Source organism: Uloborus diversus, chromosome 8 (genome assembly GCF_026930045.1).
Source record: "Uloborus diversus isolate 005 chromosome 8, Udiv.v.3.1, whole genome shotgun sequence".
Taxonomy (NCBI): domain Eukaryota; kingdom Metazoa; phylum Arthropoda; class Arachnida; order Araneae; family Uloboridae; genus Uloborus; species Uloborus diversus.
Genome location: NC_072738.1, coordinates 100,009,268 through 100,061,284, shown reverse-complemented (window position 1 = coordinate 100,061,284; position 52,017 = coordinate 100,009,268). Strand labels below are relative to the sequence as shown.

The following is a 52,017-nucleotide window of genomic DNA, read 5'->3' as shown; positions in this document are numbered from 1 at the left end:
AAAAATGAACCGTTGTAACAGACGTTAAAATAACATTGCATCTGTGAAAAAGTGAACGGAACTTCATTCATCGGTCGTCAATAATGGGAGGTTGTTTTAAACAGCTTTAATTGTATAGGTATAAAATTATCTAAATGCACCTTTGTGCCAAAGTTTGTTCTGCAGATTTTTACTGCATATAAATACAGTGGGTAAGTGGTTCTGAGACAAAAGGATCCTTTTAAAATAATTGAAATACTATTTATTACAAGTTTTAAAGCTACAGGTTAGATAATGTTAAAAGATAGTTACATGACAGATACTACTGCCCAACATTTTACTTTAATAACATGTTGGCTCTTAGAGCAGGAACTAAAATGGAGTTAGTATGTCCAATCATTGGCTTAGCAAAAGCTGACCCAAAGACTCCAAGTCACGTGATTCAACAAAAACCAACGAATGGTTGGTACTTTGTGTGAAAAAGCGAAAGAAACCTGATTTCTTCCAATGCTTTGCTTTAAATCTTCCACAGGACTTGTGGTCTTGGTTTCACTACCTCCATTTTACCTCTTCTCAATGTGTAGGCTCCTTGTTAAGGTTATAAAAATAGGGTAAGACTAGATATACAGCACCTAAGGCAACCCTTCGATCGCGATTGACCAATCAATCTCATTTTTAGTTGCTCGCGACAACTTTTTGAACCATTTTATTTGTCAGAAAAAAAAAATATATACCCTAACCCATGCCAAACATCTAATAGTTGGGGCAAAACCTAAACTGGCAGTATTTTACAGGCTACAGAGAGCTTAATCACAGCAATACGTGGCTGCCAGATTATGTTTATCACAACTGTAGTGTCTTCGCAGTTAAAAATTGTATTTTGTAGCAGAATACACATATTTTGTAGTGTTAGAAGCTTGGGAAGTTTCTGGCTTGGTTACAAAAACGTGGTGGGCTTGGCGAGAAGGGAAATAAACAGTGGAGTTGGTGGAATAGTTTACATTTTAAAGGAACTTGTATAATTTATTGTAGTGTTAAGATTTTTGAAAATTTGCCAGTCATATACAGGGTGTTTCTGAACTCTTGGGCAAAACTTTAAGGGGGGATAGTATACATCTGGACAAACAATATAATGGCTGAAATAAGGGTCCCAAATGTCTTTCAAAGGAGATAGGCCCCATTAAAGTTCAGGGTCCAAAATTTCAAACGATCATAAAAAAACAGAAAAATTGGTCGATTTGTTTGCGGTTTTCGCTAAAATTATTTTATTTTTTTTATAAGTATTTTCTTGAAGATAAATTTTGAAGATGTAGTTAAAAAAATGCCGATAGAGGGCGCTTTAGATTTTGTAGCAACAAACAAGTATTTTTACCATTATTTTTGAATCTCATTAAATGTTTTCTAATGCTTGGACTTAAGCTTAAATTTTTAGCTAAAAATATGAATTGTTGAGAGTGATTAAGTAGCGAAAAGTGAACTGTCTTCAAAGGTTGAAATACACTCAGGTTTGCTAACCTTGGTGAAATAATTTGAGGAGCATCTGTGATAATTTTGAGGAGCATATTGAAATTTTGCAGAGCAACTCGGTATTTTGTATAAAAATCAATAAAAAAATTGTTTTTGAGCTTTGGTAATCATTTTAAGCACCAGCACATGAATAATTATTTTTAAATTAATAACACTTTTACCACTTGAATAACTTTAAAGATTATGTCATGTACTTTAAACGCTATGTTATGCTTTGAATATAAGGATTTAATTTTCATATTCTCATGCCTAATGAACTAGTAAAATATAATTTTAAAAATGTAAGTTTATTTAAATCTTTGGTGACCCTGGTCAGGATATAGACCAAACGGGAAATGCGGGGAGCTGCAGAGTTTAATTATTTTTGCAACTCCACAAAATGGGGAGCAGTTGACAACCCTGTACACTGAGTCACAAAAACATGTATGTACATGAACAAATTGAGCTGCAACCAACAAACTTGGCAGGAATGTAGTTCCAGAAGAGATAATTAAAATTTTGTTGCAGTGACAAAAGGGTAATTTAACAATGTTTGCCAAGATCGCAAATGAATGGACCAATATTTTCGTTTTTTACAATCACTTTAAATTTTGGACCCTAAACTTTAATGGCGCCTATCTCCTTTGAAAGACGTTTGGAAACCCTTATTTTTGCCACTATATTTTTTGTCTTGATGTGTACTATCACCCCTTAAAGACTTGCCCAAGAGATCAGAAACACCCTGTATATTATTTTCTGGGAAAATATTGGGCTAAACTTCTCAATTATAAGCATGTAAATATTCAAAACTTTTTATAGTCGCTGGAAGTGCCACAATCTTTAATTTTCAAGAAAAAAGAGCTTCTTTTGCCTTTTGTTCTTGAAAAATGTTGACAAAAGTTACTATGGATTTACATATGAAACTTGATATGTATGTTTTACAAATTTGTTAAATATAGAAACTTTGTTTTGAATGGGATTTCACCAGTGACACAACAAGGGGGGGGGGGGATTAGTTATGAAAATTCTGTCGTAGGAATTGAACATATTTGTATGTTTTAAAAATAAAATAAATGCACCTAAAATCAGTTAGCAGCTCCCTTTTACTAGCCTGCTTTCCTGTTAAAGAATAAAAATGAACATGGATTTTTAATATCTTATAAAACTAAAACTCAAGACAAAGAAAAAATGTTGGGATTAAAAATAAATAAAAGATGCGAAGCATATAGTTATGCAGTAGGGCAATGTGCCTGCACCCCCCCCCCCTTCCAAGTAGCTTTTGAAGAAATACTCAACTCAACAAAATGGATTATTTTTTCCAGTTGATATGTATTTATTGATTACTTACAATCACAGCATACACTTCAAATTTTACTTGTAAACTTCCTACTTTCCGTTGACATACATTTTTAAAAGTCTTTTTTTTTTGGGGGGGGGGGGGAGGTCCATAATGAAGTTGACAAAAATGAGGTATATGCTCAAAGTAGCAATGTTTATTTGGTTGATACTTGATATTTAATGTTCTAAAATTTTGTCAAAATTAGGGTGATGGCACCAGTAAACAGACAAGTGTCCAGTAACAGACAGTCATAAGTTTGGATTTAAATAAGAGTTTTAGGCGGGTTAAACTGATTTTGCTGTGACCAATGAATACAATGCAGCCATCTAGTGCTATCAGAGTAAATTTCAAGAGGCAGTTGGTATTTACAAGGCAAGTAGTGGCACGTTATGAATAGCCACCACAAGGTTAGCTGGTTTTTCATGCTGCAGCTAGCTGTTTACATTAAGAAGTTGAGTGTTTTAAACCATCATTTTCCATTGTAAAATGTCGGAGGTAAAGAGTCAAGTTCTGAAACAAGCTATTCAGCAGATGATGCTGAAATTATGGAAACCCCAACAAATGCAAATGAAATGGGAAACATTGATTCTGTTCAAGAACATCTACCATAGTTACACTAGATTAAATCTAATTTTTGTTTTTAGTTACCTTGCTGTCATCTTAAATTCCAATTAATTTTATTATTATTATTATTTTTTTTTTTTGTGATGAAAAATTTCTAGTTGGTTAGGTACTCAATTATTGTTCACTTGAATTAAAAGGCTTTTGTAGTAAAACTAAAGAACATTTGCAAATTTTTAAGAGAGAAGGGGAATTTCTCATCCTGTCTGTTACTCATCCTTTTTAGCCTGTCTGTTACTGGGTATCATCAGAATGGTCGGTGTCTGTTACTGGGACTCCGAGCTTTCTTCAAATTTCAACAAATAAAAATAGAACTGACTAATTCCGAGGATCCAGAAGCAGCCAAACGTTAGATGAGATGGTGTTGCATGGAAGAAAAATAGTTTTAAAAATCAGATACATTAAAAGGGTCAGAAAATACAGTTTACCTGAGAGCGATGTCTTAAGCATGTTTGTTACTGGTGCCGTTATCCTATGAGCTAATTTTTTTTTAAATCCCCACTCCGATCTCAGCATTTTTATGATTTCATGACAAACAGCTATTTAGAATGTATTTTCTACAAAACTGTGTGCTTTTTATTTTTGGCTTGAAATAGAAATAACCAGTGATTAATTCATTTTATTTACAAAAACAACTTATATACATAAAACATTTAAAAAACTTGTAACGATGTATTTACATATTCACAATAACAGGTTGTTCATCATCTGGAATTCTCTCAAAGTCCCATTTATATGTATAAGTGAGATTTTTTCGAAAATTATCAGCAAACTTTTTGAATTTTTCATCTGCATCGCTTTCTTTAATGTTTGCAAAAAATACTTGCAAAGTATTTAAAAGGAAATTATTGTCAGATGTAATGTCTACGAAAAAGTCTGTAGGAATTTCTTTTAGTTGATAATGAAGAATTGTTAACAATGTTGTAAGCAATGCATTATGCTTCTTCAAACCAGAATCAACTGTACATAAAGTATGTACTAAATTTTTCCAGTGTTCAAATGCATCATAAACATGTCCAATTAAAAAACATATGTGTGCTAGCTGTAATTCACCAAGTAAATCATCATCATTTTCATACTTTTTCAGTAATTCTTCTAACACATATGTTGTATCCATATTATGTTTCGTTATTTCGGCTGCTGAACTGCCTTCTGGATATCTAAGGAAGAAAAGGATAATTTAAAGACAATTCAGTAGTGTTCCCAAGTTTTATTTAAAACTGCAGAGAATAGAAGAAAAATGCTGTAATCATGCCTGTGATTTTTTTTTTTTTTTTTCACGAATTCCAATATTTAGATTCACAGAATTCTGCTTCTATTTGTTTTTATTCAACAAACAATCCATGCTTGTGAAAAATGCCTTAGTATTTTTGCTCAGCATACTTTGCATGAAATGTAGGATTTAGAAAATAATTAGTAATGGATTATATAAGCATATCAGTTTTTTTTTTTTTTTTTTTTTTTTTTTTTTGTCACTAGATAACTTTTTACAACTGGCAGATGCTTAAAGATTCCTACTCAATTTCAGTAATGCAGTCAAATAACACGCCTACTTTACCAAGTCCAGACGGATGAACCTTCTTCATTATTAACTAATTTTAATCTCTTTTTCCATGCAAGCAAAAGAGCTTTTGGCACATTAAAGTAACGAGTAGCTGAACATTTAAAAGATCTCAATTTATGAACTTAAAACAATGTGCAATTTGCCTCGGTGACAGTAAAATGATTGCTGAGAAATAGTCATGAAGAATGCATGAATGTTTGCCTCTGACAAGGATTGATCTAAAATTAAGAAGCAAACATTATGTTTCATCAATAAATACCCGAATTTATGTCCTGAAACTTGCTAAATTTGGCGACTTTTCTTAAGATTTTGGTTGACTTCAAGACCTTATCTTCCGATAACGGGGACATGAGGGCAAATAATTTAAGCATCTATAAACATGTTCTACAATGCTCTTTTGATTGCTACTTATTTGATTCATTTTTATTATTACACTATTGTGTAATTTCTGGTCAGAATTACCAATCTGTAAGTAATGCAAGCAACATACTACTTTTAGTTTTGTGGCATGAAGATGTGTCAAAAAAAAATCTTACCTCATTTCAGGAATTTCAGTGAATCTAATTTCTGTCCCTGGAACTTTCTTCATTTCTGGTAAATATTTATCTTCCAGGCTTTTAAATCTTTTCCCAGTAGAACTGCCCGGCTCTGCATTTTCTTTTGCTGGATAACTCAAAGGGATCAGTTGAGTCACTGAATTAATTACACCTGATGTTGGTTGAAGTCTTTTTATTAAAGATTCTACAAATTTTGGAAAAAGTATTAGTTGAACCACTTTGTTAAAATACAAAATATTTATTCATTCACACGATAGAGCATTCATCTATATTAAGAAAAAAAAAATAGTTTATGTATGCTTGTAAAACAATCTAAATCTTGCACAGAACCCGTAATTTTTCTCATATCTTTAACATCACCACATCCTTCAGTGTCACCTATCGCCAAAGATGGTGTAAAATTGCATTTTTAAAGCTTTAGTTTCAGAAAATAACTTCCTTTGACGTCGCCAAAGTAATCTGAATTTGACTTTAATTTTGAAAATATATTGGGATGGATGTCCCAACCCCATTGTCCCTTAACAATGCTATAATTTCCAAAAATAGCAATTTGACATGAAATTTCAAAAATTTATATACTGTTTAAAAACGGTTAAAAACTGAAAAGATCAAAAGAATAGTAGTATTTATTATTCAATTAATTTATAAGCTGATGAGCAGTAGCGCTAACTTCATTGCCTCTTGAGATCTCTGAGCCCCACCATTTGTTCTCCCCCCCCCCCCAACAACAACAACAGTCAATTGTTCAATTTTCTATTTACATTTAAATGTTGACATTTGCAAATAAAAAACAAATTGTATTTGTAAAAGAAATTCTCTTGAAAAATGGCAAGAATTACAGTAAGGCACAAAGAGAAAATAAATGATTTTTCAGAAAACAATTCTTAGAAGAAAAAAAAAACACAGTTGGGAATGCTAAATTTCAAGTCTTTGTAATTTTAACTTGTAAATCATTTTATTGTGTTAAAGCAAATGCTAGGTTCTGCTTTTGTAAGAAAAAGCTCTGAAAATAGGGTTTAACAAAACACTTTGTGTTTTAATTTAAAAATCCATCTCTAACCATCATTTTTTTTTTTAAACCCTCACTCATGAATAACCAAAACCATGTCACTTTACCTAAAAGATTTTGATTCCATTAAATTTTTCTCACAAGTTGGGGATACTGCTGGTGAGTAAATCTACTTCAATGCAATGACTCTAGTAAAACTTTCTTAAACATGACAAAACGCATTTAATTACAATAATTTATTGTGCTGTAACTGTACATTTAACCAACAGAAAAAAGGAATCATTAGATTAATTATAATAGTAACTGTTCTTGCAACTAAATTTTAAATTATTTTCCATCTGATCATATATGTATTACATATTTTGGTCAACAAATTCTATCCGAATAAATGAGGTTCTACTGTAATTTATTACATGAAATGATCACTACATAAGGGTGAAAAAGTTTTTTTACAAAAATAAACAAAGACTCATTATACACTGATAGACTGTTGCATAACATTGAAAATTATTCAAAATTTGATTATTAGAAAAGAAAGAATAAATATGATTTCTTACCAGAAATATTGCATGTGAGGCATTTCCATTGTTTCAGTGTTTGGTAAGGATAAGCACCTAGATTTTTGTCTAAATCTTTCAAGTTGCTTTGAATTCTATCTTTCTCTTCTTGAGATGCTTGAATGCTGCTCAAATCTGAAATATATTTAAAAAAATAATAATAATAATAATGTAGCTCACTTACAAAGAGCATGCAATGTTATAAGGTTTTTGCAATGTTATAAGGTATAAACAGTTACAATAATGACCCTACTCAGCCCCAGTGTCATTTGAAACAGCGGGTCGCTGCGATGTTCATTGCAGATTCTTGACTACTTAAAACTGAAATTGTCAAACATGTTAGACAAGTTTCATAAAATTAATAATTAATTATGAAAAATTGAGAATAATAAAATTGCATATTTAATTGTTTTAAGAATGTACAATCCTCATATAAAATAAACTAGCAAAAATACCCGGCGTTGCCTGAGTCAGTAATAATTGTAAGAAACAATCGCTACTTTTTTCATTTTCTGTTTTAACTGGAAGAACTTAAGATACACCGCTTTGACGTGATTAAAAATCGAGCTTCTTCCTTACCCATAAAAGTAAAATAGCAGTAAGTGTAAAGAACCAACGAATATTCATTTAGAAACGAAAGCACGAATTTAAGCATATAAAAATTTGAAGAATTTCCAAAATATGAGCTAACAAAAACAAAGATCACTAAAAAAACCTTGCGCTTGCTTCCTTTAATTAAATAGTACACACACACATACAAAAAGAAAAAAAAAGCCCTCTATGTTTCCCTTAGGGTGCGAAAAGTAGAGTTTCCAAATGTATAAATGACTTTAAACTCATGATTGCTCCGGAGAAGACTTAATTCAAAATTTTCATTATGATTACTTTTAATATTGCTGTTGTTAGGCAACGCATTTTTGTAACAATGGGTTTTATATTTAATCACATAGAGTAAAGAAATTACATAGAGAGGCCCTGCTATACTAAGAAATTGAAGCCTGCATTCCAAGATCCTTAGCTTTTTGCTAAGTATTTTAAGATGCATCTTGATTCAAAACAATCCATTACTGAATCTCAATTGGTTGTTAATTTAAACTTAGATATTGTTGCAAGTTTATGAAGCACATTTTTGAAATTGCATTAAAACATGAATTAAAATGCAAACTAGTCCGCCATCTACTTTATACGGTCTCTTTGCGAGATTGGTGAAAACTATGCTCGCGAAGCGATCACGTTATCATAACTCCGCTCATCATTGCACCGCTGTATCCATAATTCTGGCTTCAATTTCATCTCCTTTTTACCATAGACGGGACCTCTCTATGTACATTTCTTTACTCTATGTTTAATCATAACATGGGGAAATTACATGAAATTTACTGTTTTCCAACATAACTTTTTTAAACTAAGTTTTTAATTAATAAATTATAGCCTAAGTTGCTCCCTGATAATGTAGCTATCTATGGTGAAAAAATTGTTAAAATCCGTCCAGTAGTTTTGAAGTTTACCCCAGACATCCTCACAGAAGTAGCTATTTATGTATAAAGATGAGGATGCAATTCCTAAGAAAGCAATAAATGTCATGCTTGCTCCAGAGAGGCCTTGATTCAAAACTTACATTTCATTATGATTACTTTTAATATTGCTGTCGTAAGGCAACGAATTTTCGAAACAATGGGTTTAATCCATATATTAATAATAAGAGTAGACCAAGCTTTTCCAGACTTGCTGATGAAAAAATTGGTTCATGGATACATCATGTTAGAGCCGCTATATAGACAGGCCGACGCATCAGCTTAAGTTTAACCATCTTGGATCGGATTTTTCATTGTTGCGCTGTTAGGGTTGCTACAGCAAAGCTTCGGATTTCGCCAGATTTGCCGAAAATAATAATTTAGTTTTCAAACAATTCACGTGCAGCCAATAATTGCTCACAGTGAACAATCAACAAACGTGATAACTCGCCAGAAAGACAGCCACTCAAACACGCGCTCTGATCCAAAATGGCTAATCTTAAGCTGATGCGTCGGTTCGTATATATAGGGGCCTTACATAATGTGACTGGTGGGAGGCTTGGCGAAAACTTTGGCAGCATGGTTGCTAGATGGAAACATTATCTATAGTTTGGCTCTCGACATGTATTTTAAGACGTGTTTTCTTATGATTTTTTTTCCAGGTGCAGAGATTGAACTGTTTTTCTTTTAGTTATGCATTAATTTGACATTAGTAATTAATTTTTGATCACAGTTTTCAGTAACCTTTATTTCATTTGGAACTGCTACGTTAGCGTTGGCGTGAACGTAATGGCGTAAACGTTTTGCGTTAACGCAAAAATGCACTAATCGGTATCTTAAATTGAAATTGTAGGTAAAAATCTTACCATTTGGCGATTTTTTTTGGGCGCTAGCATCTTTAATTGCTTAGAGAGTTATTGAAATTGACTAAAGAAAATGCACAATACTATCTAAACGAAAAACTCACTATATTAGCAAAATATTTACAACTTAGAATAACAAATTTAGAAATCGGACTCCATAAAAGATCATTCTTCCGTGTTCCATCAATTCTATTTATTTTATTTCTCATGGGCGTTGATCGTCTGCTACGATCAACGCCCGCTGTTGCTAGGATATCCACCAGTCGCATGGTTTGATTTATGAGCAGCAAAAGGGTTGCCATAGCTAGGTCTATTCTTAATGGTTTAATCTTTAATCATCTGATGTGGAAATTACATGAAATTTACTGTTTTCGATCACGACATTTTTAAACTAAGTTTTTTAGCAATAAATTATAGCCTAAGTTATTCCCTACAATGTAGCTATCTATGGTGAAAAAATGGTTAAAATCCGTTCAGTAGTTTTGAAGTTTACCCCGGACAGAAGTAGCCCTTTATGTATAAAGATGAGGATGCAATTCCTAAGAAAGCAATAAATGTTATGCTTGTTCCAGAGAGGCCTTGATTCAAAATTTACATTATGATTACTTTTAGTATTGCTGTTGTAAGGCAACGAATTTTCGAAACAATGGGTTTAATCTTTAATCATTTGATGTGGAAATTACATGATATTTACTGTTTTCGATCACGACGTTTTTAAACTAAGTTTTTTAGCAATAAATTATAGCCTAAGTTGTTCCCTGATAATGTAGCCATCTATGGTGAAAAAATGGTTAAAATCCGTAGAGTAGTTTTGAAGTTTACCCCGGACACCTGGACAGAAGTAGCCCTTTATGTATAAAAATAATAGCCAATGATAAAGTAACCCACATGTTTCAACAATGAAACTCGTGCCACAGCATGATAGTTTGAAAATATGTGACAAGGCTGAACTGAATCTGGTAACTTAACTATTTTACTGATAAGACTGTGTCATTTCAGGGGAATGAAGAAACGTAAAAATGGTCAACAATGAACGCTACCTATTGGAGTTAAGGGTTAATCCACTGGAGTTAGGGTTAAAACTTAAACTACCAAAATATCACCAAACAGGCAATTGCTGAGTCCAAATGTAGAAGCAAATTTTCACCCGTCATACCATGACGATCGATTTTCCAGTAAGATAAGATTAACCAATGCGTTTTATGCTGAGCTAATGAAAAAGAATTTGGAAAAGAAAAAATAGAACAAAAAATCACACACGTTACAGTGGAATCACCCAGAGTCATTTAAAGCTCAGCAAAAACGAAATTTTTATTGATAAAGAATTACTAGCACTTACCTTCATTACTTGCATCCCACTTTTTTATAACAATTTCTTTTGGTGAAAAGAAGTGAAAAAATCCTGTTCTTGGAGCAGTACAGCCATCTTTACTGACTGCACTATAATATATAAAATGTAATCCTGGAGGAATCATTTTCAGGCCTTTGAATTTGTCTCCAACTTGATATACTTTCATGTCAATGCCAAATACTGAGCCAACAGGAAGATTTAAAACAATCAATGCTCCTCCGTTGTCAAACAATTTTCTTGCTGTCTCTGGAGACATTTTTAGTTTTTCATCTTCTCTGGCTGATTCTCCCATCTTCAAACAAATTTCAAGCTGTAAAAAATATGTTATGTACATTATTGATGCAACAACTAGCAATTTTATTGAATCTACTTATTGAGCCATACTATAAGTAATGGACAAACATTCGGTCAAGAATTCATAACATATACAATTGACTCCCGCTACAACGCAATCCGACTTACGCCAAATGGCTATAACTCAACTTTTTCACCGGTAAAAGTTTTTAGATCTAATACGAATTCCTCGCTTGCAACATGAAAATTTTCTTAAGGGAATCGTGGCGTGTAAGTATCGGCATTTTTATTGGCTACTAAAATTTTTTTTTCCTTGAATGGACCTTCATCCCTTTGGCATCACTGCGAGCGGAAGTTCCCACACTGTACTAGTCTGAACATTGCTTATACAAATAACAACTCCTCATTTTCAATTAATTTGTTTCATTCTAAATGGTAAAATTGATGAAATATAATGACACCTAAGAGGCGCTGTTTCATTTAAAGTTTGTGAAGGTAGAAAGAAAACGAAAATTTCCGACAATTAAAGAAAAGCTAAAAATTATGTGCTTGAACAACTATAAAATGTGTCGAAGGTAGCACGACAATTAGTAATGCGTGAATCTTCCATATGTACAATTAAAAGTCAAGAAAAGGAAATCCGTAAAAGTTCACCGAGTAGTATCTAAGCAAAATGCAAAAAATATGAAAATGGAAGCTGCTCTTGTATTGTGAATTTAAAAAACCAGGAAAAGGGGTGTTGCCTTAGATGAAAGCGTTATAAAAGAACTAGTGAAGCAACTGTATTGTGTTTTTAAAAATGTATAAGAATAACGGTTTGATGACGCAGCATAAATCATCACCATCTACACTTTTTTAAGTTACAAATATCATTACTGGATCTACTGTACAGTACAACTATAATGCATTTGTTTTTCTTACTACATAAAGCAGTATTTATACTCTAAGCAGTATTTTATGTTGAATAAATATTATGTTGAATTTTTTTAAATACAATAATTCAGTTTTTTAAGGAAGAAACAGTAATGTATAGTTAAGAAATGGTTTTTAACAGTTTGAGGTGGTGTTTACGAGTGTCTTTTATTATTGGGTATGTTTATAAAAGTTTTTAAACATGGCCTATTCCCCAACGCGAAGTTTCGACTTGCGCGAGGGGTCTTGGAACACATCCCTCTCGTAAGTCGGGACTCGACTGTACAGTGAAGTCCCATTACAACAAACTTCAAGGGACCACTAATTTTCTTTGTTGTAATGAAATTTAAGTAATGTACTGACACTTGAATAATGCCTGAAAATGTTTTTTATTGCAACTGATATTTTGTTGTATCGTATTTCACTATCGTACAGGATTTCACTGTATCTTCTGACTTAATGTTAAAATATAAAAATTTAGTGTGGCAGACTATGAACAACTTAACGCACTTATAATAAATTATACAGAAAATTTTGAGTTACACATATTTTTTCTTTTTTAATAGAAATAGGATGAAATTTCGAAGATTCAGTGGAGGATTTACCATGTCACAATTGCAAAGGGCCCCCACAAACATAGGGGCCTTGAAGGAGAACCAAAAATGCACATAATAAATATTTTACATATAGGCCTGTGATAGACAGGCCCCCAAATAAGCAAATTCACCACTCACTTTCCCAAATAAGAATTTAAAAATTCAGTCACTAATGCTGGAACAGAAAAAGAAAATAATTAGCATTAGAGAGCTGTAGGCTGTTATAAAGTCATAGCAATGCCTTTTTGTTTCAGCTGCTCCCTACACATCACTTTCTATTACCTTAACGTAGCCTGTCCAAAAAGTATCATACTGTGAGTGATTGTTTATTTGCTTCTCAGTCAGAGCCTTTCTAAGGGTGCGTTCATAAAGTCGAACGCGTTTAACAAGTTAACCGAACGAGGCGTTCAAAAAGAGAACGCGTTAGCTAACTGGTCGTTCAGAAAGTGTAACTCGGTTAGTTTCGTGAAGCGAAATTCTTAACGAAGCTCACAAAGGAAAGAGTTGGTTTGCTCAGTTAGAAAACATGGCGGTGCCCAGTGCATGCAATGTTTATGTTTTAAATGCGATATATGTGTGGTTTATAATGACTTTATTGTTGAGCATATGAAATCTTGTAGCGATAATACATCAGGGTTTGCAGGGTTGAGAAAATTTCAGTAAAAGAAATAGAAATAAATACTTTCTGCTTTAATTATCCATTTGCTCTAGACAACTATGACACAAAATAATAATAATTTTGAATTTTACTTGCCTTTACCGATGCATTGCGCTTTACTTTTAGTCAAATAATTTAAATTTGCCTTTGCCTATCATTTCTTAATGGGGGGGGGGGGGATGTGTCAGAGATCGGAAATTTTAAATGAAAAACACATTTTACATTTTTCTCTAACTCATCAAGAAATAATTCAAAATACCTTGCTTAAGTCAGGTCATATCTGATTTTATAAAAGTTAGTAGATTTATAGTGCAATGCTTTCTATCCAAAAAGAGTCGATGTGACTTTTTCTGCATATACCGGGGGTACATCAATTTAAGAGTAAGCAAGAGACTTTTCTATAAATTTTTTTCAGATTTTTTTAGAAATTAACAACATTTGCAAACAGTACGGCAGAAAATAGAATGTGTGGGAACATATTTTTTTTTTCTTTTTTAAAAGAAATACTATTTGTTGTTCTGTGCTAAGAAACAATGATGGAATCTGAAAAACTATCTCAATGATGATGAAATTTAGTTGAAAGGAATCTGAAAATTTGTTTTCCTCTTTTTATTTTATTCAAAAGAAGAATTCTTTAGTCTTTTTTTCATCACTAACTTCAAAATACATATCCTACGAAAAAGCAATGATCTGTATCGTCTGCTAACCTAACGTCCTTCATCTTTAATTTTAACTGATCGTTCAAAAAGTGAACGCGGGTAACGAAAAACCGAAGAGTTATCGTTCGTTAAGCCAGTGAGTTTCGTTAGACTTTTTGAACGCACCCTAAGTGTAGGAGTTCGTAATTTTTCCAGCTGCCTTCTCAGCTCTGGTTTATTACCCTATTCTTGTTCAAAGAGTACTCTTACTCATGAATAAACAATATTTATTTGCAAATGAGCAAGAGTAAAACTCAACAATCTAACCTTTTCAAATGCAATTAATAATTTTATTTAGAAGTAATAGACCCTTTATTCAAATTCAAGAAATAAACAATATAAAAACTCACCACCTAGGACAGGGGTTATCAAACTTTTCCAATACACTGCACCCTTTAGAGAATTAGAATCTGCTCATGACACCCTAGTCTAGTTCTATTATACATACATAATATTTTTACCATGGGGCAATTCCATTGTGACGGGTGTGACGTTGAGACGCTATTTTTGAGAGTTGTATCTGAGTTTTACCCAGTCAATAACTTAGTAAACACCAACAAAGTTTTAAATGATGTTAACCTATACATTTGCTTAAATAATTAAGCTAAAATGAAACTGTGGAAGTTTTCAATTCTTTTAAAAAAATATTTTAAATTTTGTGACGGGTGCGACGTTTTCGGGACATGAGTTTTCACTTACCTTTGCATTTGTACAATTTCCTGTGAATTTTTTAATGTCTCATTTCTGTAGCATTTTTTTTCTATTGAATGAGATTCAGATGAAACTTAAAAAAAAGATTTATAGCACAATTAATTTTTTTTACCTTGTAGGAATTTTTTTTCTGGCATGACGGGTGTGACAGAATTTGAGATGGGTGTGACAGTGTGCCAAGTTGTGAATTTGAGAAGCAAATTTTTGAAGAACAGTGATCAGTACAACTATTAAACTGGACAATACTTAACATATACTTACATTTTATTGGAAATAACACCTATATAAACATACATACAACTGTTTTAGAACTTTCAGTAGCCTGTACTTATTACAAGGGCTTGTGGAGCAACTTTTTAAAGAAGAATACACACAAACAGAAGAGTACATACAAATAGTGAGCTTGACAATAGTTAATATATACTTACATTTTATAAGAAATTAAATCCTATACCTATATGTACCATTGTTTTAGAACTTATAATGGCCTCTACTTGTTGCAAGGGCTGGTGGAGCAACTTTTTTAATAATTACCGATATTTTTTCAGATGAAATATCTTCTTTTTCTGAGCAAATCCAATGGGGTCCACTAGCCTGCATATATTTTAAACTTACTTCTTCTTTCGTGATGTCAATGCCCAAAACAGTAGCATAATAAAATTTATTTATGCAGTGCTTCGTACTGCTGCCTGTAGTGGTAAGTGAAACCAAAACAAAATCACCAATTGTAAGCTCAGGTGGTTGTAGGATCCTGTTAGGAGGAAGATCTACTGTTTGAGTTGAAGTGACAGCTACTCTTTTCAATGTAGACTTAGCAGTCTTTCCAATTAAAAGATTTGTAGAATCGCACACCTGAAAGTGGTGAAACGATTTTATGCCTTCTATTGCGATAGATTTGTCCCATCTTGATGACAACATTGCCATTGACTATAGTATTTGATGAGCTGTGACGTAAAAAGATGTAATATTGAAGAAAAACAGCTTCTGTTGTAGGAAAGAAACTTTGATCTCTTCACCATCAGAATCACAAAAGAACTCTCACAAAGAGATAGAGTTATATGAGATAAAGTTACAGTTTAAAAATGTAAACCACATTTAATTCTATGGCACAGTTATGTCTGTATAAAATTAATCTTATAATTTGTATTTATCAGAAAATTTATGAAGAATGAAAGAAAAATGAAATACTAAATAATTACAATACTTGCCAAATTCAAATGTTTTGAATTTCAGGATTTATTACAATTTTTTAATCTTTTATTTTTTTGTGAAAAAGAAGTATGTAAACTGTTCTATTAAATTTAGGAATTATTTTGAAATTTAGAAAGTGTTTCAAGTGTTGTCACACCCGTCACAATGATTTTATCACGACCCGTCACAAACTTTTTGTCACAACCGTCACGCCAAAATTTTCATATTAATTTTCTTTCATCAAATTTTTTTTGTGTCATACTTAATCAGATGCACAATAATTAGACTTTTATGAAATTTCATGCTTTTTCATGGAATGCTGCATTTGCTATGCTATATTAAGCATCTTTTCTGTGGCGGGTGTGACAGACGGACCTTATAAGTATATTTGTATTACAAATGTTCTTTAATGTATTTTTAGCAAATATTAAGTACTTTAAAAGATAGTCAAAGGTCAGAAATGACAATAAATGTACACAAAATAAAAATGCTACTGTTTGAAGTATTGTTTCAGAGAGAATGAAAATATACCCTATTTTTTCAAACTGAAAGTTTTTTATGTTGCACTAACTTTAAGCCCCAAAAAATGAAAAACAGTAATTATAATGAAAATATTTTTTACAGTTTCATAATCCTCATATTATTACTTTTAATTTGACATATTATTTATTGCAAAAGGACAATTTTGAAATTTTTACCCTCATGTCCACTTTTTCGTGGAAATGCCCCATGGTCACTTCGCGGCAACCCCTCACCTCTTCCAGCGGCACTTAGTTGGGGAACTCCTGACCTAAGACATAAATTTTAGTCCTGTACTTAACTTTTGAAGACACTGGGCACGAAATTGATTCATATTTTGCTTTAGCCCCTCCCCCTCACACTTATATACTATATAGTCAAGTAATAAAATATTTTTGGTTTTTATTCAGTATTTACATTTTGCTATGGTGAAGTATGAAATGACTAATTTTTTTAATCTTTAGCTGCATATTTGGTTCTTTCCAAAATTTTGGTGCTGTCTAAGCCTATGCTTTCAATCTGACGCCATGCATCGACTTAAAATTTTCAATTATTTCATACAGAGGCATATTGCTTGCCAAATTTTATCTTGAAAGTGATACAACAAAGTGGATTGTTAAGATTTGAAAGCTTTTAAACCATGATAAATTTGATGAGAGTCAGGATTCGTTGATTTAAATCATGATTTAAATCAAGTGATTTTTTTTTAAAAAATCATTGATTTAAATCAATTGATTTTAATCAAGTGTTTTTTTTAAACAAAATCAGTGGTTGAAATCAGTTGCATTTATTTTTACAAATTCATTTTGCACTTTTAGAATATGTGGCTCTAAATTTAACAATGCTGCATTATACAATTTTAACTCCAACTGGCAAAACTACATAGATCCCATTTTCTGTGTGTGTAACAGGTTTTCAAATTCTTTCAATATTACTTTTACTCCAAAATTAGTTGTTCAGAACAAAATAAAAATTTGCAGTTTTTCTTATACTCTATGACAAATATGTTATAGTCAAGAAAAGTAATTGTTTAGCATATTATTTTACTCTAAAAATGTAAATGATGATGGAAACCTTATATTTTAGCAAAGCCTATAACAAAATCTTATCTAAACATTATAACATATTGAAAAATCTTTAAAAAATACTGAATATTTAAAGTGCTTTTCCTATTTTTAAAAGTAAGCTGATTGGATTCATTAGTTCAGACTTCATTATCAAAGGTTTTTTTTTTTTTTTCTTTTTGTCTTCTCCATCTCAATTGAACAATTGAATCAATTTCAGAACTTTTGTTGACTCTAAGCTGATGAACATAGAAAACTGTAAAATTTTTAAAATCTTTTCTTCTTAAAAAGTATAAAAATTATAATTCTAGGAAATTGTGGTATTACTGTTTCCTAGAATTATAATTGAAGAATTGGTAGTTGTAGCTAGGAGGTAAACTTTAATTTTAATTTGAATCATGCATTTGTGTAAAGAAATCTACTTAAACTATTATTGAAAATAGCTAAAAAGTTAATTTTTCATCTATAGTATGAAATATATTATGTTAATAAATGTAAAGTAATTAATACCCACAAATTTTAATAGATTTTTAAAAAATCTGATTTAAATAAAAAAAAATCTGATTTAAATTAAAAAAATCAAAACAATAACAAATCCTGATGAGAGTAGAACGGGAATGTTCCAAAATGGCTGATATTGTTTTGATAATAAAAATTAATTTTAAGGCCATGAGTCTGGCAGATGAAAATGGATTTCAATTACGAGATGCAAGACCAGAATCGTTCTAACAATTTCTTTATGGTTATTATTTACATGAAACTCTTTGATTTCTTCATTGTAGCTGAAAGAGAAAACTACTTATGTTTACTTCTGTAAGACATCAGAAAAAGCTGAATATTATTTGAGAGCAGACAAATGAAACAGATCCAACAAAATGAAAATTCCTAAATTCGAGACAAAAGCATGTTTTCGACATATATTGACAAAATGCTCAGACTATGAAAATATGTATTAGAAAAAATTAGTGAATGCAGTTATTGAAAGCGTGCACTTGTTTTGAAAGGTATTAGTTTCCCAAAAATAACTCTTTTTGCAGTTATGCTTTAAAACGTTGAATTCCAGTTTTCTTAAATTCAGCACAAGATCATATATTCTTAATGTGACCAGATTTTTCAAGCTGAAAATCAGGACACATGACGGGGGAGGGGGGGGGGTAGTTTTTTTTCCCACAGGCTTAATATTTTACGTAACAGAAAAATGCCAAGAAATAACTCAAATGTACCAATAAAGAACAACTCCTCTTCAATCCAAATCATGATGGAGGTAGTTCAGCGTATTAAACATTAAAGAATAACATTTTACATGGCGTTCTTACGTTTACTGACAGCAAAAAATCGAAAAAACGTATAAAAAATCTAGATTGTATATGTTATATTTTTTGTGTGACGGAATTTAAACAAAAAAAAAGGGACTTTTTCGACAAAGCGGGACACTTTGGCGGGACATTCCCGCAGCGGGACAGTAAGACAAAAAGCGGGACGTCTGGTCACATTATATATTCTACAAAAATGTTGGTTCTTAATATTTAAACTAACATAATCCTTTCTGCTTGTTCAATTTCAAAATAACCATTTTATGCTGTACATTTAATGCTATACATTCATTGGAATAATCAATAAATCATACTTTAATTATTTGTATTTATTTTCTTCTGATTTTTGAAAAAACATCACACAGTATTTTAATTTGTAAATGAACGTAGTGTTTATTGATCCGAGGTATCTCACCGGTTACATCACACCGGTTTATTTATAAAGGAGGCAAAGCCAACTTTGCATTAGCGGAGGCCTCAATGATTGGTTTATTTATGCTAGTCGGTTTAATAGACCGAAAGACTAATAAACAGATATGCCTGTCTCGTAAACACAGAGTTAAGTCGATGAGAAGTGAAGTGATATGAATGCCTTCCAAAAAGTCAACAAAAAGTACGTACGGTAAACATCAAAGTATTTCTAATTTCTTTAATTGAATGTTATGGCAAACAGGACGGTAAAGGATGCACAATCCGTGCGAGGAACAAATCCTCAGTATCTTATCGAAAAAATTATTCGGTCTAGGATATATGATGCTAGATATTGGAAGGAAGAATGTTTCGCATTGTCGGCGGAATTGCTAGTCGACAAAGCTATGGAGTTAAAATTCATTGGTGGTGTCTTTGGAGGTAATATTAAACCTACACCTTTTCTATGTCTCGTCCTTAAAATGCTCCAGATTCAACCTGAAAAAGATATAGTCATTGAGTTTATTCGTCAAGAAGATTTCAAATACGTTCGCGCCTTGGGGGCTTTCTACATGAGGTTAGTTGGAACATCGCTTGATTGTTATAAATATCTTGAGCCACTTTACAATGATTACAGAAAATTACGTAGGCAAAGTCGTCAAGGAGAATTTGAAATTGTTCACATGGATGAATTCATTGATGAAATTCTTCACGAGGAACGTTTATGTGACGTCATATTGCCGCGTATTCAAAAGCGACACATTTTGGAAGCAAATAATGATCTAGAGCCAAGAATTAGTGCTCTCGAGGATGATTTGGATGATCCAGAATCAGAAGAAGAGGAAGCGAAAGAAAACGTAACTACCACCGTTCATGAAAAATCACGATCAAAAGCCTCTGAAGTGTCAAGAAAAGAACCGTCTTCCAGACGCAGACACAGCCCATCCCCACATAGGCATAGATCTAGGCATCAAGAAAGAGAAAGAGAGAGTAATCGTCGACATCATCGTAGCAGATCTAGAGAAAAGCATCATTCTAAAAGAGATGATAGAAATGAAAGGAGGCATCGATCCAGGTCCCCTCGTAAGAAGAGAGATCATGATAGAAAAACTAGCCATCACAGCAAACATTGATTTTTACAAAATATTACAAGCACTCTCATTTTTTGTCAACTGTACCAGTATGTGAGATTTCTTTCATTTGCATAACTATGATTTTTTACTATGTATTTCATTAAGATCAATAGTAAAAATATCTGCTATAATTGTAAAACAACGTTCAGTCTGATTCATAATTGTATGTGTTCAAAATCAAGGGGTGATGATTATAAAATAAAACGTTGAATTTTTTTCTCATTTTTCTGGTTTTTCACCAGAGCATCTTTTCCTTTTTACTTTAGTAATTCTTATGTTTGTATCCATAACTATCTCCCAGCAGGCTGTTTCAATGCAACACCACGTTAGGATAAAGTGTGGTTATGATACCATTTTTTTCAAATCATAGTTTATCTAAATTTGAAATAGTTTTCATCATAGTAAATGTTAGTAAATGTTAAACATATCACTTCCTTTTTAAAAAAATTTTTAATGGTTATGATTTAGTTACTTACAAAGGTTGTGAGAAAGTTATCATATTTAGAAATGTGTTGGTGTCTGACAATTTTTTTTTTTTTTGTTATATATTACAGTTCTAAATAATTCTGATATTTTCCCCTAGATTTTCTATTCAAAATGTACTTTACCTAGTGTTGGCAATTTTTTTATAGTTGTAGGTTGTATCCGGTTTTAACCATGACCTCAAAAACTCCCCTTTTAGATTTTTATAAACAAAATTTTTGTATTAGCTCACACAAAGTTAATTATAAACGATAAAAAATAATAGCATCCAAAGTATTTAGATAATTTATAATTAATCATAGAGTGCTGTTCAACTTATAGTTATACTTTTACTCAAAAGAAAAAAGACATTACATAAATCCCGACTCGGAAGGAATGAAGAAACTTACTTGAAACTACTTGTTTCCGTTATTAAAAAATTTAAACAGAACATCTTTGAAAACTGGATTTTAGTTTGAAGATTCATAACTGTTTTAACAGCATATTAAATTCATATAAAACAAAATTTATAAAATTATTTTAATTATTATTAATTTTATGTGCAAATTACAGTTAAATAATTGATCAGCATCAAGAAACCATACGTGTTTATAAAAATTATCCATTATCACTATTTAACAATATCAGTGTTTGACAGTTTTCAATAAGTTTTTGATGTCAAAAACCCAACCCTGATTCTACCTGTGTTGTTTCCTACACATTTCAATTTTATTCCAATTTTTGATAAAGAAAAAGAAGATTCTGACATTTTTAATAAATTTTTATTATATACATGCATTGCATGTTTCATTGTTTTGAGAGATTGTAAGTTGATTTTTAAAATATAAGTGCTTAAAAATGCAGATTCTATTCGAATTTTTGGTACAAAATTCATTTTGTGCTATTTTTAGTATAGGGGACTGTAGGGCACCTTGAGACATCATAGGCAGATTTAGGACCAAGATCCTGTGGGGGGGGGGGGGTCAGGTTGTTTTTTTAAACATATTTAAATGCCCCTTCCCCCATTTTTGTTTTTTCCCTATGATGCATATAAGCCCATGTTTTACTTTTGTGTGTGTCCTTTTCATTAATGTATTAGCACATTGTTCTTTTTGAATTGGATTTAAGAGGAAGACTGGTATCAGGGGTCTGTCCAGGATTATTCACAGGGTCCGTTTTTTGTGAAAAATGAATTAATTTTGTAAAAAATCAAAAAATTTCGCAAAAAAAAAAAAAAAAAAAAAAAAAATTTTTGTTAAAACCAAATTTTAGAATTTAGAGATGGCACAAACTGCATCAATTAAACTTAAAGTTGAGTGTTTTCCTCTTCTATGTCGAGAAAATCATTCTGGATTTTTTTTCTGATATTTGGCGGGGGGGGGGGGGCATCGCTCTTTCAAGTATCAATATTTATCTACCATTCTACATTATGTTAAATTATACTAGATATATTTCTGTGCAGTACTTAAAATAATTGTAACAAAAATATAAATAAATAAAATAAAATTCAGAAAAGGGTTCAGCATTCAACTTTTTGACCCAAATGTAGAAACAGTTTTCACATTAATGAGCAAAAAAATAAATAAATCAAAATATTGTTTTCTGTTGCTTTGCTCATTTGCTCCCTGACTCCCTCCCATTTGTTACAAATTTTAACATTAGCGGTTTGTAGCCACATTTTTTCAAATTTTCAAGCATTTTGTTACTCTTTCACGCAAAAACTACTGAATGGATTTTTATGAAACTTTACAATAATATAGCTTATGCATCAGAATAACACATAGGGTAGTTTTCATCCCATTATGGAGGACAAAATCCCCTTAGGGGGGCAATAAAACACAATTTTCGTATAAATTCTCTAATATGGGGATGAAAAAATACTTGCCCATATTAACATTATATGTCCATCGAAAGCTCTGATTTTTCTGCTGAAGATGGCACCTGTTCGAAATTTCTAAGTAGAATAAAAATCGAGTTATGAGCTTTTTAGTTCCATGTTCGAAGGCTTTCCTTAACTCAATACAATATTTAGTGTATCATCTCAACTCCCTGTCGATAACGAGTATTGTTGTATTGTTGACTATCTTTGCTTTTCGTGACTGTTCAAGGCAAATCTTGAAGTAAGATTTTTGCACAAGATTGGCAAATAATACATGGATTTGGCTGATTTTTTTTTCGTTTTAATGCAACTTTGAGGCAATTAATGGTTTTTTTTATTTATTTGTATTGACTGGGTATTTAATCGATCAGCTGGAATATAGCCAAACTTTTTTTGTGGAATCATTTCAATAGCTAAGGCATTTGGCATTTTTTCCAACTGTCGCTGTTTTTGCAGCTAAAGACTACGCAATACTGTTTCTCGGTTTTCACCATGTAACCAAATATATCCATTTCTTTAATATTTCGTTCTTTAAATTTGTTAACACGTAAAATAATTCGCCAACTAATTCGCAAATTCATAAACAGCGCAAAAAACTTCCATTACTTTGTCTTTGCACACAATTTCAAACAATTGCCAAATTTTTACTGTTTATTGGAAACATTTCGGGTAGCATCATTGTTGACCCTATTTTGGGACGATTTCTACGGTAAGAAGTTACACATTATACAATAATTTAGATTTCCGGAGTAGCGCTGGATGTTATGTATTTGACGGAGATCTGGAGATTATAAGGGAACTGTTTCACTTTATTTAAGAATAGTTGACCTCACTCGAATTGGATTTTTTGAGAATTACCCAAACTAACTTCTTTACAACTCCTGAACGTTTTCAAGATTTATTTTGTGTGATTTTTTGAGTGTCTTCCAAGTTTCGCCGACATTTCATTTACTACCCTTCCCCCTGATTTTCAGTTTTAATCATACCTTTTGATACATTAAGGGGGCAGGCAATTTGAAATGTCGGCGAAACTAGAGACAAACAATGTGTTGGTAACTATTTGACCTCTGCCTGTAATGACCATTAACTTGAATTAATTGAAAAAAAAACTACATCAACGTGAGCGAAACCACGGGCAAAAGCTAGTTTGAAAATAAAATTAGTTTTTTTAAGCACTTTCCAGTTTTTTTTAAGAACAAATCATTGAATTTTTTGTTAGTTGGGGGCCTGCCACAAAGCAGAACCCTTAAGCTATAGCTAGTTTAACTTATAGGCTAATCCCGCCCTGTTTGTAATTCGCTCTTACCTGCAGATTTTTCTTCAATTGATTGTAATTTTTAGGAAAATTCCTCAGTTTTTACGGTTTTATAAAGCATCTTTACGATTCTACCAATTTGTGCTTGGTTTTTAGGAATTTTTATTAAATTTCAGCAATTTTTTCCAAAACTTTTACTGACTGAATTGTTAATTTAGATTTCAATAATAACACTGACTGGCTTATTTAGACTTAGATAATAATGACTAACCTGACTTTTTAAACGGTATTTAGAAAGTAAGTAAAATGGTACTTTCCCTCTCAGTAAAAAAAATCAATTAATCAAAACGCTTAGGTCACTGAAATTTATTCAGTTAGCGATAGTATTTATTTTCTCTCTCTAAAAAAAAAAAACCTAGCCGAAAATTTTCTGAGAGCATGAAATACAGCTCTACGTATTAGTTTTGTTTACCTATTTTTCTCCTTTAAAAATAAAACTCTTGTATAAAAACATTTCATCAGGTAATAAAGTGATCTTACAAAAAAGTGCAAAACTTTCGGGCCGGAAACATTTCTCCCTCAACCTTTTCTTCTATTCAAACGTTTTCTCTACAATATATGATTCTAGAAAATCTGAAATTTAGTTTCGAAGTGCTAAGGATTGAGATTCCTATTTTTCTTTTCCTAAAACAATCAACACATTGTTCATAGTGCTTTTCCTTTCTGTTTGTGCAATGGTTGGACAATTTTTCCAGTTTTTCATTGTTACATAAATTTGTTCAGTATGATGTTAACTGTTAAATCACTCAACAGTATTTTGCTGTACACAGAAACCTTTTAGCTCTGTACTTTGTTTACAATATCATTCACTTCAAATCAGCCAATTTCATTTGAACATATGGAAGCAGAAAGTTCAACATCTTTCTTTCATAACAACCAAAAAATTCTAGCTTTTGAAATCACGCAAGTTGAAAATACACATTCTGAAATGAAAGAAAACAAGTAGATCGTTCTCTTAGGGCAAGGGATGGTTGAGTTTTTTTCCCTTTGTTTTAGATTCTAATTGGTTAAAATAATCGTTGATTATTTTAAGTATTGCAGCTGAATGCATAGCTCGTTTAGCCTATATTTTCATTTATATACTTGCATAAATGGTTTTCAGTCCAAAATAGTCAATTACACACATTTTCAGGAGCCCCAGTGACAGCTTTACTATTTGTATTAAAATTTTTGTGTTATTTATTTTTTCTTTTCTCCTGTCAGAAAAAGACATTCACTGTTCATTTCCACTTCTGAACCATTCAAAAAAGGAAAAAATTATCAGGATTTTTTTTTTAATTTTTGAAAAATGTGTTACTATATGAAGTCCTCCCAAAACTGGGGGGGGGGCGCATTGTCCCCCTCTGCCTCCACTTAAATCCGCCCATGTTGACATGGCCTGCCTTGGGACACGATAAATTTCAGCTTTAGTTTTGTAAACAGATATTAGTTCTTTTAGGACATCATAAATGAGAGCAGGACCTTCTCTTCAGTGTACTTATTTTTTCTCACATTACCAGATAAACACTAATCTATTTAACTTTCTGTTTTCAAGGTTCAGAGTTACCTTAATGGTTGGTTTCATTACTAAAAATTTCAAGTAGGAAATTAAATAATATAAATCAGAGCATGTGGGAATTAAAACAGGTCCTTTCATCTTATACATATAAAATCTGAGTATCTATCTATCTATGTCCAAGCTTCTTCTCCCGAACGACAGTGAACTGACCATCGAACCAGGTATCGATGGATTCGTAATCCTCCCGTCTTCATGTTTAGCTATTTAACATAATCCTCCGATAATAATTAGCGGAGATATCAATTAAAAACTATTAATTATGACTCTTAGATTTCAAAATCAAATCCCTATTTTTCGAAGGCTTTCCTCCATTTAAATTATTATTCAGTGCTTCATCTCAACTTTCCGCAACAATGCTTTTATTAAAATTTATGTGAGCGTGAAGAAAATCATTGAGATGAAAGATCTGTTGCCATTTTTTTTCTCGAATATGCTCAGGTAAAATTCTTGTTTTTGTTTTGAGGCTTTTCCTGTAATCAGGGGATTTAAAATGTTTACTTTATGGGGGTTTTCCGCAATCTGCCACAAAATTTCACTGACTTTTTTTTTTTTGGTTCAAGCCTGAGTGTTGAACTCGCGTCACTTGACATAACTTTTATTTTCGAGGTGGACCGTGCAAAGCCGGGCGACGCAGCTAGTCTTATACATATAAAATCTGAGTATCTATCTATCTATGTCCAAGCTTCTTCTCCCGAACGACAGTGAACTGACCATCGAACCAGGTATCGATGGATTCGTCATCTTCCCGTCTTCATGTTTGGCTATTTAACATAATCCTCCGATAATAATTAGCGGAGATATCAATTAAAAATTATTAATTATGACTCTTAGATTTCAAAATAAAATCCATATTTTTCGAAGGCTTTCCTCCATTCAAATTATTATTCAGTGCTTCAACTCAACTTTCCGGATGAACGCTTTTTAAAATTTACAGCGTGAAGAAAATCATTGAGATGAAAGATCTGTTGCCATTTCTTTTTCTCGAATATGAACAGGTAAAATTCTTGTTTTTGTTTTGAGGCTTTTTCTGTAATCAGGGGATTTAAATTGTTTACTTTTTTGGGGGGTTTTCCGCAATCTGCCGCAAAACTACACCGACTTTTTTTTTTTGGTTCAAGCCTGAGTGTTGAACTCGCGTCACTTGACATAACTTTTATTTTTGAGGTGGACCGTGCAAAGCCGGGCGATGCAGCTAGTAATAATTTAAATGTTAAAAAAATGTATTGTACTGCTAAGCTTAACTTTTAAAAAGTTGATATATAATAACAACCTAAGTGGGGCAGGTTGAGACACTGCCCCCACCGGTACACTCCACCAATACACTGCATGTGCATTGTACACAGGGGTGCCCACCTAGGAAGGGTTGTTTTGAGGGGTATTTTTCAGGGGGGGCACCCCTGCTGTACAGTACAGAAAAAGCTGCTTCTTGTTTAAAATTATTAAATATTGAATAATCACAAAAAAAAAAAAAACATTCTGCAATAAATGGGCAATATCATGTCCTTAGTTAACTCTCTGATGGTTTTGAACGTCCTATCATGCCCTAGCAAGCATGTTTCAAAAGCATTTTACACTTATTTTTCTGATACTAAATGTTCATTGTCAATCGGTCCAAGGCGCAGGGCAGTAGCTAGGCATTGTTAGAAGGTAGGGCACTTGATTTACAAGGCAAGTTACTCAAAAAAAAAAAAAAATGCATGGGGAAGAATTTTAAGCATCTTACTTGTGACCCAGGACTATCAGAGTTAAAAAATAATAATGAAACAAGTTTGTTACAAATATCTAAAATTTTTACCAACATTCCTCTTTATGCACTGTGCTGTGCACTAGTATTAAAACGTGGGGAAAAAAATGATAATGAATTTCAATGCATTTTATTTGAGGAGTAAAGAAGCATTTAAAAATTATATGCATGTTGACTCCAATGCTATCTGTTCTGAAATTTATTTCTGGGGATATTACAGCTCAATTTCAAGCTGATAAAGTAAAATATATATATATATATATATATATTGAAAGCAATTACAAATATGAAAAATTTAAAGTGGGACAACCCTCAACATACTTGATGGCTTTTGATACGCATAAAAACTACCTTTTTTCACGCCAGACGGAGATGCAAATGAATCGGGTCAAGAGCATTTCTTAAATAAAGTAACACAAGAGGTCAGAACACAGTGAAGCAAAACAACCGACTTTTTTGCTACTGTTCAAAAATAATTTTTAAAAATAAAGCAAATATGTTTGCGTTTTTATTATTTTTGGAAAACTTGTTTTTTTACGAGCACTCGGTCATTACGAGCAAATAGAGCGAGTGGTCCCTTGACGCTCGTTATATGTAAGTTTGACTGTAACGATTTTTAAGAGACTAAACACACTTCAAAGAAAAACTTATTATATTTAAAAAAAAAAAAAAAACAGAAATAAATAAAACCACTGAGAGACACTAAAATATGTATCCATACCAAATTTCACATCACGGTTAACAGACATAATTGAAGTGAGTCTAGCAAGCCAATTGTGCATAAGGGGTTTTGCTTTTTTTTTCTGAATTTGGCCTCCAGTTGCAGATGATGAAAATGTGTATGGTTTCTCAACTAATGAAAAATACCTGCTACTGGCAGGTGCTCTTGAAAGAAAACATTTAGAAACTTTTAACTACTAAGTTCAGGTTTATATCACTTGAATTGCACACTCGAAAGTATAAGGTTTTAAGTGATAGGATTTACTCAGGATCTTGCTTGAGTTATTCCGGGTTAACTTCATTGCTGGCTGCTGCTTTGCATAAGAAGTTCAAAAGTTTTCTGCATTGGAAAATGGGTTCATTGTAACCTCAAAACAGGTGTAAAAAAATTTTTTTTGGAATTTTCTGCTTTAGTAAGGTTGATTTTAGCTTTTTCTTTTCAGCACAAAGGTTTCTTGTTATTACTGTTAAAACAGCAAAGTGTGGAAGGTACATACAGACTCCAGTTAAACAGAAAATGATTTCTTTTTCAGTGGATTAAGCCAGGACCTTAACCAGGCTGAGGCGTCCCAAACTTGAATTGTTGGGAGCTGGGATAGTCTCAGTTCACCAAATGAAGCTCCGAATTTTACAGAATGATTAAACTAATGCATACATGCCTACATCCAGTGAGAAAAGACAGCAGGGGTGTTTGTGATCTGAAATTTCAGAAAATTTTGGGTTGACAACATTTTAAAATTGAAAAATTAGTTTAAAAAAAAAGAAAAATGTTAAAAAGCGATTTTTTTGAATGAGTTCAATGATTTTTGATTTGCACTGTCGGATTTAGGCAGCAGTAAGCCAATACCCTTGGTTTACCTTTTGTACATAGTCAATACCCTTCCTCCCCCCCTGGTTGCCGGGTAGCAGCTTCTAGGAGGATGCAAATTTACACTACATCTTGTTTTTTGAACCTTGATATAAAATTTCAACGAAGGTGGTTAAAGGGCGACAGGATCTAGGTTTTGCTCCGGTTCTGAAAAATCGAGGATCCGGCCATGCAGGAATGTAAAGACAGTTATAGAAAAATATAAAAATTGAATGCTTCCATCAAAGGTTATAAGACTATGAGAAGTTTACATAAAATTCGAGTTCAGGGACTGAGTAAATCTTTTCCATCGTGCTAAAAGTCTCATCGATATGACACAATACAGCTTCCCAGTAGTAGTTCAATTTATCCACTTTAGGGCCATTTCCAGTCTCCCAAATTTTTTTACTTGCTTTTATGCATCTGCTTTATAGTAATCTTCCAAAATAAGTCTTTTAAAATACAAACCTGTTTAAACTGTCTTTTGTATTCATTGGTGTAGAGCTACAATTCAGTTACAAGCTTCTACAATGCACTGGCGCAACCAGAGGGGGTGGGGGACCACCTCAGAATGCTGATTAGAATGTTTCTTTAAAAAAAAAAACATTTCTTACAATTAAAGAGATTAATAGGACGGATCTTGGAAAAACAAAGATATTTTAATAAGTTGAAAAAAAGAATGTCGTGAATAAATCTAAATTTCTTTTGAAAAGAACCTTGAAATTAAAATTTTCAATTGTGGCAGTTTATTGATCAGTTAATTACATCCACCTCTTTTTTTTTTTTCCTAGTCCGTCTAAAAATAAGAAAGTCTTCATAATTGGGAAGCCCCCTTTTCCCTGCTGAAACCTTAAAAGAGTGTGTCAAGTCTCGTTTTCAGGGCTTGAATTTCGAAAAATTTCCAGGGGAGGACTTTAGAATGTAAGGTGTTAACCTTACATTCTAAAAGCATCGAGAATCGTTTAATATTGCTTTTTTGGAGCTTCAGATTTGAAAAATTGCCAAAATCCTAAAGTTACCAAATATGGTCTACAGTCAGGTTTTTAAGATGTCAATTATGAAAAATTTACGGACAACGGCCTAATGCTCTCGTAGGAAATCTAAAAATGAAAAAATTAAAATTTTCGAAAAATTTTAAGGGAGAGAGCACTTAAAACCTTCGTCACTGAATACCGCCAAAAAACTTCGTTTCCTAGGACTTCAATTTCGAAACACTCTTTAATAAGAGTTCCAGAACCCCACTGCTCGTAACATCATCAAAATTAACCTGTATCCGCATTTTAGGAACTTCAATTTTGAAAGATTGGGTGGAGGGGTGATCGATTTTAGATCTATTCTATAAAAAAAATTAATCTGGGGCAGCTCCCAAAAGTCCCGTCTCTAACTGTACCGTCAACAAATATTGCCTATAATCACGTTTTTAAAACTTCAATTTCTAAAAATTTCCGCAGAAAGCCCCTTGAACCTTTCCTCCCTGTAACATTTGAGGCCGTCTAAACTGCGTTCTTAGGGCTATAATTTCAAAATATTTCCTGGGGAGAACCTCGGACCCCCCTTATCAGTTGCTGAAAATTTTAGGATTAAAATATAAATATAACATTGTAAATAATGGTTTTTTAATTTATTTTCTGAAAATTTTACTTTCAAAATTTTAAAAGCAAAAAATTTTTTATAAGAAGCGATAAGATGCAGAGGGTAAGTTGTAAAACTCAATATTTATGGTTATTTTTTTAATTAGTAATTTCATATACCCCCCCCCCCCCCCATAAATATAAACTGCCAAAGAAGTTCCCCTCCCAAATCCATCCATCCATGGTTCCGCCCCTGCAAACATCACAATTGCAAGATGACCATGGAGACCCTAAGGGGATGCAGAAATGCTTTGCAACAGTCCCTAAACCTGAAAATCTGCTTGATTATCTCCATTTGCATGATTTGCTCGTGCTTTCAAAATTTGTTTACAATAATGGGCCATTATTTTTTAACTTGCATTTTTTACACACCGTTTTTGTTTTTTAGCAATAGCTTAAGGGTTATATTCAACTCTAACACAACTGATCAAATTCGATTCAATCAAATTCCATCTACCAATAGCACAGCCATAAATTTCTCACTAAACTACTGGTAGATAAAATTTAATCAAATCACACAATCGAGAAGAAAATGCCACACTAAAAGCATGTGTGTGTTATTAATCTTTTTTTTTGTATTGCATATATTACACATTTTTTTACCAACTTGACCGGTTATTCATGAAATTTGCTCATCTGCGGTTACCATGCCACCCTATTCTGTTGATAATCGAGCACTACACATTTGATAACATACAACTTCAAAGAAAAGAATTTTGAGAAGTAAAGTAGTTCAAACTTCTTTTAAAAATTTTATTAACCTTAGAAAATATATCAAAAAGTTTTTTTTTTTATATAATCAATCCTGTTAACAGATAGGTACCAAATAAAAATTACAAAAACAGATCATTACCGAAATTAGCAAGATGTATATAGTGCAAACAAAAACTGAAAATGACCACACATGTAATTCATGTTTTACACAGCAATTTCAAATCAACTGTAAGCTCAAGGCTATTTGAATAATAAGAAATAAATTTGTAAAGTATCTTGTTAAAAAATCATTTTATGATGTAAAATGCAAGTACAAAAGCTTTAGAACATTTATGATTCTTTGCACTTATTTGATTGCACTGTTTGAAGACCCAGGTTTTGTAGGATCTATGTCACACAAGTCTCCTAGAACTCCAAAACCTTTTGGTAAATCTGATTCGCTCAAAAACGGAGTTTCAGTTCCAGTTGTTCCAATCACTAAAACGTTTCTTTTCAAGTCTATGCAACACTGGTGACGCTTAAGCATGTCTAACCCTAACAACATATCCATTACTTGATCTTCTAGTATTGAAAAAGAAGATTGTAAGAATACATTATTGATTTCTATGTGTCCCAAGTGAACTCGACCAAGAATCTTTTGAACACCAACTCCTTTGGCAAACCCTGCAAAACGTTTATCGACAAGTCGCATAATGCCGCATCTTTCCGCACAAGCTTGGCTCATTATTGTTGTTTGGGCACCACTGTCAATAAAAGCTCGAACTGGATGGCCGTTAACTTTACAATTAATATACAACATAGTAACTTGTCCGAAGCTCTCTGGGTGGTACTCTATTGCTGCTTCCATATTAGAATCAACATTATCTTGTCTGATTTCCTCAGCTATCAACCGTTGAGCTTCTGGATCGAAGGGGTCAGCATTCATCATCTGAATACGTTTTCTTTCACGTTCAGATTTTTCAGCAAGCTGCGTATTCAAAACTTTAGCAAACAGATCTTTATTTCCAGACAGAAAAGCATCAGCTAATCTAGGATTGTTTTGTTTTAGTAAATTCAATTGTTCTGGGTATTTCATAAGCGACATCCTTAGTTTTTCAACTTCATCTTCTCGGGTAGTAGGTGAAGACGCTGTCGGAGCTGCGACTGGGCTAGATGCTGTAGGGGATGGATTTGGTGGAGGAGCTGACCCAGGAACCATTATAGAACTGAAATCTATTCCTAAATCAGGAGCTCGATTGGCAGTTTGTTCAAGACGATTATGCAGAGCTAGTACGATATCTCCTTCCTTAATGCCATACGCTCCGATGCCTTTTTTACTGTCTAGTAGGGGTTGTCCTTCATATGTAATGATCATTTCATGTGATGGTATACCGATTTCACACTCACAAAGTGCTTTAAAGTTTTCCAACTCCATATCGGGACTTATGTCAATAGTAATAACAAGATCACTCAAAGTTGTGACTGAAATTCTCATTTTCAAAATAATAATATAAAAACAATTTGAAAAAAAAAAGCTTACAACAAAAAAGAGAGTATTGCTTAACTTTCTCTTCTAGCATGCAAACCACACAATAAAACTTAAACAAATCGTTTTGTTGCCAAAATGACACAGCAATATTCACAACTTTTGAACTTACACAATAATGTTGGCTTGACCTTCTATTTTAAAAGATCAAAGATTTTTTTTTTTTAAAAGGTGCGTTAATTTTTAGTTCAAGTTTTAATAGGGTCTCATTGTCATCATTTTGGAAGCAAATTCAAGAACAAACTAATGGTTTGCATAACTTTTCATCTGTGGGTATTGTGATTGGAGTCAATGTTACTGATTGCGCTGGTAGCGTTAAATTAACTCGTTACTTTCAATTCTTGAACTTCGACTGATTTGTACGCATGATAAATATTGCAGGCTTTATACAGGCTTTAAGATTGCGTAAAAAACTGCCGTGGACGCTGTAGAGTTAAAAGAAAATGAGAGTTTTCATTTACTTTCTGATATGGTACAAAGAGATTTAAAATCAGGAACATGATTAAAAACAACGATTTCGAGCTAAATAAAAATGACTAATCATTGCTCGGCGACATTTCTAAGTTCAAAACTAATGCTCGATTTTTAAATCAAAAGAAAAGTCTTAAAATAATGAAACTGCATGTTTCTGGACGCCGAACAAGTTTTTGCCGCGCACGGCAAAACGACGGGCGTCTTAAATTAAATAAGCTGTGATAAAACGGGAAAAAATACCATATGGGCGCCCATATGCAAAATTGTAAGGGGGGGGGGGCTCAGATATTTTAACCATTGTTTAGCTTGATATTTTCCCATGAAAACCAATATCAGGACAGATTAGAGTCATTAAAATTGGAGATTTTTAATTGCTTATTCATTAATGGTTGGAAAAGAAAAATATTTTTACATTTTTGCAAAGAAAAAAATATTAAAAACAAGGAAGTCCTAATTTCTAAGGGGGGGGGGGGCTCGACTCCCCTTGCCCCCCCCCCCCTATATGGGCGCCCTTGGAAAATACTGATTCAAGAATTTCTCTTAAATTCGCTTATTTTATGTAGTTCGCAACTTACTTTCTCCCTGCAGGGTCAGTGCCCTTGCCTGCCTCGACCCAAAAAAGAAGTAAAATGCTTTATTTCAGTTTTGGTGAATTTTATTCGCAACTCCAACGAACTATAGGGGGCACTGCAGTCACTGTTTAATGGCGGAATTGAAAACTAAAACAAACACATGTGGTAGCGAAGAAAATGCTAAAAGTGTTGTGATTTTTGTTCGTATGTATGATTTTTTCGCTTTATTCGTTTGAAAAGATTTTTCAAAGTCTTGTGGATATTCTGACCCATATAGAAAGAGATTAGAAACCAAAAAGTATTACGAAAGTAAACAATTAATGTAGAGCACACAGTAAGTTGTTCTGAAGCAGCCATTTTCACGATGTTGAATTCGGAATTCATAAATTTTTGGTTCGCTTCGAACGGCATTTTCATTTTGTACCGTTTTTTCTATACATTAGTACATATTAAGTTCAGTTTCGTGACATTTCCAGCAGTTGTTGACATTTTTGTCACATAGTGCACATACGTGGCGGACTGTCAAGAGTAACGTTTAACACTAGATAATTTATTTCTATGACTATATGATTGGATATCCAAAGAAATCATGCATTTAATTCATTCGTCATGGAAATAATTTACCTGATATGCGAAATCTTGTCAAGATACATTATTCTTTCACATAATTTTAAAACCATAACACTATAAACAGATTTTTGGCGAACTTTTATTTTTTATTGTTCAAATTCTTAACGTTCTTTCTGGATTTTTCAATCTGTTCTGCGATAAATATTTTCAAGAAAATTTATTTGCATACTGTCTATTTCAGTAGGATACTGTAGTAACAAATTTTATTTAAATCATTTATGTGGAATTAGGTTAAAGAAAAGTGTCCAGTCAATGTTGTTAAGTTCGTTTTTTTTTCATCGAATTGAAAAACTGATATTTATTCAAATTCACTCAGAACAAAATAAATAAAATGTGTACTCACAGTTTATATATGGTGGTAGTTTTCTTTTCAGTTGATTGACCATTATTTCTTTTTACTTATCGAATTCTGTAATCTTACTATCATTTTATTCCACTCATGATAAAAATTAAAAATGGTTTAACTAAAAACGCGAAAACTCGCCAAGGCTACTTTGCTTGCACAATACTAAAACTACTATAACCCTAAACAAATTTGGCGAAACCTTTCAGCTGAGAATAAAAGGAATAAAGTAAATTCTTTCTCGGTTATTCATTTTGTTCTACGATAATATATTCAAGAAAATATTTTGCATACTGTCCATTCCAACTAAATGCTGCTGTAAAATATGATTAGTTAAATTAATTTAAGATTAAAAAAAACTCATATTCTTACAAATTCATACAAAACAATAAAAAAATTTACCTGGTATAACGTTATCCAATTTTGTTAATCCAGAGTTTTCTTGTTTACGCTTCCACCATTTAATACTTTTTTGAAAGAAATAAGAAAAACTAACATTATTTTGAGAAGCTCGAGAATACTACTAAGGGACGAATTAATTTCTGTAGCTGAAAGCAAACTAAGACACATCGATTGCGTTAATAAATACTCAGAACAAACTGCCTGTGTTTACGTCAACAGACACACGTGATGCGCAACGTGGCAATGTTTTAGGTGCAGACGCAGTTTTATAAATCACCGCAAGGTAGCGTATTCGAGCGCTAGAGTTCCGAATACATCGAAATGCATTAATTTTTGGGGGAATGAGTTTGTCTTAAACTTCTTTGATCAAGAGATAAGGGCAGACTGCCTCACCGGCCTTTGTTTTTTGTTCTGCGCCCTCGAACCTGTGCGCCATTGGTTTTTTTTTTCCTGCGTCCTCTAACCGGTGTGTCTTTTTCTTTTTACGACCTCGAACCAGTGTTTTTTTTTTTTTTTTTTTTTTTTTGCACTGTCGAACCATTGAGAAGAGATAAAATCACTTTTAAATTAAAAAAAAAAAAAGCCTTCAAAAAAACCTAGGAACTAAAAAGCAAAAAATAATCAATTACACTTACATACTATTTCCTACCCAACCCAAACCTAGAAGTGAAATACAGCCTTTTGAAGTCGGGGCCTCCTATAATTGATACCTAACGTAGCTGACAACCCACTGAATCCCGAATTAAACACTAATTTAACTAAACGCGAAATTAGTCTAAAGCTAAACCTACGCAGTTATGTTAGGTGGTAGTTTATAAGAGGCCCCGACTTAAAAAGGTTATTAAAAATTAAGAGATCGTATATAATTAGTTAGGTATTTAAAATAATTCATCATATAGTAATTAAAATCAGTGTTAATTTTATAATTAGGTGTTTAGTTTAGTTAACTTTTGTACTGGAATTGTAAAATAAATTTCACTTCTAGGTTTGGGTATGTAAGTGTAATCAGTTATTTTTTGCTTTTTAGTTCCTAGGTGTTTTTTGAAGGCGTTTTTTTTAATTAAAAATTAATTTATTTTTTGCTTTTTAGTGGTGTAAATATAAAATAAGTTTGTAGGATAGAGTATGTGGTACATGACATTGAGGCCCTTTTTCGGACGACTGTGAAGAAAGGCTTTTTCAAATGCGCAACTACAAGTATGGATTAAAAAAAATTTGTCTTCATAATTAGTTCAACTTTATCAAAGTTTGCTTTCTGAAAGCAAATGCAGGAGTCACTAAAAAAAACAACAGAAATAGCTTTACGTTTAAAATTGTAACATTGTCAATTATATTTCACAACAATACGTATCACACAACCTTCGATAAAGCTGTCATAGAATTAGGAAAAAATAATTTTTGCAAAAGGACGAGTATACGTAGCTCTCAGCAGAGTCAAGACTTGAAGTAATAGCTCAATCTGATTTAGAACCCTTTTAACTTAACTAAACCTCACGATGAACGAGCATTCAGAAATGCAACAATTGATACATCTCATTTCTAATGAAAAGTAGACTGGATTCAGTATTTAGTTAGAACCATTTAAATGTTTACGGTTTCTAAAACTACAAATAAACTGTAAATTGCAAGTCGTAAAATTGTAAATTATAGCATTGTAAATTGTAAAATTGTAATTTATGTTTCACAACAATACGTGTCATGTAACTCGTGATAAAAGTCGCATGGTTCTTCAAACGCCCCCATTACAGATGAAGATAAAAAATTCCACTAAAATGAATTTTATGTTTGCTTCAGAGAATCCTTGATTCAAAATTTTCATTATGATTACTCTAAATAATAATGTTTTTCAGTACTTTCTTTCAGTATAGGCAAAGAAAACACATACCTTTGTTTTATGACATTTTTTTGAACAATGGGATTTATATTTAATAGTTTGTGAGGGAAATTATATGAAATTTATTGCTTTTTACCCATAACTTTTCTCTAAAGAACAAATAGGGTAAATCAAAGATTTGGAACCTTAAAGTAGAGTTAGACCAACCCCAATCCACTAAACAAAAAATAATCATAAAAACCGGTTCACTAAGTGAGACAATACATAAAGTTAATAAAGTACAAATCGCTTTAAATGGGTATGGTATTTGAAGAGTTCCTTCAATTTCATCAAACCCGAAATTGATTACCATTAGACCACAGGGGAAGTATACCATTTCAAAAAAAAAAAAAAAACCTAATCCGTACAGGTAGGGAAAGTGATGTAAAACACCCGGGTATTTATTTTTAGGGGTAAATACCCAGGGTATATACCCAGGTAAATACCCAAAATGGGTATTTACTCGGGTATTTATTTCAAAAATTTATATTCAACTAAAATACTTTTCTGTATGTATTCCTATATGTATATATACCATTCCATACTATTCCAAAAGCAATGCAATTTTTTTAAAGTAATTTATTGAACAGATTTGCACAAACACTTAAAATTCTTCAAAGTAATTTCCTTGGGTTTCTGCACATTTCTTCCATCACCTCTACCATGACTGGTAAGTGCCCTGAAAGGCGTTTTTTTGGACCTCCCCTAGAGTCTTCGTCACGGCTGATTGGATCTCTTCTAGGGATGAAGAATGGGTTCATTTCAGGCCTGCCTTAATCCGAGGGAACAAAAAGATGTCTGTCGGGGTGACGTCAGGAATATAGGGGGCTGGGACAGCGTTTTCACCTCGTGTAGCCGGGAACTCCCGGATTCGCATCCTGTTATAGCAAGGTGCTTCAGCACAAATTTGCCTCACACTTTTCTCAGCGCTAAATCTTGAGTAATGCGAAACACAGCAGCAGACGACATGTTCAGTTCATTTGCAACCATCTTGACAGTCAATCGAAGGTCTAAGTCCAACAATTGAGGAACACGAGCCACATTGTTGTCGGTTTTGCTGGTTGATGACCGAACAGAGCGTTATTCATCTTGAACCTCTTCCCCGCCTTTTTTAGAGGTCTTTAACTACCTCAAAACTTGTGAATCGGACAGAGAAGAGTCCCTGTAAGCCTCACAAATCATTTTGTTAGTCCCTTCAAGAGATTTTGTTGGTTAAGCAACAAAACTTAATCACATATCGTTTTCCCCATGACACGGTCGATTCACAGAGGTTAACATTAACTTATGTCTGGCCACTTCCACAGCTCGGAGAACCTCGAGACTGGTTTTCCGGAAAACCTTAGGGTCCCCCTCACCTAAATCAAGTAGTTCGATTATACTCCGACCAATAAAAGCGGCCTTGAAGAAACCATTGCATTACTTTCAGAATACACCTTGTATATAACCAACCATATACAAAACAATAAATTTTTGCCAAAAATTGTATTTCGATCACATATTTAAAAAATTATTGTGTGAAACAACTTAGCAATCTAATATGATATTCACATTAAATGTGTTAGATATGCCTAATCAATGTTGATAGCCAAATTTCAGATATAAAAAGCCATTAAAATGTCAGTAATCCAACGTTATTAAGCACAAAACTTGCAAATGATTGCATTAAGCACAAAACTTGCAAATGATTGCTTAATAACGTTGGATTACTGACATTTTAATTTTTCAGCACAAAGGTATTTATTCTTTATAAAAAGCCATTCTACAAAAAGTAAAATGCTTAACTGGTTACAAAAAAAGCAAAGGTTCTTTGGTTCATGATATGTTTCTTTCATAATTTCATCGATAAAAAATATTATAAACTGCTTAATATGTATGTATGTATCAGTTTTACCAATTATTTCAAATTTAGATTTTTAAAAAAGAGTCCCATTCACTTTTTGCATTTTTTTTAAATACCCAGTTTTTGTGTATTTACCCAGGCCTTGGGTAAATACCCAAAAAATATTTACCTACCTGCTGGGTCCACATCACTAGGTAGGGGCGTACAGAGAAATTTTGGGGGACGTAATAAATGACTTTTCCGGACCCCTCTCCATATTGTTTACCCCTAGTTTTAAAAATATTGGGCGCCCTTCATTCTCAGGTCCGGGTCAAGAGGTGTTCTTTCTCCTCAGCTCCAGAGCTCAGATTTTGGAACTACTGTTTCAAAATCAGCACATATTCATATTGACTGGTCCGAAGGATCAGTAGGATTTTTTACTGATTTCTAACGCTAGATTTTTCAGATTACCACAATAACAAGGATAAGTCTCGCTCGTTGTTTACATATTACATTTTTATATATAATTTGCGTTCATTTATGGCTTAACTTAAGCATAAAACTTATCTCTGCGAACTCTACAGTCAACCAACCATGGCAAATGGGATCACTCCTGAGCAGTGGTGTCTATGTCCACACACGTCTACATACACACACTTGTGATTGGGAAAAACATAATTTGAATTCAAGAGCGCAAAAATTCAACTATTCTTTTGCTATAATTTTTAAAACAGTAGAATGCAAATGAAGAACTTTTGCAGGTGCATTTGTAAATGCATGCATATTCTCTGCTACATTCAAAAGTGAAAATTTTGATATGAACAGCAAATACTAATAATATTGAATTTTATTGCAACTAAAGCGTAATTCATACAGCTTTCGCACATCATGTTCATCATGTAAAGCGGACAGAGTAAAGTTTTCTGGAGAAGCATTCATACTTTGCGAACGCGAAAAAAGCACATGTCAGTCTCTCACCCAATAGAGAGAGCGTGCTCATCTCGTGGAGACCAATGAAATGCGACGCCCAACTCAACGGACGTTAGAGCCGTCAGATATCTGGCTTCTCGTCCGGTCGATGGGTCCCATACAATACGACTTGCTGTCATGGCAACGCCGGCCGAAAACCGGTTTTAGAGAGAAAAGCATATGTCAGTGACGGATGTGCGGACGCAGTGTGAATGTTGCATTAGATACATATTATGAGAGCCAGAAAAGTGGTTTTCAAGATCTATATTCATTTCAAAGTCAGTCCGCAAAGTTGTCATAAATGATCCCTAAAAATTTTTTGTTTAAATGCACCTTTGGCTGCTTGCATAATAAATTATCAATATAAATGTCATGGAATAAAATTTAAAAAAAAAAAAAAACGTCCAAGTTCCTGATCAGTTATTCAATAAAAGCAAAAATAGCTATTAAAAAAAAGCAATTATCTTTTCATTTGCAATAAAAAATATTCATTGCTTTCCATAAATATTAGTCATTATTCAAATCAGCAATTGGTTATTTTTTACAAATAAATAATCATGTCATTATAACTAACTAAGTATAAGGTTTTAAAAAACTATGAATTAATTGATCAATTATTTTCTTTAAAAAATAAATATTTAATTAATAATTAATGCAATGTTTTGTGAACTGTAGGCCCTATTTTTCCCTGGATGCCCGAACCAAATTTTATTTCCAATCCAACCTTGTTCTCAGCTCTCAAAATTTCAAGACTCTAGTGTCTATACCTTTTCTACAAACTTAGTTTAAACATGGCAATTTGTTTTGCTAAGTTCTCCTGACATCATGACACCTTTTATTTGAGGGATCTCAGATCCACCGAATGTGGTTGGTCTATTCTATTAGTTTTAATGGCACAAGAAAGTTTACAGGCTACACTGCACCAAATCTCGGAAGCTTAAAATTTGCATATGTAAGTTTCAAAGGAATGGGTCTAGAGGGAATAATTTGAAAAAATAGGTCAATTGACATAGAATGACTAATTTACTATTATAGATTTGAAGTAAGAAATGAAAAACTAAGAAAATATTTATATAAAAAAGAATTTTATAAATATCACAGGGAATTTCATATGACAAATCTTAGTTTCTCCAAGTAACTTCAACTTCATCTGTTCGATATCTAAAAAAATAATAAAAGAATATACTTTAACATTAAAACAAAATAATTGTACTGAAGTCTCTCTTCCAGTTCAACTAAAGGGTTGTACTGGTAAACTAGGTACATTGGAGAATAATTCATAAGTAGTCTGCTTATGCTATTTGAAGACAAACATTATTCATCTTTGACTAATTTGCATGATGAAGATTGTTGATATATACCCCCCAATATGACCTTCTAAATGTATTTGTAGTTATATCTTGTTGGCAGGGCAGGCTCTAGTGGTTCTGCTGCCCTAGGCAACATTGACAAGTGCAGTCCCCTCCTATTGAATAATAATAATATAAAATAATAATATATTAATAAAATAAAAATAACTGTAAAGTGCTTAAAATTAAAGTGAGTTTCTAGTTAACTTCCAAACTAGGTTTTGCATATCCAAGCACTGGTACACACTTCAAATTATCTTCTTTAACATTAAAGTAGTGCAACTTGTGGCACTGAAACAAATTAATATTTTTCAAAGACTTTTAAGTAACGCAGTTTTCCGCCTCTAAAATTAAATTGAATTTCTTGTTAAATTCCGAACTCAGTTTTGCATATCCAAGCACTGATACACACTCTAAATTAATATTATTCTTTTTAGCAATGAAGTAATGAAATTTATGACGCTGAAACAGACATTCATACTTTTAAAAAATACGTTTCAATTTTGAAATTTGCCACCCCTAAAATCTGCTGCCCAAGGCGGACGCCTACCCCAAGAGCCGGGCCTGCTTGTTGGTTGATTTCCATGTACATAGTATGACTTTGAGTTAGTTTGCATGTTTTTTAAGAAATAAATTTCTCTGAATAACTTCATAAATTACACTTCTCCAAGTACTTTAACAAAATAAGCTTACTACTTTGAACTTTCAAGAGTGAATATAGCAAAAGGACAAACCAAAGTTTTTACAGTCAAGGATTGCAGCCAGATATTGAAAGTATTCATCATTTTCTCGACACCATCCTTTTTTTTCGTATTTCAATGCTGTATAGTTTATTACTCAGTGTTTCTAATAAGGTATAATTTTACATAGTTTCGGTCTATGTTTTCAGGCTTTTTATTCATATTATTATCGTACAAAAAGAACACTAATAAATCATAATGTTTTGAAAGTTATACCATAACAAAAGATGCCAAAAAAAAAGCACTTTTCAGTAACATGTCGCACCTTCTCAAGAAAAGTGACACAACTCAAAAAAAAAAAAAAAAACAGCAATGGAGAAAATTAAGGTTTTATGCAATAGTAGTTTTAAGAGATTTAGTCTTGAATATTGCAATACTTGCAAAAAAAAAAAAAAAAAAGTGATGTTTACTGGTTAGTTTTTGTTATCTAAATGAATAGTGCATCTTTAAAGTTCGAAAATATTATATCTAAATTATGAAATTTTAATAATTTTTCACTATTGGTTTTTTCGTTTTTTTACCACCATGCATCAGTTATGAAAGCTAACTTTGTCGTAGTTTCTGTGGTAAAAAGAGCATTAAATTTAGGTTTTAAATCAATAGTCAATACATTTTCCCCCAAGTTTGAGTTGTGTCACTTTTTTTGCCAAGGTGAAATGTGTTTTTTTAAAAAATAAACCATACTGTTGAAAACTATAAATATTAAAATAAAGAAATAACTAAATAAAAATAATTTTAAGTAGACTAAATGAAAATTGAATGTAATAAAGACACAAATGAATGGAAACACAGGAGTGAAAAGGTTGAATAGCTCAGTGCCTATTTGGATCATGTGAATCTTTCTCCACCTACTTATCACAAAGCACATAAAACAATCATCAAACTGCAGCAAAATGAAATCAGTAAGCAATTTTGATGGCTCAAATAACTAAATAAACCTAAAATAATTTAAATCTAGAACTAAAAGCTAGTAGATGACAAAACTGCAAACACTTTAATATAAATCTCTGACAGAAGCACAAGCAATAGTGTTACACCTGGTAGCAGAAGCAGCATGACACAGTGATGCATGTCGCAGATTCTTGAGCAAGTCTGCAGATTACTTTTGATTTGAATTGGAAAGATTTTTTAAAACGTTATGCATTTTTATGTATTGCCGTTGAATTTAAAACAGAAAAATAAAGTTTAGAATAAAGCAGGAAAAACAAAAGTAAAAACAAAAAAGGCGTTTAGATCTATATTTGAGTTCATAACAGCTGATAGGTGAAACACACTTGCTCTGGCAGCTACATGCACCTCAGTTTTCCATTTAGTTTTTAAGCTTTTCAGCCTGCGTTTCGCAAGTAATTTTTAAATTTAGCATTTTATTCTTCAAGCATTTCACAGTGACATTTTATAGTAACTGTTACGACCAAACAAATGCTGGTTTACCTTGCAAACTATTTTTGAGATTTTTAATCTGCTTCAAAGACAGCTGAAAAAAATTCTGTTACTAGATGGTTACATAGGGCTGTGTATCATTGCTGCTGAAAGAGTTAATTCGAAATAATAATAAATTAAAACAATTGTACAAAATAACTAAAGCTGGCTATAGCCATTTTTTATGAAGTCAAAGAGTAAATAAATAAATTATTATTCTAATTTTTAAAAAAAGATTGTAGGTCAAAAAAAAAAAAAAAGCTTGGCAAATAGTTTTTCTTAGTTGTCAATATCCCCCTGCCCCACACACAAAAAAAAAACTTTTAAAAAATGAATCACGCTGATATCATTGACTGAACAAAACACAATGTAAACTAGTATGTTGTGGTCATCACGAAATTTTCTTCTATATTTTTCTTCCCTCTATATTCCCTCCCAATGCTTAACGAGGAAGCAATATTCCCAACAAAAACAAAATTACACATGCAAAAACTTGACGACCATCCCAATGTCTGAATTATTGCAAAAGCAAAGCAAAGAGCGAAAATTGAAAGTTATTTTAAAAGCCTTGCTTGAATTAATTACAAATATTTTATTTGTTAACAAACATAAGATGGCAACAGTTAAAAATTTTAAATCATTGAGATAATATTTCTGATCATTTATACAATTAAAATCACGAGAAACACGCAGACGACAATCTATTACGATTTATCTTTCTAATTGTTGCATTAATACAGCTATTTTTATTCAAAAAAAAAAAAAAGTAATAATAAAAACCAACACCTTGAAGCGATTAGTGTCAAAATTGAACCAAAGCCTGTTTACATATGGATTCACATATATTCCAAATTTCAACCAGAACGTAGCATTACTTCTTGAGATAGGGCACTCATAATGGGAAAAAAAGAGCGGGCTATTGCGCTACCTCCTTTTTACCTGTTGACACGAAAATAAAATCAGCTTTTATACCCACTAAGGGCTACTTGCCAATAAATTTTCCTTTCATTCCGTTCATTCTTTCTTGAGATACAGCAGTCACAATTGACGACAAAAAATGTTCAATAGGTCAACCCCCGTTTGAGTTATTGACACCAAATTTGAATCAGCACCTGTTCCTGTTACTGGCAACACATGGACCAAATTTTGTTTGATTCCGCCAGTTACTTCCTGAGGAATAGCAATCACGAGTAACTTAAAAATCGTCCCATTGCTCCACCCCCCTTGGAGGAATTTGCGCCAAAAACCAATGGGCACAAGTTCACATAGTGGCACATATGTGTACCAAATTTCGTTCGATTTCATGCGGTAGTTTTTACTGTAGAGCGGCCACAAAAAACTGGTCACACACAGATGTGACACACACACACACACATACACACACACAGACAGACACTTTCCAAAAATAGTCGAAATGGACTCAGCACACCTCAAAATGTTCGAATTCGTCAAAATTCGAAATTCGAAAATTTGCACAAATCCAATACTTTCTTCTATATATTAGATATAGAAGAAAGTAAAAAAAGGAAAGAACGGATGGAATATATGAAAATTATGTAGTAGAGTCATAAATGATTAACAAGTTTACTGTCTGGTCTACCCAAGCATAAAAAACAAGTGCTTTAAGTTCAATAAAGCACTTTGATATTGAGTAATATATTCCATTGAAAGAAACATTAATTCATCTAGAACCATACATGTAGTTCAAGCAATAAAAATTTTGGGATATGACAATGTTTTTATATTGATTTATTTTTTCATCTGAAGCATTAATTAAAAGACAGATTAACATTATTTTAAAAATTACAACTTAAACACTGATTTTAAAAATTCAATATTTTGAAGTTAACAAAATTTTTAACATAAAAAACAGTTCAACACATTTAATTTTACTATAAGAACATGGATTTTCATCACAAACCTTTGTGTGCAAGTTGTGTCTTCAAAGTTTGTGACTTGACCAGATTGATACATTTCCCAACCAGCCTGAGCAATCATAGCACCATTATCAATGCAGAACCTGTAATTAAATTTTTTTTTGGCTTTGTTTCATGTGATTCAAAATACATTTAGAGTTTTCAAACTGTTATAGAAGAAGTATTTTTTGTTCAGGTGAATTGGCTACATTATATATAACACCCTGGCAATGAAAGTGACACAATTACAAAATCGTTAATTTTTACAAATCGAGACATAAAATTTTTTATGAATTGGTAATAAATGTTATAACCGATTATTATTAAGTATTATTCCTAATATTTCAGCTCTCTGTTATCCCTTAGTGTTTTCACTATAATACTTCATTGTTTTTTCAAATTAAAGCTTATTTTGGGGGATCTGTTAGAGGGAGTTGTATCCCTTTAGAATTAACCAAAATTTGAAAAAAATAGTGCTGTGACACTTCATACAAAATAATAACTCAATCAATTCAAGATCCTGTAGTAGCCAAACACTCTATTTCCTTCCTGTATCCTTATTTTGCATTATTTTGATGGGGGGGGGGGCACAGGAAGAACAAAGTCATTTTCCCTGTCCAACTAAGATTTTCTGAGATTTCTCTTACTGCCAATTTTTCATCCTCTTAAAGCTAGATTTGTACTCTTCCTAGATACTTGGATACATCTGGCCTCTTACACTACTTTTCCAGTTATATTCATACCAAAATGAGCAACAACAACATGAAATGCGTTGAGACTGCTAATTTGTTCGGAAAAAGTAAAGTTATATGATTGGTTCAATTTATTTAATAACACGGAAAAAATGTCGGTGACAAAAATAATATTTTTTCCACTTAAAATATGTTAATTACTCTTCCTAGATCTCATAAGAGAGCCTAAAAAGACTTTCTTCTAAGACTTCAAGTTTTTTAGACTTCAGACTTCAGTTTTTTTAAAAAACTTTTAAAGGAACTTCCCCCATTGCTTCTCTTTCCTCTAACTTTACAAAGGATAACTTAAAATTGAACCTTCAAGACTTTAACTTCGAAAAAATTAAGGCGGAGATCCCATGAATTCCCTCCTCTAAGTTCACCAAAGACGGCCTAAATTTACGTTTTTAATGCTCCAGTTTCAGGAATTTTCAAAGAAGAGCCCTACTTTTACCTCACCATGCAGAGCCTAAAAGCTTTAAGACTTCATTTTGAAAAAACAATTACTTTTGGAAGAGAGGCCCCAAATCCTCCCCCCTGGAGTCACAAAAAGAAAATTATAAAATAGTGTTTTTTACATACTTCAGCTTCAGAAGTCAATAACACCTTTTAGGGGAAAATATAGCAGTTAACAAGTGTTTAAAATTATATGTGTGCAGAGTGTGGTTTTTCAAATTGTTCGAGATTTTGCAGTGTGTTTTTGTGCATCAGGGCATGACATTTGCATGAATTTTTGAATAGCAATGAAAAATATAAAGAGACCTTGCTTATTTTTACTTTGACAACCTGTCATTCTTCTGAAAGGACGATAAGACAATCTTATCTTCTGTATGGTCCCTTAAAACTTTGAATTGGAATATCTTTTTGAGTTTTGGTTGCACAAATATCAAGATTTTTGTGTCAGTTACAGTTTTTATTGGAGATTATTTCTCTAAATATAACTTAGGGGACCTACGGCCCATATAAAAGATTACATTTTTTATTTTTTGACTTATTTTTATTTTTGCTTCAAACTTTCAATATCTTAACTCTGCATCTGATTTTGAACATTTTTGCTATGTGTAGTATGCATCTAGGACGAACGGTTGCGAAAATCGAAGTCTTGCAGGTTAAAACGGAGCACCCTGTATATTTTTCTTTGAAAAATTTTACTCCCGAGATATAGCTATTTTTTTGCCCTCCAGATGAGTAAAATTTGGCATTTTTGATACTTTTCCTAAAAGCTCTAGTAAATTTATTTAAACTAGTAGGAAGATCAAACACTGCTTATTGTAAAGCTGTAAATATAAACCTTTACTTGTGCATAAATAGAAACAATTTCACTTAAGCCCAACAAGAAATTTTTCTGGGTCAAATCGTGGTTCAAAAAGTGTCATTTTTATCACTTCCAGCATAAAAAAAGTTAATAAGGGACTTACAGTACGAGGCTATTTTTTTCTTGTTGCAGTTAGTTGTGCATAGTAAAAGCACAAGAAAAATAAGCTGATACTTGTTGGCACTACTGGTACGGAACTTTTTGAACCATGATTTGACCCCAGAAAGTTTTGCATTAGGCCGTTTTTGTCATTTTGAGCAAATAAAAATTTTTAAGGCTGGAGCAGAATCGGTAAATTTCCCTGTTTTTGGAGCAGAATGCAGCAGGTGTTTCAAACTGGGAGCAGTTCAGCGCAATTAGAGCACATTTTCCAACACTGATTATGTGAAGCTTGTTGGTGCCACGGGTTTTCTCTACATAGTATAAAATGAAGTCTCCAAAAAGCGTCTGTTTGTTTGAACTCGCAAAACTCGAGAACTACGCGGCCGATTTTTCTGAAATTTTCACAGTTTGTTCCTTTAAGTCCTGAGAAGGTTTGCAGATCTGTTCAAAAAAATTCGACGAGTAGTTCTTATTTTCATCCAATTTAGGCCCAATTTTCACATAAATTCCCAAATATGGGGGTGAAAAATTACTTGCAAATAATAATATTATATATCGTTGGAAAGGGAAGAATTTTCCGCGTTCTACGCAATTTGTTCCAATGCTCTAACTTAATTGCGGCGGGAGTTTTTTACGTTTTTAGCTCGAATTTTTTTAGGCTTAGCTAAAATTTATTCACTACTTTCTTCACTAAATCCATCAATAAAAAGTGAAGGAATTGTCCCACAGTTTTCTTTTTGACAGCATTGGATAGAGCTGCTTTTTTTACTCCAGATCTAACTCGACCTAAGGTCGAAAGTTTAACCCTGTATCTCCATTAGAAAAAAAGTTACAAGCGAATTAAATGAAGTTCAAAAATCTTTTCTCTATTCAAGTTTTTAACCATTTTATTTTGCGTTTCCACGGTAACGCTTTTTGAATCCATTGTTTATTTTCATCTTTCTCATTTTTAATTCTTGAACTTATTTTATTTTGTATTTCCATGGTTACGCCTTTAAAATCCATCTTTCTCATTTTATTTTAATTCCTTATATGTATTTTAGTATCTGTCGTCACTGTTTGGCGAGAAAATTTTGCATGATGGCTTTTTTTCTTTCATTTGATCCTGGTTATTGAAGATACTTCACTTGATGCAATGGTTTTTTTCAAGGTCGACCGGGCAAAGCAGGGCAACGCAGCTAGTCATATATAAAACTAAATTGGAAAATATAACTCTTTTTTCAAAAGTGGTCAAAGTACCCCGAGTTGATGGTTCATAAAATTCAAACTGCAAAAATTCAATATGAAATTTTTAGAGTGAAACAAGATATGAGGTTTATTCAGTAAATACTGAAATATGTTAAAATTCTATTTTGAAAAAGTTAGGAAATTTTACACAGAAGAAGCGTAACAAATTGCATTAACACATAACAAAAATGTTCATAGACATATTTCACGCCTCATTTTAAAAATCTCGGGCCCCCTTTAGGCTCCGGCATGGGCCAACAGGTGTCCCTTCTTCCCCTTCCCTCCTCCTGTGCATGCCCCTGTTAGTGGGTAAGTACAATTAGAGTCAATTCTCAATAACTTGAAGACCCAAGGGACCTGCTAAAACCTTGGAGTAATCAGTAGTTTGAGTTATATGAAATTCCTTTCAAAGTCTTCTGAAGAATAATTTTTACTTTCTTTTTCAAGAATAGTGCATAATAGAAATACTATAACACTTATAGTTTGGATAAAATTAATTTTTGCTACTATGCAAAAATATCTGTACAGCGAATAACTTTTTTAAAGAGACTTCCAAAAAAGACGTTGGTTTTTACTGCTTATTTATCGCATCTTAAAACGTCATTACGTTTGGCTGTTGTAAGCTCAATTTCTTTTCTCTTGATTTCAGATTGTATTGCTTTTAAACGTCTTTTTGTTCTAAAAGAAGATTATTTGGGCCATTCAGAAAATAAAAGCTGCTGGTTTTTTTTAAATTTTCACCAAAATTTTAACTTTCTTAAAGATTAGCCAGGAATAAATATTATAGCCTCAGCCATGGCAAAATGTAGCCCAATCAACTGCTTTTCATGTAATATTGCACCATTGTGCGCATTAAAGAGCACTATTGTAAGTAAATTATCCCTCTCACACAAGCTGATAAGCAAATCTATGTGTCAAAAAGGAAAAAATCTTTTTTCATTATTATTTTGGCAGTAATTTTTTGCATAAAATGGAAACGAAACTCTGGTAAAAACTGATTAAACAGGAGTACATTTAAGATATAGAGACAACTTTGTATTGAAAACACCAAATTATTTTGGGACCTAAAGAAACTGAGTAAAAGGATTAGATTTGAATTTTAAGGCTTCGAGTTATCGACAGTTGACTGCATTTGCCCATAAGGTGAAATCATTTGGATTACTATGTCTGGTATTTGTTACATTTTTCAGCATTCAGAACATTAGAATTTAAATTTACCTTTCATCAGTTGCATACAGTTTAGCACCACGTTCCTCTGTCATGATCCTCATCATTTCTTGTAACCTTTCATTACCTGCAACAGTACAATCAAAACATTTAAACATTTTATAAGACACATTAGACAATAGTAAAAGATCAGAACTTATAAAAGTTGACTTAACTTTATACTAAATGGAAAACAAACAAAAATGCGGCAAATTCAGCTTCATATTCAATAAAAACTACTTAGATTTGCCTACTAATTTTTATTACAGCAATATAAATGAAAATTAGTTTCAATACTTTTAAATGAGAGGACTTCATTAACAAAATTCAAAGTGAGAACCCATTTTGAAAATTAGAGCTATTTATATTTTAATGTACACTGAGTATAAGGTTTTGATACTTACAACCAACACCACCAACAAGCAAAACTTCATTAGAGCCACAATGAGCCATGGCACGTTCTAGAATAAAGGTGTTGATAAAAAGTACTTAGATAATTTTAAGAGTAACTGTCAATATGCACATACTTGAGCATTTAAATGATTTTATACAAAGTTCAAGTCAGAGATTTAGCCAAAATATTTTCCCCATCTTTCGGGGAGAAGTAAGCAAGACTAAATATTTCCCTGCTAATATCTATCAGTTCGTTTTGCAAAAGAAAGAAGGGGGGAAAACATTAAAAAAAAGGCTCTTTTTTGTTTTTACTTTAATAGTGAAAAGATAAAATTGATTTATATTACATACATTTTACTTCTAACTAAAATTAGGCATTTATATTTTTAGTAATATTGATGTTCACTATCATCAACATGTCAATCTCTAGAGGGGGGGGGGGGTATGTGCTCAAAAAGGATGAGAACCATTGTTTTACGCCTATAAGTATGCCTGATTTAGCACTACAAATTGATTTTATGGAATGTTGATATGAAATGTAAAAAATAATTACAATAAACATGCTTGAGAAACAGATAGGAACAACCTTGGCAGGAGAATGACTTTCTGGTTATTCAAAAATTCTAAAGAAAAATGAATGAGTTATTGTTTGAATATCAACAGAATGACATCAGAAAAATAGTTCTAAGAATTTTAAAAAAAAAGAAAAAACTTTCTAGGTCAACTAATTTTTGTGTTATCCTTGCTGGACATGATAATGTTAGGATTTTGGAGCTCACCCACATGTACATTACGACATAATAAGGGCTAGGGATGCACCAATTAATCAGCAACCATCAATTTGTAATTGTCCACATTGCCAATTATTTATTGACAGGAAGAAGAAACTATGCTGAATGGATTTGTAAACAATAAATAAATGCAATTTTTTTTATTGTTTAGAAAGAAAAGTAGTTTTTTTCTGAGATAATTATATGCATGTCTGTCTCAGTTCCTCTTGCCCTCTCATAGTCTGTGGGACAGTTAGCCACATCCTTTCAATAGAAAACAGAAACCTCCTCAACTAGAAAAGCAATAGAAGTGTGCAAGAAAGCTAAGGTGCTATGTTTTATAGTAGACTGCAAAATGAAACAACTCTATTTTTCCATAATTTTCTTCTTCACTCACCAGTAGTCTCCACTAACATTGCAAATACTGTTTCCTGTAACGAGAAGCATAGATCTTCTTTTGTATATTGTCCATCAGCTAACAGTGAATCAACCCGTTCCTGAAAAAAAATTAAACTCCGAATTCATTTTGGAGTAAATTCAATTAAATAAACGCAAAAATGAAAACATTTTAACTACATAAAAAAGGCAAGGAAGGGGAAGTAAGCAATTTGTGCACTAGGGTGGGTCGAAAAAACTTTTTTTGGAAATCTGTTTTTGGATAGTGCGGAAAAGTTGCTATATGGGCCCGTTATTACCCATGAAAAATTTCGCTAAATTTGTTTAATATTTAGCCAGCGCTATTTGACATTGAAAAACGGAAAAAAAAGGCAAAAATGCACTTTTTTCAAAAAAAAAAAAGGGGGGGGGGGGCCAAAAATAAAAGTTTGAAGCTAGTTTCAGCAAACATTAGAAGTATCTGTCAGTGAATTAGTGAAATACTCAAAGACATTTATACATTTCATAGAAGATTTAGCTACGCTTCTTTAAGACTGAAACATAGGAAAAATGAAAAAAAAAAAAGTAGTTTCGAAATAGGTAAATACTGAAATGTTACGCAATACGTTACTTAGAATGA

General features: G+C 32.4%; 4 protein-coding genes across 5 annotated transcripts; 1 reads left to right on the top strand and 3 right to left on the bottom strand.

Moving 5' to 3' along the window:
- Nucleotides 1–4,043: 4,043 nt before the first annotated feature.
- Nucleotides 4,044–19,195, bottom strand: LOC129227758 (protein AAR2 homolog). 2 transcript variants are annotated; one of them, XM_054862362.1, is made up of 5 exons: nt 19,131–19,195; nt 10,849–11,152; nt 7,133–7,267; nt 5,546–5,750; nt 4,044–4,605 (listed from the first exon to the last, which is right to left on the bottom strand). In XM_054862362.1, exons 2-5 carry the CDS (start codon nt 11,150–11,152, stop codon nt 4,122–4,124), a joined length of 1,128 nt encoding a protein of 375 aa, XP_054718337.1. In that variant the 5' UTR covers nt 19,131–19,195; the 3' UTR covers nt 4,044–4,121. The 2 variants fall into 2 exon arrangements, with proteins under 2 accessions (XP_054718337.1, XP_054718335.1); XM_054862360.1 differs by having other exon boundaries at nt 10,849–11,170; nt 19,131–19,187.
- A 223-nt stretch (nt 19,196–19,418) lies between these two features.
- On the top strand, nt 19,419–20,579 carry LOC129227682 (pre-mRNA-splicing factor 38A-like). The gene has a single exon (XM_054862275.1). It carries the CDS (start codon nt 19,479–19,481, stop codon nt 20,355–20,357), a length of 879 nt encoding a protein of 292 aa, XP_054718250.1. The 5' UTR covers nt 19,419–19,478; the 3' UTR covers nt 20,358–20,579.
- Nucleotides 20,580–31,323: 10,744 nt separating this feature from the next.
- On the bottom strand, nt 31,324–32,799 carry LOC129227749 (protein DDI1 homolog 2-like). Its single transcript, XM_054862354.1, has one exon. The coding sequence runs from the start codon at nt 32,699–32,701 to the stop codon at nt 31,574–31,576; it is 1,128 nt and encodes a 375-aa protein (XP_054718329.1). The 5' UTR covers nt 32,702–32,799; the 3' UTR covers nt 31,324–31,573.
- Nucleotides 32,800–40,932: 8,133 nt separating this feature from the next.
- Nucleotides 40,933–51,495, bottom strand: LOC129227344 (probable tRNA N6-adenosine threonylcarbamoyltransferase). The gene is made up of 5 exons (XM_054861888.1): nt 51,400–51,495; nt 50,244–50,300; nt 49,852–49,927; nt 45,264–45,362; nt 40,933–40,995 (listed from the first exon to the last, which is right to left on the bottom strand). Exons 1-5 carry the CDS (start codon nt 51,416–51,418, stop codon nt 40,956–40,958), a joined length of 291 nt encoding a protein of 96 aa, XP_054717863.1. The 5' UTR covers nt 51,419–51,495; the 3' UTR covers nt 40,933–40,955.
- Between the last annotated feature and the right edge of the window lie 522 nt (nt 51,496–52,017).

Coding starts and splice junctions, on each gene's coding strand:
- LOC129227682 (XM_054862275.1), top strand. CDS start 19,479: ATGGCAAACAGGACGGTAAAGGATGCACAATCCGTGCGAGGAACAAAT.
- LOC129227344 (XM_054861888.1), bottom strand. Junction 49,928..50,243: donor GCTTGTTGGTGGTGTTGGTT/GTAAGTATCAAA, acceptor GTACTGTTGCAG/GTAATGAAAGGTTACAAGAA. Junction 40,996..45,263: donor GACACAACTTGCACACAAAG/GTTTGTGATGAA, acceptor TTATTTTTTTAG/ATATCGAACAGATGAAGTTG.
- LOC129227749 (XM_054862354.1), bottom strand. CDS start 32,701: ATGAGAATTTCAGTCACAACTTTGAGTGATCTTGTTATTACTATTGAC.
- LOC129227758 (XM_054862362.1), bottom strand. CDS start 11,152: ATGGGAGAATCAGCCAGAGAAGATGAAAAACTAAAAATGTCTCCAGAG. Junction 7,268..10,848: donor GTGGGATGCAAGTAATGAAG/GTAAGTGCTAGT, acceptor AATATATTTCAG/ATTTGAGCAGCATTCAAGCA. Junction 5,751..7,132: donor CCTCACATGCAATATTTCTG/GTAAGAAATCAT, acceptor CAAAATTTGTAG/AATCTTTAATAAAAAGACTT.